The sequence below is a fragment of the Primulina tabacum genome, chromosome 7 (genome assembly GCF_025594145.1).
Source record: "Primulina tabacum isolate GXHZ01 chromosome 7, ASM2559414v2, whole genome shotgun sequence".
NCBI lineage: Eukaryota > Viridiplantae > Streptophyta > Magnoliopsida > Lamiales > Gesneriaceae > Primulina > Primulina tabacum.
In genome coordinates, this window is record NC_134556.1 from 14476265 (window position 1) to 14548353 (window position 72089).

A 72089-nucleotide genomic window follows, 5' to 3' on the forward strand; every position below is an offset into this window, starting at 1 on the left:
TTTCCCCGAAGCTTGGACCGCGGGTGCGCTTCTGTCTTTTAACGCGGGTGCGCTGACCCTACTGGTACAACACCGCGGGTGCGGTCTGTCTAGCACCGCGGGTGCGGTGTCACTTCCGTATTTAATCTCCAACTCTCTGTCCATAAACCGCGGGTGCGGTCTTGTTCGTAGCGCGGGTGCGGTCTAGACTTTATGCAACACTTCATAATCTCATTTAGTGCTTCTCATTACATGTCATGCATACTCATATCTTCCGAATATCACATCAATGAAGACTAATAAATCTCGAGCCTTACAATCTCTATCTCTGTACCTATATCCCATCGATATAAATCGACAACTCTGAGGGATATAAGCCTATGGTCGTTGATCAACTAATTGCTGTTAGCGGACTAGTTACGGTGGCCGGAATCGCAACGGAAGTCAAAAATTTTTAATTTTAAGCTCAAATTTTCGGCCACCAAGTTTGTGTGCAACATTTACATTCAAACACCATAAAACATTCATAGGGTGTTAGAAAGTTTTACCTATCAACCTCTTGAGGTTGATGAATGGCTCCAACTTTGTTGTAAACAACAAAGCTCTTCAAGGTAGGCAAGTCTACAAGCTCCTCCTCCCTTTCCTTCAAAATAAGGCCCACCACTAACTAGGTAAACCCCCTCATATTTTGCACTAGAAAAATATGAGGATTTTTCAAAGAGAAGTGCAAGAATTCCTCAAACAAGATGAAGAGAAAAATGGAGAGAAAATGAGTGTCAATTTTTCAGCCAAGTGAGGGGAGAGTGAAGGAGTGAATGAGTTGTCTTGGTGTGTGAAAAAGTAGTGACCAACTTTAGCATGCCATGCAATTTTTTAATCAAAAGTAATCCACAACCTTTCACCTCCCAAGCATGCATTCTCATTTGAGCTTGTAACAATTACAAGGCCCATGGACTTTTATTTAAATGTCCCAAACATATTTGAGCCCATTTAAAGTTTACTTGATTTTACCCAAGCCCACTAGTTTAATAATTATTTCTAATTGGGCTCTACAAGGCCCAATGTAATTTAATTAATTCAACACTTGAATTAATTTAATTATTTGGACTCTACTAGGCCCACTAGTGTTAAATTAATTCAACACTTGAATTAATTTAATTTAGTCCATAATAATGTTTATGAAAATCACAATTTACAAATACATTATTTACTTGGCCAACTTTTAATTTTAGGAACACATTCGTAAATTAAAAGTTACATTTCTCTCATAGAAGTCATACTTCTATTTTTTCTTTACGCTTATAAACACATTTATATGCCGTTCAACACATTGAACTATTTTACTTCTCATCTGGATTTACAAAGCTAGTACTTGTGTAGCCCTCAATGGTTCATTGATACGACTAGCCGTGGGTTCACATCTCCATGTGATTAGGACTAAACATGTCCTTATATGAGCATACCCCAATTGCTCCATTCTTATTTATCAACCCCTTGATAATAAGAACGTCAGAACTCAAGTCTGATATTACCCAACCAATCATGTTAAACGCCTAGCAGCATCGCTTACATGATTCCCTAGGTATCAAATGATAGTGCCTGCAAGAACCATTCAATTATGGTTAGCGTACAGTACGGTCCCTTCAACTCATATATCCCGACCGATTCGACAACTATTGGTTTATCGAGAGTTGTCAATGAATCGATACTATGTGTCATGTCGTAGTTGCATCGATGGTGTAATCTATGAAACCCCTTTCATAATTACAACCATACTCTGATCAGAGATTTCAAACTACACGCACATGAAAACATATAGGATATCCATACCCGTAGGTAAGCGGTGAATCCCCGACTACAATGTATCGACTCCTATATGTTTCGCCGTAACACCTAACCTTGCCACCTGATGACTTCATAAGAGTCGGTAAACAAGTTAAAGTGAAACGCTAGCACATAGAGTCTCAATGTTGTCCCGGGTCATAAGGACTAATGATGTACAACCATAAACTAGGACGTTTCCACTCGATAAGTGAGAACCACTTGGAAAGTCCTTTATGGAGGGTTGTTCAGTGCACTCTACCAGGAGCACCTATCTGCATGCTCGGACATCACAATGTCCCCTACCAATGAAACATGGTACTCACATCGCAGATACTAGTCTCTAACTCGAGCGGCCTATATCCTTCTTATTGGCGGCTGAATCGACTAGGAACCGTTTAGAATATACAGTATTCTAAATATGAGTTTCATGATACTCATCATATGAGCATCTCATATTCTTTCTACTATTTGTATATTCAAGGACTTTATCTATGCAACTAGCATGGGTATACAGATAAAGATGCGCAATATAATAAATTCAAATATTATTAAAATAAAGATCGTTTATACATAGAGTTTCATCGTGAACACTCGGCCAACACTTGGCTCGACGGGCACCTACTCTAACAATCTCCCACTTGCACTAGAGCCAACTACCCATATGCTTCAAACCCATCGATTCGCGATGCTTCTCGAATGATGGTCCTGGTAAAGGCTTAGTTAGTGGATCAGCAACATTATCTGCGGAGCCGACTTTGTCGATCGACACTTCTCCTCGTTCCACAATCTCTCGGAGGATGTGGTACTTTCTCAATACATGTTTGGACTTCTGATGAGACCTTGGCTCCTTCGCCTGAGCTATGGCTCCCGTGTTGTCACACATCACCGGGATAGGAGCAACTCCATTAGGAATAACGCCCAACTTTTGGACGAAATTCCTAATCCAAACAGCCTCCTTTGCTGCAGCCGATGCAGCAATGTATTCTGCCTCAGTGGTGGAATCCGCAGTACTGTCTTGCTTGGAACTCTTCCAAGAGACAGCACCACCATTGAGCATGAATATGAATCCGGAGGTTGACATCGAGTCATCGATATCGCTTTGGAAGCTAGAGTCGGTATAGCCTTCCAATTTCAGTTCTCCACCCCCCATAGACCAAGAACAACTTATTGGTCCTTCTCAAATACTTGAGGATGTCTTTCACAGCTTTCCAGTGTGGAAGACCAGGGTTGGATTGATATCTACTTACTACACTTAGTGCAAATGCCACGTCAGGACGTGTAGATATCATCCCATACATGATACTACCAATAGCCGAAGCATACGGAATTCTTGTCATCGCCGCTATCTCTGCATCAGTCTTGGGAGACATAGACTTGGATAGGGACACGCCATGACACATTGGTAGATGTCCTCTCTTGGACTCATCCATCGAGAACCGCTTCACGATGGTATTAAAGTATGTGGACTAGGTGAGACCAAGCAATCTTCTTGATCTATCTCTATAGATCTTTATTCCCAATACAAATGATGCTTCACCCAAGTCCTGCATCGAGAACTTACTTGCTAACCATATCTTAGTTGATTGCAACATTCCTACATCATTCTCAATGAGTAGAATGTCATCAACATAAAAAACAAGGAGTGTCACAGCACTCCCACTGACCTTCTTATACACACAGGGTTCCTCAGGATTCTTAGTAAAACCAAACTCTTTGATTGTACTATCGAATATGAGGTTCCAACTCCTAGATGCCTGCTTAAGACCATAAATAGATATTTGAAGTTTGCATACCATATGCTCACTTCCGATAGATGTAAACCCTTCAGGTTGAGACATGTAAATCTCTTCCTTAATATCCTCATTAAGGAAGGCAGTCTTGACATCCATCTGCCATATCTCAAAGTCATACCATGCAGCTACGGCTAGCAAAATCCTAATGGACTTGAACATTGCAACTGGAGAAAAGGTTTCCTCATAGTCAACACCTTGCCTTTGAGTATACCCTTTTGCTACCAATCGCGCCTTGAAGGTCAATACCTTCCCATCCGCCCCAAGTTTCCTCTTGTAAATCCATTTACACCCTATGGGAACAGTTCCCTCAGGTGGATCCAAAAGATTCCACACTTGGTTCGAATGCATGGAACTCATCTCAGATTCCATTGCTTCAAGCCATTTGGATGAATCGGCATCAGATAATGCTTCCTTGAAGGTCCTTGGATCACATCCAAGGTTAGGCTCATCATGGCCCTCTTCAAGAAGCAGACCATACCTCATAGGTGGTCTCGAGACTCTCTCGGATCTTCTAGGAGCTTGTATCACCTCACTTAGCTCATTGGGTGTGGGTTCTACAACTGTGGGTGTCTCTCGAACCTCTTCGAGTTCTATCATCTCGCCTTTTCTATCCAATAGAAATTCCTTTTCCAAAAAGGTTGCATTCATAGAAACAAACACCTTTGTTTCTTGGGGATGATAGAAATAATATCCAACGGAATTCCTTGGATATCCCACAAAGTAGCATAAAATGGATCGACTATCCAATTTATCTCCCACTGCCTGCTTCACATAAGCAGGACACCCCCATATTCTAAGATAAGAATACTTGGGAGGCTTACCCATCCATATCTCATATGGAGTCTTGTCAACAGCCTTTGTATGGACATTGTTCAACAACAGTGCCGCTGTTTCAAGCGCATATCCCCAAAAGGATGGCGGCAACTCTGTGAACCCCATCATAGACCGAACCATGTCCATCAAAGTCCGGTTACGACGCTCCGAAACACCATTCAACTGCGGTGTAGCGGGCGGAGTCCACTGCGATAGAATCCCATTCTCCCTAAGATATTCTTGGAACTCGGCACTCAAGTACTCACCACCTCGATCCTATCGAAGTGCCTTGATGCTTCGTCCCAATTGCTTTTCTACTTCACTTCTGAATTCTTTGAACCTTTCAAAGGCTTCAGACTTGTATTTCATCAAATACACATACCCATACCTCGAAAAGTCATCGGTAAAGGTGATGAAGTAGGCATGTCTATGCTTAGTGGTGATGCTAAGCGGACCGCACAAATCGGTATGGATCAAATCCAATAACCCTTTGGCTCGCTCCGCATGGCCCTTAAAGGGAATTTTGGTCATCTTTCCTTTTAGACAGGATTCACAAGTCGTGAGAGCATTAATATCGGACATATCAAACATGCCAACTCCCACTAGCTTGTTCATCCTTCTTAAGGAAATATGTCCTAATCGAGCATGCCATAATTGTGCCGAATTAAGAGTATCTTGTTTGCGCTTATTTGTTGTTGTTATTGCTTGGACATTGTTAAGTGGAATATCTTTCAATTTTAAGGTGTAGAGATTGTTTTCAAGTTCTCCGGTACCAACTAAACATTCATTCTTGTAAATATTGCAAACACCTTTGCTAAATAAACAAGAAAATCCATCAATATCATAGGAATGGAAATAATGTTTTTAATCAAGTCTGGTACGAACAAAACATCTCTCAAAACAAAATTAAAATCGTTGTTCAAATGTAAATAAACATCTCCCACAGCCTTCGGTTGCATTGCCCATCCTCAAGAAGGTCTCACATTCCCTGAGCTTCCTACTTCTTCCCATCACCTGCAAATCATTACAGAGATGTGAGCCACAGTCGGTATCCAATACCCAAGAAGTAGAGTTAATGGAGATATTTACTTCAATGTAGAACATACCTTTGCCAGAACCCTTCTGGGCAAGATATTCCCTGCAGTTACGCCTCCAATGTCCAGGCTTCTTGCAGTGATGACAGATGTCAACTGTCTTCTCAGCCTTGGCTGGCGCGGCTGCCACAACGGGACCCGGAGTTTGCCTCTTCAAGGGCACGCTCTTCTTGGGACGTTGGAAAGAATGCTTCTTTCCCTTCCCATGTGGATCGTTCTTTGTGCCAGATGAAGAACCCACATAAAGAGCCAGCTTCTCCTTTTTGATAGTGGACTAAAAAGTCACAAGCATGTTCACCAACTCTTCAAGGCTTGGCTCAAGCTTGTTCATATTAAAGTTCACGATAAAAGGATCAAACGAGCTAGGCAACGACAGCAGCAGCACATCCGTGGTCAACTCCGAAGGCAAGATCAGATCCATGCTAACGAGCTTGTCCACGAGCCCAATCAACTTTAGGCCATGCTCATGGACCGAAGCCCCATCTCGCATGCGTAAAGTGATGAGCTCCTTGACTGTGGCATGCCTTAGAGGCCGAGTCTGCTCACCAAAGAGCTCCTTGAGGTGCAAATGAATGTCAGCAGCATTCTTTGCATCCTCGAATCGCCTCTGCAGCTCATCGTTCATCGAAGCCTGCATATAACACCTTGCCTTCAAGTCATGGTCACACCATTCCTTGTAGGTCTGCAATTCCTCGGGAGTGCAGCTAGTCGGAGCCTCAACAGGGGGCGACTCAGTTAGTGTATATGCGATCTTTTCCGAGTTTAGGACTATTTTCAGATTTCTTAGCCAAGTGAGATAGTTAGGTCCGGTTAAGACATGTTTTTCGAGAATAGCGGAAAGCGGGTTGCGAATTGATGACATTGTCAAAGATTTGTACTGAAAAGTAAAACAGATAAATGTTAATGACTATTTTAAAATATAAGATATAAAGTTTGGACTTTTACTTTATAAATTATCGCTCCCACTGTTTTGACATTTTCAGTACTCTCTAGTGAAAAAGGGAAACACTTTCCTCAGAAGGTACGTAAGGTCCTAATTAGCGAATTGTGATCCCGAATAATATCAGCCAATCACAATTCCTAAAAGCTACTTTCCAATTGCATTGCCATGCAACCCTCTACGTATACTTTTGTCTCACGTTTGATTAGGACCCAATAATATGACGTCGTTCATCTTTACGTGTCAAGCCTAACCCATCGATATTGAACCTTAATGGACGGTCGCCATGAGTTCCCTCCATAATATGAGCCGAAATCATGGGAGTTCCACGTAGTTCACATCACCATGTGAATGGATGTCACAGCTTTCCGGCACCAAGGGCCCCCAATAATATGAGCCGAGCCCCGAGTATGGGTAGCGTTCATCATGCACCCATTGTCGATGGAAGACAAGGAAATTATAAACAAATTTATAATTCCCCTTTTCGGACTTGATATTAATTTTGAATCTTATTTAAAATGAAGGTTTTTAATTTTGAAAGGTCTCATCATTAATTTTATTTTAAAAGCTCGCCATGTTTGATCGTATGTTTGCCGGATTCATGCAACTTTGTTATTATCATAATAATAACGCACATACTCAATATTTATAACATATCATGCATATATTATAAATAGTAAACAAACAAGGATGATCAATCGCCCCAAAACTAATGGCCCGTGTGAGCTAAACACGGGCCTAGGTCCAATCATAGGGTAAATGCACGGGATGCAAATGCAACTATTACATTAGCTTCCAATATTTACATGTCTTCGATCTTCAGAATCATCATGGCCACCATCTTCCAATCTTGATCATCCACTATTCTAATATTTACAAATAAATATCCATGGCACATAGGGATACATCTCATGGGGTGGGAACGGGGCATAAACCAAGCCCACTTTATAAATTGATAATTATTACAATCATTCAACACAAAATAACCTAGCATACACCTAGCAAATTGGGCTTGGGCTTTTGATCATCCTTCATGCATAATATCACATATCATACACCAACAATTAATTATCACAATAATTAATTGATCCAATATTATATATCTTGATCCAATCACTAACCGCTACAATTATAAATTAAATTAACAAAGTATACAAACACCTTTGTCTACTTTCAAATTAATTTATTTATAATCGAATTTCTTGTAAATCACAATTTACTATAAATAATTAAAGTCCTACTTCAATTATTTATTTTATGAGAAAATATATGCAACAATTGTAAATTTAAACTTAAGGGCCCAAAACTCATTTTTCACCTAAAATACTTTGGCCCATTTAAATTTCACAAAATATGTTAGCCATCCAATGGCCCAACAACTCAAGGCCCATGACACTAAGAATGTCCAAAACATTTTTGGAAACCCTAGTCGTCATCCCCGTCGCCGGATTCCGGCAACACCCAAAAAAAAAAATTTTTTTTAATTAAAAACTGGAAGTTTCGGGCAGCCCGAAGGCTGCCCCATTTGCTGCCCGAAATTCTCGGGCAGCCCGAGATTCACGGGCAGCAACAAGCTGCCCGAAAATTTTTTTTTTTGTGTTTCAAAAATTTCGGCCTTCATGTATACCTTGCAAAAATATTTCTCAAGCGGTTAGAAATCGATCTCAACATAATATTACGTAAATATTACACAAAAACCGTAACCTTAGCTCGGATACCACTTGTTAGCGGACCGGTTACGGTGGCCGGAAGCGCAACGGAAGTCAAAAATTTTTAATTTTAAGCTCAAATTTTCGGCCACCAAGTTTGTGTGCAACATTTACATTCAAACACCATAAAACATTCATAGGGTGTTAGAAAGTTTTACCTATCAACCTCTTGAGGTTGATGAATGGCTCCAACTTTGTTGTAAACAAAGGTAGGCAAGTCTACAAGCTCCTCCTCCCTTTCCTTCAAAATAAGGCCCACCACTAACTAGGTAAACCCCCTCATATTTTGCACTAGAAAAATATGAGGATTTTTCAAAGAGAAGTGCAAGAATTCCTCAAACAAGATGAAGAGAAAAATGGAGAGAAAATGAGTGTCAATTTTTCGGCCAAGTGAGGGGAGAGTGAAGGAGTGAATGAGTTGTCTTGGTGTGTGTAAAAGTAGTGACCAACTTTAGCATGCCATGCAATTTTTTAATCAAAAGTAATCCACAACCTTTCACCTCCCAAGCATGCATTCTCATTTGGGCTTGTAACAATTACAAGGCCCATGGACTTTTATTTAAATGTCCCAAACATATTTGAGCCCATTTAAAGTTTACTTGATTTTACCCAAGCCCACTAGTTTAATAATTATTTCTAATTGGGCTCTACAAGGCCCAATGTAATTTAATTAATTCAACACTTGAATTAATTTAATTATTTGGACTCTACTAGGCCCACTAGTGTTAAATTAATTCAACACTTGAATTAATTTAATTTAGTCCATAATAATGTTTATGAAAATCACAATTTACAAATACATTATTTACTTGGCCAACTTTTAATTTTAGGAACACGTTCGTAAATTAAAAGTTACATTTCTCTCATAAAAGTCATACTTCTATTTTTTCTTTACGCTTATAAACACATTTATAAGCCGTTCAACACATTGAACTATTTTACTTCTCATCGGGATTAACAAAGCTAGTACTTGTGTGGCCCTCAATGGTTCATTGTTACGACTAGCCGTGAGTTCACATCTCCATGTGATTAGAACTAAACATGTCCTTATATGAGCATACCCCAATTGCTCCATTCTTATTTATCAACCCCTTGATAATAAGAACGTCAGAACTCAAGTCTGATATTACCCAACCAATCATGTTAAACGCCTAGCAGCATCGCTTACATGATTCCCTAGATATCAAATGATAGTGCCTGCAAGAACCATTCAATTATGGTTAGCGTACAGTACGGTCCCTTCAACTCATATATCCCGACCGATTCGACAACTATTGGTTTATTGAGAGTTGTCAATGAATCGATACTATGTGTCATGTCGTAGTTGCATCGATGGTGTAATCTATGAAACCCCTTTCATAATTACAACCATACTCTGATCAGAGATTTCAAACTACACGCACATGAAAACACATAGGATATCCATACCCGTAGGTAAGCGGTGAATCCCCGACTACAATGCATCGACTCCTATATGTTTCGCCGTAACACCCAACCTTGCCACATGATGACCCCATAAGAGTCGGTAAACAAGTCAAAGTGAAACGCTAGCGCATAGAGTCTCAATGTTGTCCCGGGTCATAAGGACTAATGATGTACAACCATAAACTAGGACGTTTCCACTCGATAAGTGAGAACCACTTGGAAAGTCCTTTATGGAGGGTTGTTCAGTGCACTCTACCAGGAGCACCTATCTGCATGCTCGGACATCACAATGTCCCCTACCAATGAAACATGGTACTCACATCGCAGATACTAGTCTCTAACTCGAGCGGCCTATATCCTTCTTATTGGCGGCTGAATCGACTAGGAACCGTTTAGAATATACAGTATTCCAAATATGAGTTTCATGATACTCATCATATGAGCATCTCATATTCTTTCTACTATTTGTATATTCAAGAACTTTATCTATGCAACTAGCATGGGTATACAGATAAAGATGCGCCAATATAATGAATTCAAATATTAATAAAATAAAGATCGTTTATACATAGAGTTTCATCGTGAACACTCGGCCAACACTTGGCTCGACGTGCACCTACTCTAACAATTGCATGCAATCTCTGACTATGTATCTATCAATCCAATAAATCATTTAAACTCTCTCTTTGGCATTAAATCAAACACTTTGAAGACTCTTTTCTCTTGTATTCTCTTTTTCGCAATTGAGACATAAAATGTCTCCATAATATACAACAAAGTGTATCAATACATAACATGAATCAAATGAAGGGAATAGCACATTAAAACCATTGAAACACCATACATATATTATCATGTGAGCACAAGGAATGAAATTCCACTTACAACCAACAAGAACACCTTCAACATAAACCCTTGGTACGCAACCCATATCATCTCCAACACGAAAACTAATAATAAACTAGACCAAAAGCTTACCTTAGCTTCCCTGAACCCAAAACTATCTTGATCTCACTTCAATAATCCAACAAAATGCTTGAATCAAAGGAAGGAAATGAAAGAAAAAGGAACCCTAGCTTCCTTGCTCTGAAGAAACCGAGAGAATGGGAAAGAAATGAGAGAAAGTGAAGTCTCCACCTATTTTATATCTTAAAACACCAAAAACACGACTTTACTGTTCACAGACCGCGGGTGCACTAGCCCATGCACCGCGGGTGCGCTATGCCTTCGGCAACTCATCCAAAAATCTAAAAATGTCGACCGTAGGTGCGCTCCATAAAAGACCGCGGGTGCGCTCTGGTCTCGGCCAATCCACCGCGGGTGCGCTGCACTATGGACCGCGGGTGCGGTGAAGCTACTGGAAAAACATCACAATTTTGAACATGAGACAGCGGGTGCGGTACCTATATGACTGCGGGAGCGGTCCCCTCTGCATCCAACAACCAACTCTATGCAACAAAGATCGAATCGAAACGCTGATACAATACAACTACACATCAACTAATATCAACAATGCCACAAAACAATAATAACAAACAATACTATGACCCATAAACACAACTTTTAACATCACACTATACTAAAACTCAACCAAATAGTCAATAATCATACGAAATCTTAAACCGTACCGTACACCAGGCGTGGCTATTACAATCTCCCCTCCTTAAGGGAATTTTGTCCTCGAAATTGATGTCAATACGCAAACAACTCATGATACTCATCTTTCATCTCATCCTCTTGTTCCCACGTGGCTTCTTCAATCAGATGATTCCTCCAAAGGACTTTAACAATGCTGATCTCTTTGTTTCTCAACACTCTAACTCTGCGATCCAGAATCTGGACCGGAATCTCTTGGTACGTCAAATTCGCCGTCAAATCCAATGGCTCGTGGCGAAGAACATGGGAAGGATTCGCAATATACTTCCTGAGCATTGAAACATGAAAAATATTATGAACTCTGTCAAGATCTGGCGGTAGTGCTAACCTGTAAGCTCGATCACCAACTCTATCCAAGATCTCAAATGGGCCAATAAATCTCGGACTCAACTTTCCCTTCTTGCCAAACCGCATCACACCCTTAAGAGGTGCTATCTTCAAGAACACATGGTCGCCCACCTCAAACTGCAACGGCCTACGACGCACATCAGCATAACTCTTCTTTCTCGATTGTGCTGTCTTCATCCTCTCTCGAATAACAGCAACAACATCAGCTGTCTGTTGGACCAACTCTGGACCCAACATCTTCCTCTCACCAATCTCATTCCAATACAATGACGATCTACACTTTCTGCCATAAAGTGCTTCATACGGTACCATGCCAATCATTGCTTGGTAGCTATTATTGTACGTGAACTACAAGAGGCAATTTGGAATCCCAACTACCAGGATAGTAGATAGTACAAGCTCTTAGCATATCTTCTAGAATCTGAATAACTCTCTCTGATTGACTGTCACTCTGGGGGTGATATGCTGTACTGAATGCTAACCGTGTACCCAAGGCTCTGTGCAAACTCTTCCAAAACTCTGAAGTAAATCTAGGGTCACGATCAGACACAATCGACACAGGAACACCATGAAGTCTAACAATCTCTGCTATATACTCTTCGGCATACTGATTCATGAAATACGTCGTCTTAACTGGGAGAAAACAACAAAATCCTCTGAACCACTGGGCAATGCAAGAACTTGACGTCAACTTATCTTTCAACTCTTGGAATGAACTTTGGCAATCATTGGACTACTCAAACTTCACAGTCTTCCTCGTCAGATTGGTTAACGGCAGGGCATATTGCCAAAGATTGTCCGAGAGGATCGGGTAAAGAGAAGGTGCAGGGTCGCATCTTCACTATGACGAAGGAAGGTATAAATCCTGATTCTTCCGTGATCTCTAGTACTATTTTAATTTCGGGCAGAGTAGCTATGACATTGATTGATACAGGTGCTACTCATTCTTTTATGTCTGAATTATTTTTGAGATCTTTGGGTATAGTTCCTTCTGTTATTTCCCTCCAGTTTAATGTTGTATTGACTTCGGGAGATGTGTTGTGCCCGACGTCTATTGTGAATTCATGTTCTGTTCAAATTGATGAGCGAGTGGTTTATGCCGATTTGATTGTTATTCCTATGGTTGCGTTTGATATTGTACTTGGCATGGATTGGCTATCAACTTACCGCGCAGTGATTGATTGCGTTGCCAAGACAGTGAAATTTGCAAATGATGCAAATAAGGAAGGTATGCTTGCCAGTACAGGTACATCGCTGGTTTTTCCTTTTATTTCGTGTCTTGAGGTTAAGAAGTTGTTGTTTAGAGGTTGTGATGGGTTTTTGGCTTCGATTGTGGATGTGGATAGAATTGTGAAATTGAATATTGATGATATTGATGTGGTGAGAGAGTTCCCTGATGTTTTTGAGGATGATGTGCCGGGTTTTCCGCCGGACAGAGATGTGGAGTTTGTGATTGATCTAGTTCCAGGTACGGTTCCTATTTCTAAGGCTCCGTATAGAATAGCCCCAACAGAGTTGAAAGAGTTGAAGACGCAGTTGCAGGATCATTTGGATAAAGGTTTCATTCGGTCGAGTTCTTCGCCATGGGGAGCTCCGGTTCTTTTCGTCAAAAAGAAAGATGGGTCTTTGCGGCTTTGTATTGATTACAGAGAGATCAACAAAGTGACTATCAAGAATAAATATCCGTTGCCACGGATAGATGATCTTTTTGACCAACTGCAAGGGGCTACAGTGTTTTCGAAGTTTGATTTGCGATCTGGCTATTATCAGTTGAAGGTGTCTGATATCCCTAAGACGGCGTTCCGGACCAGGTATGGTCATTATGAATTTCTTGTGATGTCTTTTGGTCTGACTAATGCTCCTTCAGTCTTCATGGATCTGATGAACTGAGTGTTCAAGCCGTATTTGGATAGCTTTGTCATTGTTTTCATCGATGACATATTGATTTATTCCAATACCAGAGAGCTTCATTCAGAGCACCTCAGAGTTGTTCTTCAGTTGTTGAGAGAGAAGAGGTTGTATGCTAAGCTGAAGAAATGTGAGTTCTTGTTGGAGCAGATTTCTTTCTTAGGCCATGTTGTTTCGAAGGATGGTATAGCTGTTGACCCAGTAAAGATTGAGGCGATTCAGAAGTGGTCTATTCCTACCAATGTATCAGAGGTACACAGTTTTCTTGGTTTGGCGGGTTATTATCGTCGTTTCATTTCAGATTTTTCCAAGATTGCCCTGCCGTTAACCAATCTAACGAGGAAGACTGTGAAGTTTGAGTAGTCCAATGATTGCCAAAGTTCATTCCAAGAGTTGAAAGATAAGTTGACGTCAAGTTCTTGCATTGCCCAGTGGTTCAGAGGATTTTGTTGTTTTCTCCCAGTTAAGACGACGTATTTCATGAATCAGTATGCCGAAGAGTATATAGTAGAGATTGTTAGACTTCATGGTGTTCCTGTGTCGATTGTGTCTTATCGTGACCCTAGATTTACTTCAGAGTTTTGGAAGAGTTTGCACAGAGCCTTGGGTACACGGTTAGCATTCAGTACAGCATATCACCCCCAGAGTGACGGTCAATCAGAGAGAGTTATTCAGATTCTAGAAGATATGCTAAGAGCTTGTACAGAACATGAATTCACAATAGACGTTGGGCACAACACATCTCCCGAAGTCAATACAACATTAAACTGGAGGGGAATAACAGAAGGAACTATACCCAAAGATCTCAAAAATAATTCAGACATAAAAGAATGAGTAGCACCTGTATCAATCAATGTCATAGCTACTCTGCCTGAAATTAAAATAGTACTAGAGATCACGGAAGAATCAGGATTTATACCTTCCTTCGTCATAGTGAAGATGCGACCCTGCACCTTCTCTTTACCCGATCCTCTCGGACAATCTTTGGCAATATGGCCTGCAGTGCCACATCGGTAACAAGTATAAGAACCAAACCTGCACTCACCTCTATGAGGCCTATTGCACTTGGGACACAATGGCTTCTCTGGATCAAATGAAATTGCTGGTACTTTAAAACTCGGTTCCATCTAGCATTTCCCTTTGAATCTATCTTTTCCTCTTTGGCTTGAACCTTGAGTTCTCTGAGCCATAGCCTGCTGCCGCCTCGCCTGTCTCTCTCTAGCAATGTCTTTCTCATCTTGCTCGGCCAACAAAGCCTTGGCCACAATCTCCTTGAATGTCACGGCTTTCGACATGTTGAGGTCTCTCCGGATCTCTGCTCGAAGGCCTCTAATGAAATGAGCACCTTTATCCTTGTCGTTGGAAGCAATATACGGGGCAAACAGACAGCCCTCCTCGAACTTCAGAATATACTCATCGACATTCAAACCTCCCCGTCGAAGCTCCAAGAACTCTGCCACCTTCCTAGCTCGAAGTGCGTCTGGGAAGTACTTGTCATAGAAAAGATCAGTGAACTCTTGCCACTTCAATGTCGAAATATCCACACTAACCTTGGTAGCATTCCACCAAATGCGTGCTGCCTTGACTAACATGAACACTGCACAAATGATTCTGTCTTTGTCCCCATAGTTGAGATGATCAAAAATAGCCTCAAGTGCTTTGATCCACTCTACAGCCACCAATGGATCAGTGCTTCCTGCAAACTCAGGCGGATCCATTCTCTTGAAAGCAGTAAATACCCCATCAGTTCCAACTGTTTGAACCACTTTGTCTCTTCCTTGGCCTCTACCTTGACCTGTACCTTGCATACGGAGTAACTATTGGATCTGCTCACTATGGACCTTGGCTTGCTCTTTCAATAACTTGCCGAACTCGTCGACAACTCTAGATGAAGAACTATCCTCACCCTCTGAAGCCTTTCTCTTAGGAGGCATAACTCCTACAATGTGCTCACATAATACATATCAATCGGTTCCAACTGTTTGAACCACTTGGTCTCTTCCTTGGCCTCTACCTTGACCTGTACCTTGCATACGGAGTAACTGTTGGATCTGCTCACTATGGACCTTGGCTTGCTCTTTCAATAACTTGCCGAACTCGTCGACAACTCTAGATGAAGAACTATCCTCACCCTCTGAAGCCTTTCTCTTAGGAGGCATAACTCCTACAATGTGCTCACATAATACATATCAATCGATAAAAATAAATAGATGCAAGAAAAGACATATTCGGACCGTTGAAAGTAGACGAAGTCATATGCATTGGTCCAAAGAACGGTGCTCTGATACCACTAAATGTGACACCCTTGACTGATTTTAATAAAATAACAGTGGAATTTAAATAAACATTTCTTTGAAGGGAGGAAGGATTTAAAAATTTTCTTGACAACCACATAAATTCACTTTTTACAAACAAAAGTATATACATGATCATACAAATGATATTTTGTATTTTTGTTTTATCATTTCATTGATCATGTATATACTTTTGTTTGTAAAAAGTGAATTTATGTGGTTGTCAAGAAAATTTTTAAATCCTTCCTCCCTTCAAAGAAATGTTTATTTAAATTCCGCTGTTATTTTATTAAAATCGGTCAAGGGTGTCACATTTAGCCATCTGAATCGACTTCTTAATATTCTGATCAGTTCTCTGCGCTTCTTTGATTCGCAAAATCAAATCTTGTTCAACTTGAATCGAAGCAAGTAGCAATGGTCTACTACTTGTATCAAATGCTAATCCAGACAAACAACAGTCTTCAATCATATTAGTCACACCTATGGTCGATAAGGATAGAGCACAAACCTTTCGACTCAAGGCATCTGCTGCTGCATTTGACTTCCCTGGATAGTACTTGATCTCGCAATCAAAATCTTTCAGTAGATCAAGCCATCTACGCTGCCTCATGTTCATCTCTGACTGAGAAAATAGATACTTCATACTTTTATGGTCAGAGTAAATCTCAAATTTCTCACCATAAAGATAATGACGCCATATTTTCAAGGCAAATACAATAGCCGCCAATTCAAGATCATGAATGGGGTATCGAATCTCGTGTGGCTTCAGCTGTCTAGAGGCATATGCGATCACATGACCACGCTGCATAAGAACACATCCCAGCCCTCTGTGAGATGCATCACAATATACAACGAAATAACCAGTACCCGAAGGAATCATCAAGACAGGTGCACTGGTGAGCCTCTTCTTCAACTCTAGGAAACTAGATTCACAATCCGCAGACCACACAAACGGCGCATTTTTCTGTGTCAACTGGGTAATTGGCTTCGCAATACTGGAGAAATCTTTGATGAATCGTCTATAGTACCCTGCTAGACCCATGAAACTGCGTATCTCTGGCACAAAAGTCGGTCTCGGCCAACTGATCACAGCTTCCACTTTACTCGGATCTACAGAAATACCGTCTCCAGATATGATATGACCCAAGAAGACAACCTGTCTCAGCCAAAATTCACACTTTGACAGTTTAGCATACAATCATTCATTTCTCAATGTTTGCAACACAACTCTCAAATGATTGGCATGCTCATCCAAGTTCTTTGAATACACCAAAATATCATCAATAAAAACAATCACGAACTCATCTAAATACCTCTGAAAAACACGGTTCATCAACCCCATGAACACCGCTGGAGCATTCGTTAAGCCAAAAGGCATGACAATAAATTCGTAATGTCCATACCTGGTTCGGAATGCTGTCTTCGGTATATCAACGTCTCTAACTCTCAGCTGGTGATATCCCGATCTCAGATCAATCTTGGAATAGATAGAAGATCCCTGCAACTGATCAAATAAGTCGTCGATACGAGGCAAAGGATATTTGTTCTTTATCGTTGCCTTGTTCAGTTGCCTGTAATCTATACACAATCTCATAGAACCGTCTTTCTTTCGTACAAATAGCACTGGTGCACCCCATGGAGATACACTGGGTCTGATATATATCCCTTGGCTAGAAGATCTTCTAGTTGTGCTTTCAATTCCTTCAACTCTATAGGCGCCATCCTATACGGAGCTCGAGATATAGGAGCGGTACCTGGAATAAGATCAATGCTAAAATCTACCTCTCGGGCAGGAGGTAACCCTCGAATCTCGTCAGGAAATACATCTACAAACTGCCGTACTACTGGAAAATCTGCCAATGCCGGGCTCGATTTCAGTAAATCTACTGAATAAATATGGAACCCTTCTGCTCCTTGCTGCAACAATCTACTCATAGTCAGAGCAGATACTAAGGGAATCCGAGATCTGGAACCCTTACCATAGAATTTCCACTCCTCTGTCATTTCAGGTCTGAATCTGGCAATCTTGTGAAAACAATCTACGGTGGCTCTGTATTTAGTCAACATGTCAATCCCGACAATACAATCAAAATAAGATAAACCAAGTACAACACATTCTAAATCGATCACATGCCCTTGAAACTGTAGTACACAATTTCTAACTGAAGTCATAGATATCAGACCACTTCCCAACGGAGAAGAAATAGACACTACAATAGACAATGACTCGACAGGCAATGCATGTGTCAATGCAAAACGTTCTGATATGAATGTATGTGATGCACCTGTATCTATCAATACATATGCAGGATAACCGCAAAGAAAACAGTTACCTGCGATCACATCATCTGGTGCATCTTGGACTTGCTCTTCCGTCAATGCAAACACCTGCGCTTGTTGTCTGGGAGGTTGGCTCACTATCTGGCCACCTCTGGCTCTAGGCTGGGACTGTGTAGGCGTGGGCTGGAAAGAATGGACAGACGAAGCTTGCCTCTCAGGCTGAGTCACTGATGCTGATGACCCTGCACCCTGAAATCTCTGTGCACCTCTCTGGGGACAGACTCTGGCAAAGTGTCCCTGTTGCCTACATAGGTTGCATCTGCCCATCACTCCCTGACAATGCTCAGTGGCATGCCTACCACCACAAGAACTGCAATAAACACCAGTATACTCTGCACTCTGGCCATGACCTCTCTGTCTTGACCCACTGGAGCTCGACGAACTGCTCCCTGACTTCTTAAACTGTCTGCCCTTTGCCTTCAGAAAATCCTTCTCGCCACTACTACTGCTTCCACAATCAAATCGAGGAGGAGGTGGTGGAAACTGTGCGGCAGGCTGTGGCGGTCTCTGACCCTGAACACTATAGGAAGCTCCTCGCTGTCTAATCAAGCCAGCCTCTGCTCCCTTTGCTCGATTCAGCGCCTCAGAAAAAGTGTTGGGTCGCCCCGTGTTCACTTGGGTAAAGATATCCGGATTCAAACCATTTATGAATTGATCTGCAACTGCCTCATCATTCCCTGCTACGTGAGGTGCAAATCGAAGTAAGGACGAGAATTTGGCAACATACTCCTCTATGTTCCACTGGCCCTGTCTCAAGTTGGCGAACTCGGCCCCTTTGTCTTTTCGATACGACACAGGAAAGAAACTTTGATAAAATTCATCTTTAAAGACTTTCCAAGTAATATCAATACCTCGATGTTCTAAGGCTCGTTTCGCTGTTAGCCACCAACTCTTGGCCACTTCTTGCAATTGATGCCCAACCAGCTTCACTCTACGTTCATCTGTATAGGCAAGTGATTCAAATAGCATATCTATATCATCCAACCAGCTTTCGCAATCCACTGCATTTTCTGTGCCCTTCAAGGTAGGTGGATGGAAATATTGAAATCTCTTCAACAAAGTCTCCATCGGTGTCGCAGTAACATCCATCTGAGTACCTGACGTACTACCCTGTTCCGGCACTTGACCTGCAGCTGGTTGTGGTATTCTTCTAGGCGGCATATCTGATTATCAAACAGATTAGGATACAATCTATACAATCTGTCTCAGCCCTCCTCGGATCATATACCTCTGATCCAGAATCGGTTCTGATTCAGTCTTTACAAGTATATGCTGTAAATCAACTCAGATACAATACAACATATAATAGGGAAAGCATTAAATCATGCTAGCACATCAAAAGCAAGGAAGAAGACTCGATCTACCCCGCTCATTCTATTCTATCTCAGTCTACAGAACCTACTGCTCTGATACCGCCTGTTGTGGGGACCCGGGCTCTAACTCAATTCCTTTCGGGATTAATAGGATCTTTATTAAAAAATGTGGGTCAAAATTTTGCTTTTTAACATTAATTCAAATGTAACCACTAAACATAATATCTTTCTTCATTTAATTACAACACATATAATATACATGTCATGTCTTACTACCAACACATCACTATGGTTTAATACAAACCACTAGTAATCTTCTGCGCCCTTAGTCACCACGCTATCTTGATCTCTCATCTCTGTCGCGACCCTGATCCTGCCCCACCTGTTGTTATGCACACATACAGACATAACAACAGCCAGAAACTCCGGTGAGAACAAATCCCAGTATAAAACATGTATGCATGCTGATATATAATCATAAATCATGCATGAAAGCAATAACAATGGCTCCATAGTCTATGAAACCGATCTATCTAAACATGCAACTCAAATCAAATCATATCTTGACTCGAATCGACTCTACTCTATGGATCCCGGTGTGAATAAGACGTCACTGTCTGTCACCTACCCTCCCAATCGGGGTAACTGTACGTCTTATTCCTAGACTTCGGTCATGTCTGTATTGAATGTCTACAATCGGAGGATGTCTGCTCCTATGCGTCGATACACCGAACGTCTAGAAGTTTGGCAAATCTGCCAATGACTCTCCTATCTCAAATGCATGAATATAAATCTATAAATGCATAATCATATCAAAAGATTTGAATAAAATCCATAAACAAATCATAATCATGTCAAAAGACAAGCAACTAATCTAGTATGTGGTTTTGTTGGGAAACTCAAATTGAATCTTATTTGAGTCGTGTCTTCCCCAAACCAAACATGCATTATACCTTTCGTCGTACAATGTCTGTCGATGTCGAAGTCTCGATGACGAATCTGTCACTATCAAATCTGAAATGACAATGTTGAGATGCACAATATCAAATCACAACTCAACTAATACTAGTACGGTTCAATATCAAATCTTGATACAATTTGACGGTATAATGGCATAGTTTCTTGATACCGATCAATTCAAATCTTAACATATATATCCTCAACTCATAGTCAATACCATTCCCATTTCAAACTCTGAAAATCTGCATAATCTCATGCACATGTAAGCTGGAATTCCATATAAATTGCATACGACATCCAATAACCGATCCGTTTACGATTCTACGACATCTATAATCTCAAGAACATATAATCACAAACATATCTGAATTTTCTCCACATATTAACTTCAAAACATGCTGAAAAGATATAGAAAGTATACCCTTTTGGAGCCCTTGTCAAGAGGAACAAGAATCTCAACTTGGATTAAAGTTTGGATATGTAATTCTTTCAAAATCACAACTTTAAAGCATAAGGAGTTGAAGCTTCTCCCCACTCTCTCACGTTTTCAGCTGATGGAAAATGGTGAAAGTGAAGACTCAGCACAATTATATATATATATATATATATGTGCCATGTGTCTTCATGGAATTCAAAGGTGGATTTCTCGCATGCAGCACCGCGGGTGCGGTCACTCTTCACCGCGGGTGCGCTGTGCCCACGACATGCCTTTCATTTTCTGAAATTCGACGACCGCGGGTGCGGTACATATAAGACCGCGGGTGCGGTAACATTACCGCGGGTGCGGTTACGTTTGCACCGCGGGTGCGGTGTCATTTCTGTAAATACTTTCCAACTCTCTGTCCATCAACCACGGGTGCACTCCTTCTTGGACCGCGGGTGCGGTGATCCTACTGTAACATGACCAATTTTCTGTCCATGCACCGCGGGTGCGGTGCTTCTCTAGGCGCGGGTGATGTCCCTTTCTTCAAGCAACACTTCATCTTTTCATTTTATCCACATACAATCTAGGGCATTACATAAGGTGCTTTAGAGACTCATGATCCGTATGGATCACAAACTCCTTAGGCCTCAAGTAGTGTTGCCACATCTCTAGAGTCCTCACAAGTGCATAGAGCTCCTTGTCATATGTCAGATAGTTAAGCGCTGCTCCATTAAGCTTTTTTTTCACTAAAATATGCCACCGGCCGTCCTTCTTGCATCAGCACTCCACCAATACGTACACCTGAAGCATCACATTCAATTTCAAAGGTATTAGCAAAGTCAGGTAAAACAAGTAAAGGAGCATTAATCAATTTTTTCTTAATAAGACTAAAAGACTTCTCTTGCTCCTCGCCCCAATGGAATGGAACATTTGATATGAATCTGGCTAGGCACCGTGTGCAAATGTTTGGGGGAAGATTTAAGATGCGTTGTTGCCTTGGACTTTCAAGCTTGATTGTGATAAAAGATGATGAATCAAGCATATTCAAGCAAGTGGTGGAGTTCAACAAAGAATATACCGAAGGACCTATAACAAGGAGTTGTAGCAAGAAGTTTAAAGAAGCACTTCAAGGACTCATGATGGGCTACAAAGAAAGTTCTACAAATGGGGTGTCTAATTTAAAGGAGTTTGGGGAACATGGACACAACAATGGAAGTGTTTGGAATGTTATTCAAGTATTAAATGACCATGAGGACAGCAGCATGCGCGCCCCAGCACAAGATCTCGCCCCCGCGCGCACATTCACGCATAGGGGCAGCAAGTGGCGCGCCATCGCGCCACTTCCGGCGCGGCCGCGCGCATTGCGCGCGCGCCATGGCGCCACAACCGGCGTTGCCGCGCGTTAGGTGCAGCATACCGCACGCCATCGCGCGAGTTCTCGTGCTACCGCGCGCACTTCCGTGTAGAAATTGTTCACAACTTTCATTACGACTTTTTACACTACTTTTTGTATTTTATTGTTTATATAATGCATTGTAAGGACCATGAACGAAATTATTGAATGATATATCAAAGTTCTTGAGATTTCTCTCAAATTTACAAGGCAAAAGCTTTGTCTTCAAAATCAAATCAAACTTATCAAAGATTGCATCTTTGTGGCGTTTGTCGATTGTTTTTCGCACGAATTGTCAAAACAAGTTCTTTGAAGGTTCGTTTGAAATTTGATTGTTATTATCGTTGATATTTGTTGCTAATTTATAATCGCTTAGAGGTGAATATCACAAATCGTTACTTGTTTCAAAAGACCGGGACAACATAATCGATTCTTGTTCGTTATTGAATTGAGAGCTCGATTTCAATAATCGTGTTTGCTTTTCATACGTACGAGGATTCGCATCATTTGGTATTAGAGCTTTGGCTCATTGAATTCAAGTAAGTATCTTGTTCTTCATTTTCAGATCTGTCTAAAAAAATAAAAATAAAAAAAAAATCTGTTCTGTTATCAGATCTGTGTTATCCTTTCGTTTCTATTTTCAGATCTTTATAAAATTTCGTTGTGTTTTCAGATCAGTGTTATCTTTTGTTCTATTTTCAGATCTGTGTTATCCTTTCGTTTCTGTTTTCAGATCTGCGTTATCCTATCGTTCTTAGTTTTTGTGGATCTGTGAATTTTCGAAAATTCTGTGTTTGTTCCTTGGAATTTTCGAGTGCACCATATATTTTCGAGTACAATAAAAAAAATATCAAATTTCTTGGCTTTGCACAGTCTAAGTGAGACTGTTGCGAGTGTCCACGAGTTGAGTCTAACTGGTTTGATATACAAGTACAATGCTTGAGCACATCTTAGAAAGAACTATCAAATTTGAGTGAAAACACTTGAGTGCGAGCGTTATTTCTTTGGAGTGACCGGTGAGTATTTTGAAGTGTGAAAAAAAAAGAGTCGAGTGAATTTTTCATTGGAGTGACCAGTGAGGATTCGTGGTGAGAAAACTTATTCTTTATTATTTTACTAACCTTTCTTGCAGGTATAATGGTTGACGAATGTCAATTTCAAACAATGTTGAGAGGGTTGGATAGAATATGGGAGAAGGAGTTTAAGCCTCTACGTGAGAGGTATAGGCGGAGTGAAGAAGAGGAAATACATGATAGGCAATATGATGAGGATAGGCGACATAGAAGATTTGGAGGGAATAGATCATTGTATTTGCATCGTGATGATGATAGGGGGATGTGAGGAGAGTAGTGGGTGTAGCAACCGGGGAGAGAAAATCATTGCTAGTGCAATGGAGCAGTCGAGATGTGAAGCTAGCAAATATGAATATCAAGGTACAAGTAAAAACTCAAATTCTAGTACTTTTGATATTATATGTTGTTGGTGTTTAAAATTTGGGCATGATACTAGCCAATGTCAACGTAAGGAGCTGACAGTAGTAGAGTCGTTGGTTGAACTTAAATCTCAAGTGGAGGTTGAGATTGTTGGAGAATTTGAACATGAAATTGAGGTTGTAGAAGAACCTGAATTTGAAGTTGTTGTTGAGAAAGTTGTTGATGATAGTATTCCACTAGTTGATGATTCGAATGATGTTAAATTGTGTACAGTGGAAGCTGAATATTGAGTGGTGAAGAAATGCCTAATTTGTCTACTATGGAGGAGGAAAGTACGCAACGAGAAGTTATTGTACATAAATTTGTTGAGGAACCAAATGTTTCATTGGTTCAATTGAATCCAAGTGTTCTTGAGGATCAATTGAAATTTATTCTTGAAGTGAGTGAAAAAGAAATTAAAATGGCCGAAAGAAAGAGAGAACAAAAGAGTGAGATGGCCATGAAAAGAAAAAAGATGAAAAATATGATATTAAAGAAAAGGAGAGAGAAAAAGAGGCCAAAGGAAAAGAAAACGAAAAGAAATATAATTTGAAGGCCCAAAAGAGTAAAAAGAGTGAGGTTGAGACTTATGTATTTTTGAATAAACCCTTTTAAGTACCTTTGTACAAAGTGGTTTATTGTCATTGTGATGATATAGCCGGTTCAATCCCGAGCGATGTTAATTATTCTTTGCAGGATTATTGTGATGACATGATGAAGAGAAAAGCAAGTGTTGATAATGTGAGAATACCATGGGATGATCCATATGAATTCAGGATCATTCGAGATGAGGTAAGGTTAGTTGCCAACGCAACAATTGTGAGGTATGATTTGCTTCCTTACTTTAATTTTGTGTTGTATTGTTTTCAAGATTTTGTAGAACAGGTTGAAAGTGTTACATTTAGTAAGCATGACTGTGGTTTGATAATTTTGCCAAAGTGTCATAGAATTGAAAATGGCTATATATTGTGTGAACTAAATTCGAATGTTATTGATTTGGAGTGTTCAGAGAATGTCAATTTGATGTGTTTTTGTCATGGCAATGAATTGTATGCATTAGACTTAAATCCGTGTGTTGTGTTAAAGGATTGTATAGATAGTAAATTTAGCATGTTCTATTGGCATGATTATTATTTGTTTGGTGATATTAGGGAAAAGAGTATGAATGAATGTAAAAATTTCTATGTTCATGATGAATGTATTTATAAGGAGAATAAAATGTTCATGTTATATTCATTGAATGAATTATATGATGGTGAAGCATATTGTAGTGGTTTGATAAATAACATATTGCATGAGTTGTTACTTGATAATAAGGCACATAACATTTGTTTGATTGGTAGCTATGAAATAACTAGAACAATAGATATAATGCATGATTATATGTGTTGGTTGCATACATATGGAAGGCGACCGTGAAGTTGGGGTTTCTAGTGCTGATGGAGCGAGTAAATGATAGCGTCTACAAACTTGAACCAGAAGGTAAGCATGTTGGTCATATAAATTTTGTTATTACTAACTTGCTTTGTTTTTTTTTGCGTAGGTAGACAAGATTTGAGGACAAATCTTTTGAAGAAGAGGAGTATGATATGAATCTGGCTAGGCACCGTGTGCAAATGTTTGGGGGAAGATTTAAGATGCGTTGTTGCCTTGGACTTTCAAGCTTGATTGTGATAAAAGATGATGAATCAAGCATATTCAAGCAAGTGGTGGAGTTCAACAAAGAATATACCGAAGGACCTATAACGAGGAGATGTAGCAAGAAGTTTAAAGAAGCACTTCAAGAACTCATGATGGGCTACAAAGAAAGTTCTACAAATGGGGTGTCTAATTTAAAGGAGTTTGGGGAACATGGACACAACAATGGAAGTGTTTGGAATGTTATTCAAGTATTAAATGACCATGAGGACAGCAGCATGCGCGCCCCAGCACAAGATCTCGCCCCCGCGCGCACATTCAAGCATAGGGGCAGCAAGTGGCGCGCCATCGTGCCACTTCCGGCGCGGCCGCGAGCATTGCGCGCGCGCCATGGCGCCACAACCGGCGTTGCCGCGCGTTAGGTGCAGCATACCGCGCGCCATCGCGCGAGTTCTCGTCCTACCGAGCGCACTTCCGTGTAGAAATTGTTCACAACTTTCTTTATGACTTTTTACACTACTTTTTGTATTTTATTGTTTATATAATGCATTGTAAGGACCATGAACGAAATTATTGAATGATATATCAAAGTTCATGAGATTTATCTCAAATTTACAAGGCAAAAGCTTTGTCTTCAAAATCAAATCAAACTTATCAAAGATTGCATCTTTGTGGCGTTTGTCGATTGTTTTTCGCACGGATTGTCAAAACAAGTTGACGTGAATCTTTGTACGACGAATAGCAAACACGATTAAAATCAAATCACGCCCTCAATTTAATAACGAACAAAGAATCGTTGTTGTCCCGATCTTTTGAATCAAGTGTGTGTGTTGTGATTTTCACCTCTAAACTATGAAAAGTCTAGCAACAAATAATCACGAGATAAACAACCGAGATTATAGCGAACCTTCGAAGAACAAGTCGACGACAATCCGCACAAGCACGATCGACAAACGCCACAAAGTTAAAAACTTTGATAAGTTTGATTTTTGTTTGACAAAGCAAAAGCTTGAATTGTTTGAGAGAAAACTCAAGAACAATGATAAAATATCAATAATAATCTGAATAGTGTTCAAAATTTCCTGCAAATATGTCTACATATTAGAAAAAGATTGCAAATATAGTTACCAAAATAATCAAAACTCTAACTAGGAAACTAGGATTTTTCCGGAACTGGTTCGCGCTCGGGCGATAGAATATTACCGCTCGAGCGCCAAGGGCTCTGCACTATTCGCGCTCGGGTGGTAGAATGTTGCCGCTCGTGCGCCTGGTGTTCTGGAAATCACGTCTTGGACAGTCCATCTGGCGCTCGGGCGGTAGTTTTTTACCGCTCGGGCGCGAAGCATTCTGCCACATTTCTTTTCATCACTTGAATGTTGTTCCTATGCCTTCCGAACTCAATCCCATGCACCACAAACCCTTCAGCACTCTGCTCCTTGCTTGTAAGTCCTTCTTCATTGCTCATAAGTCTGTGCAACGCTTCCTTGAACTTCTTCAATCGTCCCCTCGTGATTGGTCCCTCCGACAACTCCAAAGGGTCCCATGCTTTCCTTGGCGTTTTCTCTCAAACACTTTTCTTCAATTTGAACACTATTCAGATTATTATTGATATTTTATCATTGTTCTTGAGTTTTCTCTTAAACAATTAAAGCTTTTGCTTTGTCAAACAAAAATCAAATTATCAAAGTTTTTAACTTTGTGGCGTTTGTTGATCGTGCTTGTGCGGATTGTCGTCGACTTGTTCTTCGAAGGTTCGTTATAATCTCGGTTGTTTATCTCGTGATTATTTGTTGCTAGACTTTTCATAGTTTAGAGGTTAAAATCACAACACACACACTTGATTCAAAAGATCGGGACAACAACGATTCTTTGTTCGTTATTAAATTGAGGGCGCGATTTGATTTTAATCGTGTTTGCTATTCGTCGTACAAAGATTTGAATCAACTTGTTTTGACAATCCGTGCGAAAAACAATCGACAAACGCCACAAAGATGCAATCTTTGATAAGTTTGATTTGATTTTGAAGACAAAGCTTTTGCCTTGTAAATTTGAGAGAAATCTCAAGAACTTTGATATATCATTCAATAATTTCGTTTATGGTCCTTACAATGCATTATATAAACAATAAAATACAAAAAGTAGTGTAAAAATTCATAAAAAAAGTTGTGAACAATTTCTACACGGAAGTGCGCGCGGTAGCACGAGAACTCACGCGATGGCGCGCGGTATACTGCACCTAACGCGTGGCAACGCCGGTTGTGGCGCCATGGCGCGCGCGCAATGCGCGCGGCCGTGCCGGAAGTGGCGCGATGGCGCGCCACTTGCTGCCCCTATGCGTGAATGTGTGCGCGAGGGCGCGAGATCTTGTGCTGGGGCGCGCATGCTACCGTCCTCATGGTCATTTAATACTTGAATAACATTCCAAAGACTTCCATTGTTGTGTCCATGTTCCCCAAACTCATTTAAATTAGACACCCCATTTGTAGAACTTTCTTTGTAGCTCATCATGAGTCCTTGAAGTGCTTATTTAAACTTCTTGCTACATTTCCTCTTTATAGGTTCTTCGGTATATTCTTTGTTGAACTCCATTTCAAGCTTGAATATGCTTGATTCATTATCTTTAATCATAATCAAGCTTGAAAGTCCAAGGCAACAACGCATCTTAATCTTCCCCCAAACATTTGCACACGGTGCCTGATGCAAATGAAATCCATACACGTGTACGACACCAAATGAAATCCATAATTGATGCAACACATAAGAATCTAACTTAGATGCCCTTTCCCCATATCCAATGCACCCTTCACTACACCTCTTAACATACGCAACAAACACATATAATCATACATTTTATCAAAGATAAAGACAGCACTATATGCATCACCAGAGCGTAACTCATGCAATGAATTTAGAATAAACAATTTATCCTCCTTAAAATTGTATTCATTATGATCATAAAAACTCTTACGTGCAATGCATGTTTCACAATTCCACTCAATATACCTCCTCATATGCAACCTGTAGAACCCGTAAATCGGTAGACGTATAAGCCATGCATAATTCTAGATTTTTAAATTTAATTGACTTCATTGCATAATTATTTTAAATGCATTTGTTTGAAGTTAATTATTTATTATTTCAGTTCAGTAGTTTGATTTCTTAGCATTTCAGTTATTTCATTGAGGCCGGACCGGAGTTGGAGTTTTGAGATAGAATTTAAGATCCAGAAAATATTTCCAGAAGTTATTTTAGCTAGCAAGTAAGTCCATTTAAGTTAGTAAGGGAGGTTTGAGGATTTAATTTAATTATTTGAGGTGATTAAGAAATGAACTCATTTAAGTTATTTAATTAAGGGGTTAGCTCACTAAATTAATTAAAGGATTAGTAAGGCTTTTAAGGGTTATTAAATTACTAGATAATAAATTTCCCCCTACCATTTATCATGCATTTTCGGCCACAACCCTAGAAGAACAAACTTGGACTTGCCAACTCACCTTTGACCCATTCTTGGTTGATTAGCATGCTAATTCTTTTAGCTATTTTTCCACCTTAATTAATTAATACTAGACCACTATCCTAACCCTTGTTTGGCATGATAAAATCGGCCACTATACTCTAGAATCACCCAAGAGATCATTTGATAAAAATTCAAAATTCAAAATTCAAATGCATGAAGACTTGGTCTTGATATGATCCTTATATCTTGCACCATCCTCCTCACCCCTCATAACCACTCCATCACACTCCCTCCCCACCGAAATCAGACCCCTTTTCAGTAGAAAAAACGTGAATAATAGCTAGGGAGAAAGGGAGAAAAATCGAGAACTAGAAAGAACAAGAGAAGCGCTCCATCTCCTCCGTGCCGCGTCGTCGTCGTTTCGTTCGTTTTCTTTCGAAACGAAACCAGGCATGTCTAGATTTCTTTCAAACTTCAATCAAGTCATATTATCATTTATTTTTCAGTACATGATCATGTTTATTCAAGCAAAAACCGAGATACATGTCAAAACATTTTGGAACAACACATGCAGAATTTTCGTTTTTCCTTGGCAAGCTTCACATTTTTCTTGGTTTGTGAGTTTCAGGTGATTGGTTCGACTCCAGGCTCCCAAGGCGACTTATATACATGTAATAGCATGCATTAGGACCACATTTGTCCATCGGTTTCAGCCCATGTTCGCTGGAAAGCAAGAAATGACAGCAACACCATTTGTGTCCCTTTTTGAGTTCGAAATTTTCAGTTTGGTTGCCAAGGGGTTGGATCTGATCTTGGCTGCCATAAGGGCTCTTAGCCATGGTTGGATCACTCCCCTAGCATGTCTAAGACGTGACTAAGTCGCCCTTTTGGTGGCTTGGTCCATGGCTCATCGGTTTTTAAATAATCAACAAGAACAGCCCCTTTCCCCATTCGGCCCCTTCCATTTTTCAGCATATGGTTTCGTTTCTTTTGTTACTTGGTATGGATCTTGGTTGGCCTATGGCCCTTAACCACGGTTCATATCATGCTCCTAGATGTCTAGATCGTGCCATGGTCAATCAAATGGCCACTGGAACGACGCAAGACATCGATCTAAGCAAAACACTACACACGCATGCACGTTGGCTCTCGGTTGGACCCTTCGGTTGAGTTATGGTGTGATGCAGATTGTGGCTGGCCTAGGGCCTTTATCCATGGTTCAAATCATTCCTTGGGATGTTGGTAAGAGTCTCTGGTCGGTGGTTCACGCCCCAATGGCCGGTAGTCTCGAAAACAACACAAGTTACACGGGTGTGCAGCTGCTGGAAATTTACAGCAAGTTTCTGTGTCGTTTAGAAGGCTCGTTTGAGTTCTTGGTTGGGTTTTAGCCCATGGCCTTGGACTGGACAGTGCCTCATTGAGTTGAGAAGGTCATGTTTTCAACCGTTTGTGATTCGGATCATTTTTGAGGTCGTACGAGAATTTACGGTGCAATGTGCCAAATTGACTCTCGAAAGAGCGTTTCGTGTTTTGGCCTCCATTCCACCTAGATTTCGACCCTATCATTTTAGGAGCATTATTTTACGATTTTTTAGCGTATTTTAATCATGACTATACGTCGGTTCGGTGTCGGTTCAGGTTGGCTCGGAGTCATGATTAAATGCGAAGTCATTAGGCGTCATAGTCGCATCTTTTGAACGTAAATTGCATAGTTGGTCAAGTTTAAGCTATTGCATATTTTTCATGGCACAATTAGGTTGCAGCGAGCCTGGGGACGATCCAATCCAATCTATTTGGTAAAATTACAGGAATTTTCATTACGCCAGTTAATTATTTTACGTGCATTAAATAGAAAATGATTATTTTTGAGATTTATGCGATATGGCTTGTGGTTCATTCACTATGTGGGAGTGTTATTTTATACGGTCGCCAGTGACCGATCAGTTCAGTATGGTACCACCCGGTCGCCAGTGACCGGCCACCTCAGTTCAGTTTCAGCCTCCCCGGTAGCCAGTTACCGATCAGTTCAGCTTAGTGCAGTGGCCACAGGCGTAAAACATAATGTCAACAGAAAATTTTATCAGTTATTTAAGTACAGGCTCCAAGGAGCAAACATTTTTACTGTGATTATCAGTTCAGTTATGCACGTATTATAATTGCTCAGTACAGATTATTTTCAGTATGCCTCAGGACAGGATATGTTAAGTCATGCATATTTTAAATTCAGATTTTTACTCGTTACCTGCGATATATGCATGCTGAGTCTTTAGGCTCACTAGACTTGATTGTTGTAGGTACTGATGAGGCCAGGCCCGAGGGCGGGGACCAGTGAGCCAGCTTGGGTCGGCAGTAGTGGCACCCGAGGACCTCAGTGCAGCAGTTGTTATTTTATTCCGCAAACAATTTTTATCAGTCGTTGGATAATTTTTAAATTGTTATTGTTGGCAAAACTTTATTTTCTTCCGCTGCTATTATTTTAAACATTGAACTTGATTTATCAGTCGATTTTATGAATGAGGCCATTTAAGTTCTTTTAAAAAAAAGAAAAATTTTTAATTTTCCGCAAATTTTCAAGAAAGAAGTTTTAGGCCCTTTACAGTTGGTATCAGAGCGGTGGTTCTGTATAGGGTTTCACTACTACTGACCGCGAGAAGCTCACGAAGCCACGTCTTCGGTCTGTAAGTTTTTCAGTTCAGCATTTTGTTCAGCATTTTAGTTAAAGCATGAATTTGTTTGTCAGCATGCTTCCAGATTTTCAGTATTTCAGGGTTCATTTAAAATAAATTATGGAATTAAGCATGTTAGTTACGTATGGGTTATGTTGGAACAGTATGCCCCCTAGACGCATTTTAGAGCGCAACAGAGAGGAGGAGCCTCGCCGAGAAGACAGGGAGGAGCGTAGACCGGAGGGAGACCTACCACCTCCTCCACCGCCCCCACCGGACATGAGTGCCCAGATGTTAGGTGGGATGGCACAGTTCTTCGCACAGTTTGCGGGGGGCAATGCCGCAGCCGTAGCCGCAGCCAGGCCGACAGGGCCCGAGGCTGTTTATGAGCGATTCATGAAGATGCGCCCGAAGGAATTCTCTGGGACATCTGACCCCATGGTTGCCGAGGGATGGATCAAATCCCTCGAGGTTATCTTCGAGTTCATGGAGCTGGGAGACGCAGACCGAGTCCGGTGTGCCACCTACCTGTTCACTGGAGACGCCCGCTTATGGTGGGAAGGAGCTTCGGTAGCCCTGACCTTGGCTACACTTTCTTGGACCCGCTTTACGGAGGATTTCTACTCCAAGTATTTTGCTGAGGAGGTTCGCACCAGGCTGACCACCGAGTTCATGAGCCTGAGACAGGGGGATATGACGGTTACGGAGTTTATCCGTAAGTTCGAGAGGGGCTGTCACTTTGTGCCCCTGATCGCGAATGATGCCAAAGCCAAGCTGATGGACGCCCAGCCCCGAGGACTCAGGAGCACCCAGTCTGTCCCAGGTGCTCACGTCGCCATCCTGGAGCATGTATGGCTGGCTCAGGAAAGTGTTTTAAGTGTGGCCAGTCCAGACCACATGTTGCTGCAGTGCCCTCAGAGGAATCTGCCTACCCAAGGCAGAGTTTTTGCTCTCCATGCCGCGGAAACCAACCCGGAGACTATGTTGTTGACAGGTACCTTTAAACTTTAAGTTATTATTCGAATTTCAGCATTTTGGGAATCGGGATTTAGATTTTTGAACTTAGAACTGTTATAGGATTGCATGCTCTACGCAGATTAATTTCAGGGGAATTAAGCTAGAGGAACCTTGACCTTTGAATGTCTATAAGTTTAGATCTTGTAGTGGGATTCAACTTAGAGCTCCGCTCTTTCAGGGATAATTTTTATATCTGGTTCCGCTACCAAGGCCTTGATAGATTCAGGGGCCACTCACTCGTTTATTTCGGAGGTCTTTGCAAACTTTCTCAAGATCCAGACCATTGGGCTAGATACAGCCTTTTCACTAGTGTTGCCGTCAGGCGAGGAGATGGCAGCCACTAATGTTATCCGAGATATAGACCTTGAGCTGCACTGTAATCTTGTTTATGCGGATCTGATTGTGCTACCGATGCCGGAATTTGACATCATCATAGGGATGGACTTGCTATTGAGGAACAGAGTGTTGATAGACTTCCAGCGGAGATCCGTTCTTGTCCGACCGCCTGGAATGGAGCAGTTCTTATTTGAGCCGGACAGGTACTTTCCTTTACCGCGCATTATTCCTTATGTTCAGGCTAGGAAACTCATGCATAGAGGGTGTCGGGCATTTCTAGCGACCTTTTTATCTGTCCCCGAGGAACCCAGCCAGTCAGCCTCAGATGTTCCGATTGTCAGAGATTTCTTAGACGTTTTTCCCGAAGACGTCTCTGGTATGCCACCCGAGAGAGAGGTGGAGTTTTCCATTGAGCTTATGCCAGGTACGGCTCCGATATCCAAAGCGCCATACCGACTAGCACCGACAGAGATGGCAGAGCTTAAGAAGCAGATTCAGGAACTTCTCGACAAGGAGGTCATTCACCCGATCTTTTCTCCATGGGGCGCGCCGGTCTTATTTGTGAAAAAGAAGGATGGCTCGATGAGGCTTTGCATTGACTACCGGGAGTTAAACAGGGTTACAGTGAAGAATAAATACCCACTGCCGAGGATTGAGGATCTGTTTGACCAGTTGCAGGGAGCTTCGATTTTCTCCAAGATAGATCTGCGTTCCGGTTATCACCAGTTGAGGGTGAGAGATGCTGATGTCTCAAAGACAGCTTTCAGGACTCGTTATGGCCACTACGAGTTCCTTGTGATGCCGTTCGGTTTGACCAATGCGCCAGCGATCTTCATGGATCTAATGAATCGCGTATTTCAGCCGTACCTCGACCAGTTTGTGATAGTGTTCATAGATGACATTCTCGTCTACTCCAAGAGTCGGGAGGAGCACAGCAGGCATCTGACCACAGTGTTGCAGACATTGCAGAAGCACAAACTATTCGCAAAGTTCAGTAAGTGCGAATTCTGGTTAGAGAAGGTGGCGTTCTTGGGCCACATTGTTTCTAGCAGTGGCATTGAGGTAGACCCGGCGAAAGTTGCAGCAGTCAGAGATTGGGTTGTGCCTCATATGCCTCAGAGATCCGCAGTTTTCTTGGGCTAGCAGGATATTACAGGAAGTTCATTCAGGGATTCTCATCCATTGTCGTTCCACTCACAGCACTGACAAAGAAAAATGTGAAGTTTGTGTGGAGCGAGGAGTGTCAGAAGAGCTTCGATACTTTGAAGCAAGCTCTTATCTCAGCACCCGTTTTGGCTGTACCGTCAGGATCCGGCGAGTTTGTCCTTTATACCGATGCTTCAAAGCTTGGTTTAGGTGCAGCTTTGATGCAGCATGGGAGAGTGATAGCGTATGCTTCTCGACAGCTGAAAATCCACGAGAAGAATTACCCTACCCATGATCTGGAGTTAGCGGCCGTAGTTTTTGCTTTGAAGATTTGGAGGCACTATCTGTATGGAGAGAAGTGTCAGATCTTTACCGACCACAAGAGCCTCAAGTATTTCTTTACGCAGAAGGAGCTGAACATGCGTCAGAGGCGTTGGTTGGAGCTTGTGAAAGACTACGATTGTGACATTAGCTACCACCCGGGTAAAGCTAATGTAGTTGCGGATGCTTTTAGCAGGAAAGTCGCAGTGATGGCTCACTTGATGTAATAGCCAAGCCTGATGTACGGTACGATTTAAGTTTTCATATGTTTATTGACTACTTGGTCAAGTTTAGGTATAGTTTGGATGTTAAGAGTTTCGATTTATGATTTATAGTATGGTTGGTTATAGATGATGTGTAGTGCTTTTGTAGCGGCGTTACGATTAAATTCATGATAAATTGTATATTGATCCAAATGAGGTGAGGCCTTTTCCATTAGAAAGATAAGAAATAGAGGTGTAACTTTCTTATTTTGAGTTTTGTTCAAATCATTGTGGATGGTAAGCCAAAAGTGCCCCGAAGTGTTTCGTGTGTTTCGACGTTCCTCCAATGACACATGTTGGGAGAATGGGCATAACGTTTTATTCAGACTTCCAATTGATCTGAAATTTTGAGGGATTCAAGATACGACATAGAGCTACAACTTTAAAGTTTACCACTTTTCCAAATTATGAAGGGAAGAGGCATTTCAGAAGCGATCTTTAGAGTGGCAGTGCGCAGAGTGCGCGCCCGGGCGGGAATGTTTGTGCGCCCGGGCAGGCCTTGTTCGAAAATATTGTGTTTTGGCCGAGAGTTCTGCGCTCGGGCGGAAAAAGATGTCCGCCCGAGCGGCCAGCGATTTTTTAAAAACGTGTTTTCGGATTTTAAGTGTTTTAATGCAAGAGTTGGTCTCATTTTTCCTCATTTCTACTCCTCCTTTTCGTTTCTTCTTCTCTTGGGAGACTAGGGTTCCAATTTCTCTCCTTTCTTTTCTTTAATCCAAGCTTCTTGTTAGTTATTTGTGTTGAGAGCAAGATTATTTTGGGATCAAGGAAGCTAAGGTAAGCTTTTGGTTTAGTTTATTCTTGGTTTTGGAGTTGGGAGAAATCATGGGTTTGGTGATGTGTTGATTTTATGGATTAATTGATATGGGTTTATGATTATTGAGTTGTTGATGGTTCAATACATGGCTTATTGTTGTAGGTTTTGTACCAAGATTATAGATTCAAGGTGTTCTTGTGGTTTGTAAGTGGAATTTCATTCTTGTGCTCACATGATTATATATGTATTGTGTTTCAAAGGTTTTATTGTGTTATTCCCTTCATTTGATTCACTATTATGTATTGATACATTTGTTGTATATTGTGGAGGCAGTTGATGTCTCAACTTTGAGAAGGGAATACAAAAGAGAAAGATTATCAAAGTGTTTGATGAAATGTCCCAAAGAAAGAGTTTAAAAGTTTATGGATTGATAGATACATAGTCAGAGATTGCATGCAATTAGTTGATCAACGACCATAGGCTTATATATCTCTCAGAGTTGTCGATTTATATCGATGGGATAAGAGCACCACAGACAGAGTTACTATTGATATCAATCCACCATAGTAAAGAGAAATACCATCTCATTGTTATGCTATTGCTACGATATACATGTTTCAGAGTTGATGGTATTTTATTTTTCAAAGCCATGTTTTACAGATTATACTATGTATCATTGCTATGTAAGAGTTCCACTTGCTGAGTTTTATACTCATTTCAGTTATTTCATGTGATGCAGATAAGAGCAACGGACCAGGACGTTGATTGTGGCCCGGAGTCATATGCATACGAAGTTGGAAGGAAGATGTTATTTTGCAAGTATTTTTGGATCATGATCATAGGAATGATATTTTGTATTTTGTTATATCATTTGAATGATCATTTATTTACTTTTAAACATTTTATGGTGATGTATTTTGAAACCTTCCTTCATTTTATAAGAAAATTTTAAATTCCGCTGCTACTGTTATTGTAAACGGGTCGAGGTGTCACATTTAGTGGTATCAGAGCACCGTTCTTCGGACCAATGCATATGACTTCGTCTACTTTCAACTGTCCGGGTATGTTTTCTTTTCTAGGCCATGTTGTTTCGAAGGATGGTATAGCTGTTGATCCAGCAAAGATTGAGGCGATACAGAAGTGGCCTATTCCTACCACTGTCTCAGAGGTACGCAGTTTTCTTGGGTTGGCAGGTTATTATCGTCGTTTCATCTCAGATTTTTCTAAGATTGTCCTGCCGTTAACCAATCTGACGAGGAAGACTGTGAAGTTCGAGTGGTCCAATGATTGCCAGAGTGCATTTCAAGAGTTGAAGGACAAGTTGACGACATCTCCTGTTCTTTCATTGCCCAGTGGTTCAGAGGATTTTGTTGTGTACACCGATGCATCGAAGAAGGGTCTTGGTGCAGTGTTGATGCAGCGTGGTAAGGTCATTGCCTATGCTTCTCGCCAGTTGAAAGACTGAGAAGAATTATCCGACGCATGATTTGTTGCTAGCAGCTGTGGTTTTCGCCTTGAAGATTTGGAGACATTACTTATATGGCGAAAAGTGTGAAATTTTCACGGACCACAAGAGTTTGAAGTATTTGTTCTCTCAGAAAGAGCTCAATATGCGACAGAGGAGGTGGTTAGAGCTTGTCAAAGATTATGATGTGACGATTAGTTACCACCCAGGGAAAGCAAATGTTGTAGCAGATGCTTTGAGCCGTAAATCGAGTTCTTCTTTGAGTTTGATGATTCAGAAGCCGTTGTTGTTGGACTTGCAGCGAGAGGAGATTTCTTTGGTAGTCCCTGGAGCCATTGCTCGCCTTTCAGCGTTGGTCATTCGGGCTACATTGTCGGACAGGATCCGTAGAGAGCAGACAGTAGATGTTCAGTTGACAGAGATGAGAGCTAGAGCAGAGGAGAAAGGTAACTCAGAGTTTGGGGTGAATGGAGATGGTTTGGTGACTTTCAGAGGCCGCATTTGTGTTTCTATTGGCGATGATATTCGACGAGACGTCTTGACAGAGGCACATACCGCACCATATTCGATACATCCAGGCAGCACCAAGATGTATCAGGATCTTCATAGACTCTACTGGTGGCCAGGTATGAAGAAAGATATTGCCATATTTATTTCTCAGTGCCTAACTTGTCAGCAGGTGAAGATTGAGCACCAGAGACCTGCTGGGACATTGCTATCATTGCCGATTCCTCAGTGGAAATGGGAGCATATTACGATGGACTTCGTGACTGGTCTTCCAAGGACGCAGAAGGGTTTTAATTCTATTTGGGTTATTGTGGATCGATTGACCAAGTCAGCGTATTTTCTCCCAGTCAAGACGACGTATTCCATTAACCAGTATGCCGAGGATTATATAGCAGAGATTGTTAGACTTCACGGTGTCCCTGTGTCGATTGTGTCTGATCGTGACCCTAGATTTACCTCAGAGTTTTGGAAGAGTTTGCACAGAGCTATGGGTTCACGGTTAGCTTTCAGTACAACATATCACCCTCAGAGCGACGGTCAATCAAAGAGAGTTATTCAGATTCTAGAGGATATGCTCAGAGCTTGCACTATTGATTATTCTGGTAGCTAGGATTCTAAATTGCCTCTTGTGGACCCTTAAGAGGTGCTATCTTCAAAAACACATGGTCGCCAACCTCAAACTACAACGGCCTACGACGCACATCTGCATAGCTCTTCTGTCTCGACTGCGCTGTCTTCATCCTCTCTCTAATAACAGCAACTACATCAGCAGTCTGTTGGACCAACTCTGGACCCAACATCTTTCTCTCACCAATCTCATCCCATGTTCTTCGCCACGAGCCATTGGACTTGACGCCGAATTTGACGTACCAAGAGATTCCGGTTAAGATACTGGACCGCAAAGTTAAAGTTTTGAGAAACAAAGATATCGGCATCGTTAAAGTCCTTTGGAGGAATCATTTGATTGAAGAGGCTACGTGGGAACCGGAGGATGAGATGAGAGAGAAGTATCCTGAGTTGTTCGTGCAGTGACGTCAATTTCGAGGACGAAATTCCTCTAAGGAGGGGAGATTGTAATAGCCAAGCCTGGTGTACGGTACGGTTTAAGTTTTCATAAGTTTATTGACTACTTGGTCAAGTTTAGGTATAGTTTGGATGTTAAGAGTTTCGATTTATGATTTATAGTATGGTTGGTTATAGATGATGTGTAGTGCTTTTGTAGCGGCGTTACGATTAAATTCATGATAAATTGTATATTGATCCAAATGAGGTGAGGCCTTTTCCATTAGAAAGATAAGACATAGAGGTGTAACTTTCTTATTTTGAGTTTTGTTCAAATCATTGTGGATGGTAAGCCAAAAGTGCCCCGAAGTGTTTAGTGTGTTTCGACGTTCCTCCAGTGACACATGTTGGGAGAATGGGCATAACGTTTTACTCAGACGTCCAATGGATCTGCAATTTTGAGGGATTCAAGATAAGACATAGAGCTACAACTTTTAGTTTACAACTTTTCCAAATTATGAAGGGAAGTGGCGTTTCAGAAGCGATCTTTGGAGTGACAGTGCGCAGAGTGCGCGCCCGGGCGGGAATGTTTGTGCGCCCGGGCAGGCCTTGTTCGAAAATATTGTGTTTTTGCCGAGAGTTCTGCGCTCGGGCGGAAAAAGATGTCCGCCCGAGCGGCCAGCGATTTTTTAAAAACGTGTTTTCGTATTTTAAGTGTTTTAATGCAAGAGTTGGTCTCATTTTTCCTCATTTCTACTCCTCCTTTTCGTTTCTTCTTCTCTTGGGAGACTAGGGTTCCAATTTCTCTCCTTTCTTTTCTTTAATCCAAACTTCTTGTTAGTTATTTGTGTTGAGAGCAAGATTATTTTTGGATCAAGGAAGCTAAGGTAAGCTTTTGGTTTAGTTTATTCTTGGTTTTGGAGTTGGGAGAAATCATGGGTTTGGTGATGTGTTGATTTTATGGATTAATTGATATGGGTTTATGATTATTGAGTTGTTGATGGTTCAATACATGGCTTATTGTTGTAGGTTTTGTACCAAGATTATAGATTCAAGGTGTTCTTGTGGTTTGTAAGTGGAATTTCATTCTTGTGCTAACATGATTATATATGTATTGTGTTTCAAAGGTTTTATTGTGTTATTCCCTTCATTTGATTCACTATTATGTATTGATACCTTTGTTGTATATTGTGGAGGCAATTGATGTCTCAACTTTGAGAAGGGAATACAAAAGAGAAAGATTATCAAAGTGTTTGATGAAATGTGTTAAAGAAAGAGTTTAAATGTTTTATGTATTGATAGATACATAGTCAGAGATTGCATGCAATTAGTTGATCAACGACCATAGGCTTATATCCCTCAGAGTTGTCAATTTATATCGATGGGATAAGAGCACCACAGACAGAGTTACTATTGATATCAATCCACCATAGTAAAGAGAAATAACATCTCATTGTTATGCTATTGCTACGATATACATGTTTCAGAGTTGATGGTATTTTATGTTTTCAAAGCCATGTTTTACAGATTATACTATGTATCATTGCTATGTAAGAGTTCCACTTGATGAGTTTTATACTCATTTCAGTTATTTCATGTGATGCAGATAAGAGCGACGGACCAGGACGTTGATTGTGGCCCGGAGTCATATGCATACGAAGTTGGAAGGAAGATGTTATTTTGCAAGTATTTTTGGATCATGATCATAGGAATGATATTTTGTATTTTGTTATATCATTTGAATGATCATTTATTTACTTTTAAACATTTTATGGTGATGTATTTTGAAACCTTCCTTCATTTTATAAGAAAATTTTAAATTCCGCTGCTACTGTTATTGTAAACGGGTCGAGGTGTCACACTTGACGATTCAGAAACCTCTTTAGATTGAGAGGCAGAAGTTCGATCTTGAGACTTATCCGCGAGGTAGAGTTCCTCGTTTATCTACCTTGACTATCCAGTCCTCTCTTATTGACCGTATTCGCAGCGGTCAGGCAGCAGATGAGCAGTTGGCACAGTGGAAGAAGAGAGATGAAGCCAAGGGCAGTGTTTTGTATACAGTCAGCGACGGTGTTGTGAGATACCGAGATAGGATATGGGTTCCTAGCGGTGATTCTATCCGAGCAGACATCTTATCAGAGGCCCATACGTCCCCGTACTCCATTCACCCTCGGAATACGAAGATGTACAAAGATCTGCAGCTATTGTATTGGTGGCCAGGGATGAAGAAGGACATTAGGCATTTTGTATCCGAGTGCCTGACTTGCCAGTTAGTGAAGGCCGAGCATCAGAGACCAGCAGGTTTGCCCAAGCCTCTTCCTATTCCCGAGTGGAAGTGGGAGAACATTACCATGGACTTTGTGACCGGATTGCCGAGGTCAGCCAGAGAATCGAATGCTATCTGGGTGATTGTAGATCGTCTTACCAAATCAGCGCACTTCTTGCCTATTAAGACGACTTTCACCATGGTTCAGTATGCAGAGCTGTATATCCGAGAGATAGTCCGACTCCATGGTATTCCAGTTTCTATCGTATCCGACAGAGATCCCAGATTCACTTCCTCGTTTTGGAAGAGTTTGCATTCGACTATGGCTCCGTATGAAGCGCTGTATGGCCGCAAGTGTAGATCTCCTCTTCATTGGGATTTTGTAGGAGAGAGAGCAGAGTTGGGTCCAGAGATTGTTCAGCAGGCAGCAGATGTAGTAGTCAAGATCCGTGATAGGATGAGGACTGCTCAGAGCCGACAGAAGAGTTATACCGATCAGCGGAGGATAGAGTTAGAGTTTGCAGTGGGCGATCATGTCTTCGTGACAGTGGCACCTATGAAGGGTGTCATGAGATTTGGCAAGAAAGGGAAGCCCAGTCCGAGATTCATTGGACCGTTTGAGATCCTTGACAGAGTTGGGACGCTTGCTTATCGTGTGGCTCTTCCGTCGAATCTGGCCGGAGTACACAATGTCTTTCACGTCTCCATGCTGAGGAAGTATATGGCAAATCCTTCGCATGTGCTGAATTTCGAGCCGTTGCAGCTTACTCCGAACTTATCTTATGAGGAGAGACCCGTGCAGATCCTAGACAGACATGAGAAGAAACTTCGGAACAAGCTTGTTAAGCGAGTCAAAGTGAAATGGCTCAACCATTCAGAGGAGGAAGCTACGTGGGAGTCTGAGCCGGAGATGAGAAGTCGATACCCTGAGTTATTCGGTGAGTTCTAATTTCGAGGACGAAACTTATTTTAAGGGGGAAAGGATTGTAGAACTCGTAAATCAGTAGACGTATAAGCCATGCATAATTCTAGATTTTTAAATTTAATTAACTTCATTGCATAATTATTTTAAATGCATTTGTTTGAAGTTAATTATTTATTATTTCAGTTCAGTATTTTGATTTCTTAGCATTTCAGTTATTTCAGTGAGGCCGGACCGGAGTTGGAGTTTTGAGATAGAATTTAAGATCCAGAAAATATTTCCAGAAGTTATTTTAACTAGCAAGTAAGTTCATTTAAGTTAGTAAGGGAGGTTTGAGGATTTAATTTAATTATTTGAGGTGATTAAGAAAAGAACTCATTTAAGTTATTTAATTAAGGGGTTAGCTCACTAAATTAATTAAAGGATTAGTAAGGCTTTTAAGGGTTATTAAATTACTAGATAATCAATTTCTTCCTACCATTTATCATGCATTTTCGGCCACAACCCTAGAAGAACAAACTAGGACTTGCCAACTCACCTTTGACCCATTCTTGGTTTATTAGCATGCTAATTCTTTTAGCTATTTTTCCACCTTAATTAATTAATACTATACCACTATCCTAACCCTTGTTTGGCTTGATAAAATCGGCCACTATACTCTAGAATCACCCAAGAGATCATTTGATAGCAATTCAAAATTCAAAATTCAAATGCATGAAGACTTGGTCTTGATATGATCCTTATATCTTGCACCATCCTCCTCACCCCTCATAACCACTCCATCACACTCCCTCCCCACCGAAATCAGACCCCTTTTCAGTAGAAAAAAACATGAATAATAGCTAGGGAGAAAGGGAGAAAAATCGAGAACTAGAAAGAACAAGAGAAGTGTTCCATCTCCTCCGTGCCGCGTCGTCGTCGTTTCGTTCGTTTTCTTTCGAAACGAAACCAGGCTTGTCTAGATTTCTTTCAAACCTCAATCAAGTCATATTATCATTTATTTTTCAGTACATGATCATGTTTATTCAAGAAAAAACCGAGATACATGTCAAAACATTTTGGAACAACACATGCAGAATTTTCGTTTTTCCTTGGCAAGCTTCACGTTTTTCTTGGTTTGTGAGTTTCAAGTGATTGGTTCGACTCCAGGCTCCCAAGGCGACTTATATACATGTAATAGCATGCATTATGACCACATTTGTCCATCGATTTCAGCCTATGTTCGCTGGAAAGCAAGAAATGACAGCAACACCATTTGTGTCCCTTTTTGAGTTCGAAATTTTCAGTTTGGTTGCCAAGGGGTTGGATCTGATCTTGGCTGCCCTAAGGGCTCTTAGCCATGGTTGGATCACTCCCCTAGCATGTCTAAGACGTGACTAAGTCGCCCTTTTGGTGGCTTGGTCCATGGCTCATCGGTTTTTAAATAATCAACAAGAACAGCCCCTTTCCCCATTCGGCCCCTTCCATTTTTCAGCATATGGTTTCGTTTCTTTTGTTGCTTGGTATGGATCTTGGTTGGCCTATGGCCCTTAGCCACGGTTCATATCATGCTCCTAGATGTCTAGATCATGCCATGGTCAATCAAATGGCCACTGGAACGACGCAAGACATCGATCTAAGCAAAACACTACACACGCATGCACGTTGGCTCTCGGTTGGACCCTTCGGTTGAGTTATGGTGTGATGCGGATTGTGGCTGGCCTATGGCCCTTAGCCATGGTTCAAATCATTCCTTGGGATGTTGGTAAGAGTCTCTGGTTGGTGGTTCATGCCCCAATGGCCGGTAGTCTCGAAAACAACACAAGTTACACGGGTGTGCAGCTGCTGGAAATTTACAGCAAGTTGCTGTGTCGTTTAGAAGGCTCGTTTGAGTTCTTGGTTGACTTTTAGCCCATGGCCTTGGACTGGACAGTGCCTCATTGAGTTGAGAAGGTCATGTTTTTGACCGTTTGTGATTCGGATCATTTTTGAGGTCGTACGAGAATTTACGGTGCAATGTGCCAAATTGACTCTCGAAAGAGCGTTTCGTGTTTTGGCCTTCATTCCACCTAGATTTCGACCCTATCATTTTAGGAGCATTATTTTATGATTTTTCAGCGTATTTTAATCATGACTATACGTCGGTTTGGTGTCGGTTCAGGTTGGCTCGGAGTCATGATTAAATGCGAAGTCAATAGGCGTCATAGTCGCATCTTTTGAACGTAAATTGCATAGTTGGTCAAGTTTAAGCTATTGCATATTTTTCATGGCACAGTTAGGTTGCAGCGAGCCTGAGGACGATCCAATCCAATCCAGTTGGTAAAATTACAGGAATTTTCATTACGCCAGTTAATTATTTTACGTGCATTAAATAGAAAATGATTATTTTTTAGATTTATGCGATATGGCTTGTGGTTCATTCACTATGTGGGAGTGTTATTTTATACGGTCGCCAGTGACCGATCAGTTCAGTATGGTACCGCCCGGTCGCCAGTGACCGGTCAGCTCAGTTCAGTTTCAGCCTCCCCGGTAGCCAGTTACCGATCAGTTCAGCTTAGTGCAGTGGCCACAGGCGTAAAACATAATCTCAACAGAAAATTTTATCAGTTATTTAAGTACAGGCTCCAAGGAGCAAACATTTTTACTGTGATTATCAGTTCAGTTATGCACGTATTATAATTGCTCAGTACAGATTATTTTCAGTATGCCTCAGGACAGGATATGTTAAGTCATGAATATTTTAAATTCAGATTTTTACTCGTTACCTGCGATATATGAATGCTGAGTCTTTAGGCTCACTAGACTTGATTGTTGTAGGTACTGATGAGGCCAGGCCCGAGGGCGGGGACCAGTGAGCCAGCTTGGGTCGGCAGTAGTGGCACCCGAGGACCTCAGTGCAGCAGTTGTTATTATATTCCGCAAACAATTTTTATCAGTCGTTGGATAATTTTTAAATTGTTATTGTTGGCAAAACTTTATTTTCTTCCGCTGCTATTATTTTAAACATTGAACTTGATTCATCAGTCGATTTTATGAATGAGGCCATTTAAGTTCTTTTAAAAAAAAGAAAAATTTTTAATTTTCCGCAAATTTTCAAGAAAGGAGTTTTGGGCCCTTTACACAACCATAGTAAAAATTCATGCATCATATCTATGGCTCAATATCAATTAAACACATGTCTATCAATATCAAGCAACAACTCATGCAATGGATGTAGGATGAAAATTTTATTTTCTTTAAATATGTATTCATCATGAACAAAGAAATAATCATGTTCATCCTTGCACCTCTCAAAACCTTCATCAAACCAACATAAATCATGCAAATAGGACACACTAAATGTATTATCCATGTAGTCATTTAATTCATCACAAGAATTTAGGTCTAATGCAAGTGAACTCTTCTAGCAAACAAATCCTACTAACTTAGTAACTCGTGGAAAATCAAAGTTCATAAAAAGTACATGCATTTCATCAATAGTCTCACATCCATAACAACCAAGGAATAAAGACAAACTGACACCCGGTCCTCTAACCACCAAACTTGCAACCCGTTCTACAAATTCTTGAAAACAAAGCAATACAACTTTAAAGTAAGGAAGAAAATCATACCTCATAGTTGTTGTGTTGGCAACTAAACTTACCTCATCGCGATGGTACTTGTATTCTCGAGGCTCGGACCCTTGGGTTCTCCCTTTAGTAAAACTCACTTGTCTCCTTGGTATGACAACCCCAAGAACCTGCAAATAAGAAATAGCAATACTCGGAATTGAACCGGCTATATCATCACCATAACAATAAACCACTTTGTACAAGGGTACATGAAATGGTTTATGCAAGAATAAGCATCTCTCCATCTCACTCTTTTGACTCTTTTGGGCCTTTAATTTATTTTTCTTTTCTTTTTCTTCTCATTTGGCCTCTCTTTCTTTTTCTTTTCTCTCTTCTTTCTTTTCTATGGCCATCTCACTCTTTTTTTCTCTCTTTCTTTCGGCCAATTTATTTTCTTTTTCGCTCAATTCAAGGAATGTCAATTGATTCTCAAGAACAACAATTGGATTTAATTGAACAAATGAAGTATTTCGTTGCTCAACGAATTTATGTATAATAACTTTTCCTTTGCCTACTCTCCTCTCCCATGGTAGACAAAATAGAAACTTCTTCACCACTCAATGATTCACTGTCCACAAGGTTTTGTTTAACAGTACTCGTATCATCAACCAGTGAAGTACCATCATCTATCAATTCACCTTCCACCACATACTGCTCAATACTCGTGTCAAGAACCAGCGTAGTATTATAATCCTCAATCTCCCCAACCTCAACTTCATATTCAGGTTCAGCAACTACATCAGATTCAGGCTCAACAGATGAATCAACTATGGTCACCTTATCACGTGGACATTGATTGATATCATGACCAATTTCTAAACACCAACAACATATAATATCACAAGTACTAGAATTTGAGTTTTTACTTGTACCTTGATATTCATATTTGCTAGCTTCAACTCTCGAGTCAATCTTTGGCCTAGCAATGAGTTTCTCCTCCAAACTTGTCCTCCAAGTGGATATCAACGACTCCCCTTGTAAACCACGTTCACCTCTTATGCCAACTCCTCTATCTTCCTCACATCGCATATCATCATCCCTATCCAAATGCGACGCTCTATTCTTTCCAAATCTACTAACTCGTCTATCCCCATCAACATGCCCATTACATGTCTCCTCTTCTTCACACCTCCTATATATTTTTTGTAGAGGCTTAAACTCCTTCTCCCACATTTTATCCAACCCTCCTAACATTAATTGAAATTGACGATCGTCAATCATTATACCTGCAAGAAAAGGTTAGTATAAAACAATAAAAGATAAGTTTCCTAACCACGAATCCTCACTGATCACTCCAATGGAAATTCACTCGACTCTCCTTTTTTTTTCTCTTTTTTTTTCACTACAAAATTCTCACCGGTCACTCCAAAGAAATAACGCTCGCACTCAAGTGTTTTCACTCGAATTTGATAGTTCTCTCAGAAGATGTGCTCAAGCTTTGTACTTGTATATCAAACTAACAAGATTTAACTCGTGGACACTCGCAACTGTCTCACTTGGACTGCACAAAACAAAGAACACTAGAATAACGCAGATCTTACAACAATACAAAGAATAACAAGGATTTGAAAAGAGAATCGAAGTTTTAGAAAGATCTTGAATAAAAACGAAAAGATAACACAGATCTGAGAACAGAATGAAATTTTAAACAGATCTGAAAATAGAAACAAAAGGAAAACACAGATCTGATAACAGAACGGATTATTTTTTAAATTTTAGACAGATCTGAAAATAGCAACGAAAGGATAACAGATCTAAGAACAAAACGAAATTTTAAACAGATTTGAAAATAGTAACGATAACTTACTTGAATCAAAGAGAATTAAAAGCTGATACCAAATGATGCGAATCCTCGTACGAATGACAGGCAAGCACGAATATAGAAATCGCACCCTCAATTCAATAACAAACAAGGAACGATTATGTTGTCCCGATCTTTTGAAACAAGTAACGATTTTGTGATATTCACCTCTATGCGATTATAACTTAGTAACAAATATCAACGATAAAACAATTGAATTTCAAACGAACCTTCAAAGAACTTGTTTTGACAATCCGTGCGAAGAACAATCGACAAACGCCACAAAGATGCAATCTTTGATAAGTTTGATTTTGATAAACACAAAGCACAAGCCTTGCAAATTGAGAGAAATCTCCAATAATTTGATATCAATCCTTAATGATTTCATTCATCCTACTTACAATACATTATATAAACAATAAAAATAAGAAATGTTGTGTGAAAAGGCTTAAATAAGATAACTAGCAACTTTGATACGGAAGTGCGCCAAAAGACCGCAGGTGCGGTGCTTGTTTGACCGCGGGTGCGGTGTTGCTTCGGCAATAGACCACGGGTGCGCTAATGATTTGACCGCGGGTGCGGTGCAGCTTCGGGAAATTTTCTTAAATTTGATTATCATGGACCGCGGGTACGGCCCCTGCTTTAGCACGGGTGCGCTGGACCTTCGGCAATTGCACTTGAATAACATTCCAAAGACCTTCAATATTATTCCCATGATTCCCAACCTCTTCTAATTTAGTCATCCAATTTGTAGATCCTCCTTGGTAGTTCATCATGAGTCTTTGAAGTGCTTCTTTAAACTTCTTGTTACATCTCCTCGTTATAGGTCCTTCGGTATATTCTTTGTTGAACTCCACCACTTGCTTGAATATACTTGATTCATCATCTTTTATCACAATCAAGCTTGAAAGTCCAAGGCAACAACGCATCTTAAATCTTCCCCCAAACATTTGCACACGGTGCCTAGCCAGATTCATATCAACATTTTTCTTGATCACTGCCGTCATTGGTGCTGCCAGTGTGCTAAAATCCTTCACAAACCTTCTGTAGAAGCTTGCAAGACCATGAAAACTTCGAACTTGACCAACAGTAGTAGGCGTTGACCAATCTCGAATAGCACTTACCTTGTCTTCATCGACTTGTATACCCTGTGAACTTACCACAAAACCAAGAAAGACAAGTTTGCTTGTACAAAAATCATATTTCTTTAAATTAGCATATAAATTTGCAGCCCTTAGTGTGATTAGCACAAGTTTCAAGTGATTAACATGCTCATCCAAGTTTTTGCTATGCACTAGGATATCATCAAAGTAAACAACAAATTTTCCTATGTATGCTCGCAAAACATGGTTCATCAGCCTCATAAAGGTGCTAGGAGCGTTAGTTAAGGCAAATGGCATGACCATCTACTCATGTAACCCGTATTTGGTTTTAAAAGTTGTTTTCCACTCATCACCTTCCCTCATCCTAATTTAGTGATAGCCACTCTTCAAGTCAATTTTGCTAAAAATACAAGCACCATGCAACTCATTTAACATATCATCTAGTCTAGGTATGGGATGCCTATACTTAATGGTTATGTTATTGATCGCTCTACAATCTACACACATGCGCCATGAGCCATCTTTCTTAGGAACTAATAAAACAGGTACAGTACAAGGAGACATTGACTCACGCACAAAACCCCTATCTAACAACTCACTTACCTGCCGTTGAAGATCCTTAGTCTCCTTCGGATTGCTCCTATAGGCGGGACGATTTGGCAATGCAATCCCAGGCACAAAATCGATTTGGTGCTCGATTCCCCTCAATGGCGGCAATCCTTGAGGCAACTCCTCCGGAAATACATACTCAAATTCTTGCAAAAGTGAAACAACAATGCTCGGAAGGGACTCGGATAACTTGGGTTAAGGAGGATCTCCTTGTAAAGAATCAACACAAGTGGTTCATGTGTGTGCAAAATTTGCTTCAACTCACTTTTTTGGGCCATATATGATTTCTTTTTGGCCTCTTTCCTCTCAATTTCTTTCCTCTCATTTTTCTTTTGTATGGCTATCTCACTCTTTTGATCATTCTTTTTTTCAGCCATATCATCTTTTCGTTCAAAGGCCACCTCACTTTTTAGTTCACTCTTTTTTTCGGCCTCATCTCTCTTTTTTTTTTTTTTCAAATGGTCCTCCAACACTTGCTTTGGGGACAAAGAAAGTAAAACAATGGTTTCTTTCTTGAGTACAAAAGAATATCTATTCCTAAACCCATCATGTGTCACTTGTCTATCATATTGCCATGGTCTTCCCAACAAAATATGACAAGCATGCATTGGCACCACATCGCACAACACCTCATCAACATACTTCCCAATCGACAAAGAAACTAACACTTGTTTTGTCACCTTCACCTCCGCACAATCATTCAGCCATTGAAGCCTATACGGTTGAGGATGCTTCAATGTAGGTAAACCCAATTTTTCCACCATCTCAACACTAGCCACATTAGTACAACTCCCCCCATCTATGATTAGATTGCAAACTTTTTGATTTACAAAACACCTAGTATGGAACAAGTTCTCTCGTTGGTTAGTCTCCTCCTCCTTGACTTGGGCACTCATGATACGCCTATTCACTAGTGCTTTACCTACAACCGCCTCATAACCCTCGTCAGGATCCTCTAATGCAGGCATCTCATCATCATCATCACCCTCACTATGCGATTCATACTCACCATAGTCATTTAAAATTATTACCCTTTTATTAGGACATTCACTAGAAATATGCCCTAATCCTTGACACCTAAAACATCTAACATCTCTAGATCGTTTAAGAGGAGTTTCAGATTTACCTTGCACTCCTGGTTTAGGCGCCTCTTGTTTGGTCTCAACCTTGGGCTTGGTCACCACCTTATTCTCCTCACGTTTCACCGTATTTGACCGCCAAGAAGATGATGAACCCCCAGTTTGAGTGGTGCGGCCAACTCCACGCCTTTTGAGTTGTTGATCCACTTTTATGGCCATTTGCACCATCTCGTCTAGATCCAAGTAGTGTCTAACCTCCCCTTGTTCTTGTATCTCCCTGTTCAAACCACAAAGAAAACGTGCCATGGTTGCCTCACTATCCTCCTCAATATTGGCCCTAATCATCACTACTTCCATCTCCTTATAGTAGTCCTCCACACTTTTCAACCCTTGCCTCAAGGTTTGTAGCCTCTTAAACATCTCCCTATAATAGTGATTGGGCAGAAACCTCTTCCTCATTACCCTCTTCATCTCATCCCAAGATTCAATAGGTCTCTCGTTATACCTCCTTCTAGTGGTCACTAGTTGATCCCACCAAATAAGAGCATAGTCTAAGAATTCAACCACCGCCAACCTAACCTTCTTTTGTTCGGAGTACTGGTGACATTCAAACACGAACTCTACCCTCTTTTCCCACTCTAAGTACGCCTCCGGATCAGACTTCCCATGGAATGAAGGAATTTTCATCTTAATAATACCCATATTACCATCTTCCCTATTCCCATCATATCTACCCCGTACGGCTTCTCTTCTTCCTCTACCGAATCCTCTACCTCTTCCATTCCTACCCCAATTTTCATTTTGGCTCTCCTCATCTTGTGAGGGGCCTAAAACTCCTTTCTTGAAAATTTGCGGAAAATTAAAAATTTTTCTTTTTAAAAGAACTTAAATGGCCTCATTCATAAAATCACTGGGGAATCAAGTTCAATGTTTAAAATAAAAGCAGCGGAAGAAAATAAAGTTTTGCCAACAATAACAATTTAAAAATTATCCAACGACTGATAAAAATTGTTTGCGGAATAAAATAACAACTGCTGCACTGAGGTCCTCGGGTGCCACTACTGCCGACCCAAGCTGGCTCACTGGTCCCCGCCCTCGGCCCTGGCCTCATCAGTACCTACAACAATCAAGTCTAGTGAGCCTAAAGACTCAGCATGCATAAATCGCATCTAACGAGTAAAAATCTGAATTTAAAATATGCATGGGATAAAATATCATGTCATGAGGCATGCTGAAAATAATCTGTACTGAGCAATTATAATACGTGCATAACTGAACTGATAATCACAATAAAAATATTTTTTCCTTGGAGCCTGTACTGAAATAACTGATAAAATTTTCTGTTGAGATTATGTTTTACGCCTGTGGCCACTGCACTAAGCTGAACTGATCGGTAACTGGCTACCGGGGAGGCTGAAACTGAACTGAGCTGGCCGGTCACTGGCGACCGGGTGGTACCATACTGAACTGATCGGTCACTGGCGACCGTATAAAATAACACTCCCACATAGTGAATGAACCACAAGCCATATCGCATAAATCTCAAAAAATAATCATTTTCTATTTAATGCACGTAAAATAATTAACTGGCGTAATGAAAATTCCTGTAATTTTACCAACTGGATTGGATTGGATCGTTCCCAGGCTCGCTGCAACCTAACTGTGCCATGAAAAATATGCAATAGCTTAAACATGACCAACTATGCAATTTACGTTCAAAAGATGCGACTATGACGCCTAATGACTTCGCATTTAATCATGACTCCGAGCCAACCTGAACCGACACTGAACCGACGTATAGTCATGATTAAAATACGCTGAAAAATCATAAAATAATGCTCCTAAAATGATAGGGTCGAAATCTAGGTGAAATGGAGGCCAAAACACGAAACGCTCTTTCGAGAGTCAATTTGGCACATTGCACCGTAAATTCTTGTACGACCTTAAAAATGATCCAAATGACGAATGGTCAAAAACATGACCTTCCTAACTCAATGAGGCACTGTCCAGTCAAAGTCCATGGGCTAAAAGCCAACCAAGAACTCAAACGAGCCTTCTAAACCGACACAGCAACTTGCTGTAATTTCCAGCAGCTGCGCAACTACAAGACTTGCGTTGGTTTCGAGACTATCGGCCATTAGGGGCGTGAACCACCGACCAGAGACTCTTACCAACATTCCAAGGAATGATTTGAACCATGGCTAAGGGCCCTAGGCCAGCCACAATCCGCATCACACCAAAACTCAACCGAAGGGTCCAACCGAGAGCAACGTGCGTGCGTGTGTAGTGTTTATGCTATGATCGATGTCTCGTGTCGTTCCAATGGCCATTTGATTGACCATGGCACGATCTAGAAATCTAGGAGCATGGTATGAACCGTGGCTATGGGCCATAGGCCAACCAAGATCCATACCAAGCAACCAAAAACCGAAACCAAAAGCTGTCCAACCGAAGTAGCCGAAGGGGTATAGGGGCTGTTTTGACGTTTTTATTAAAAACCGATGAACCATGGACCAAGCCACCAAAAGGGCAACTTAAACACGTCTTAAAATTGCTAGGGAAGTGATCCAACCATGGCTATAGGCCCTTGGGGCAGCCAAGATCAGATCCCTCCTCCATGACAAGAAACTGAATTTTTGAACAACATTTTCTGCACCTATGGGGACTTGCTGTCATTCTGAATTTCCAGCAAGCATGGGGCTGGTTTGAATGGACCAACATGGTCCTAATGCATCCTACTACATGTATACAAGCCGCCTTGGGAGCCTGGAGTCGATCCAATACCTGAAACTCACAAAACAAAGGAAACCGTGAAGCTTGCCAAGGAAATTCGAAAATTCTGCATGTGTGGTTTCAAAATATTTTGACATGGATCTCGATTTTTACTTGAATAAACATGATCATGTACTGAAAAATAAATGATAATATGACTTGATTGAGGTTTGAAAGAAATCTAGACATGCCTGGTTTTGTTTTGAAAGAAAACGAACGAAACAACGACGACGCGGCCCGGAGGAGGTGGAGCGCTTCTCTTGTTCTTTCTAGTTCTCGATTTTTCTCCCTTTCTCCCTAGCTGTTATTCACGTTTTTTCTACTGAAAATGGGTCTTATTTCGGTGGGGAGGGAGTGTGATGGAGTGGTTATGAGGGGTGAGGAGGATGGTGCAAGATATAAGGATCATATCAAGACCAAGTCTTCATGCATTTGAATTTTAAATTTTGAATTGATATCAAATGAGTTGGTGGATGCTTCTAGGAGGTAGTGGCCGAAATTTTGCTTATTTTCTAGTCTAGGATATGTCCATTAATTAATTAAATTGTGCTCCCAAAAAATCCTAGAATTATCCTACTAATTACATGCAAAGAATTGGTCAAAGTTGATGAGTTGGAAAATGAATCTTCTAGCACTAAGGGTGGCCGAAAAATGCATGATAAAATAAAGGGAAATGTTGATTATCTAGTCAACTAATAATCCTTGAAAGCCTTACTAATCCTTTAAATAATTTTAGTGAGCTAACCCCTTAATTTAATAACTTAAATGAGTTCATTTTTAACCACCTCAAATAATTAAATTACATCCTCAAACCTCCCTTTCTAACTTAAATGAACTTGGTTGCTAGCTAAATTAACTTCTGGAAATATTTCTCGAATCTTAAATTCTACCTCAAAACTCCGACTCCGGTCCGGCCTCACTGAAAATACTGAAATGCTAAAAATCAATCTACTGAACTGAAATAATAAAATAATTAACTTCAAACAAATGCATTTAAAATAATCATGCAATGAAGTCAATTAAATTTAAAAATCTAGAATTATGCATGGCTTATACGTCTACTGATTTACGGGTTCTACAATCCTCCCCCCCTTAAATAAATTTCGTCCTCGAAATTAGAACTCACCGAATAACTCAGGGTATCGACTTCTCATCTCCGGCTCAGACTCCCACATAGCTTCCTCCTCTGAATGGTTGAGCCATTTGACTTTGACTCGCTTAACCAACTTGTTCCGAAGTTTCTTCTCCTGTCTGTCTAGGATCTGCACGGGTCTCTCCTCATAAGATAAGTTCGGAGTAAGCTGCAACGGTTCGAAATTCAGCACATGCGAAGGATTTGCCATATACTTCTTCAGCATGGAGACGTGAAAGACATTGTGTACTCCGGCCAGATTCGGCGGAAGAGCCACACGATAAGCAAGCGTCCCAACTCTGTCAAGGATCTCAAACGGTCCAATGAATCTCGGACTGAGCTTCCCTTTCTTGCCAAATCTCATGACACCCTTCATAGGTGCCACTTTCACGAAGACATGATCGCCCACTGCAAACTCTAACTCTCTCCTCCGCTGATCGGCATAACTCTTCTGTCGGCTCTGAGCAGTCCTCATCCTATCACGGATCTTGACTACTACATCTGCTGCCTGCCGAACAATCTCTGGACCCAACTCTGCTCTCTCTCCTACTTCATCCCAATGAACAGGAGATCTACACTTGCGGCCATACAGTGCTTCATACGGAGCCATACCTATAGACGACTGGAAACTGTTGTTATAGGTGAACTCTACCAATGGTAAGTTCGACTCCAAACTCCCAGAGAAATCAATGACGCAAGCGCGAAGAAGATCCTCCAAAATCTGAATAACTCGCTCTGACTGCCCATCCGTCTGCGGATGGAAAGCTGTGCTAAACAGCAACTTCGTACCCAAAGTCAAATGCAAACTCTTCCAAAACGAGAAAGTGAATCTGGGATCTCTGTCGGATACAATAGAAACTGGAATACCATGGAGTCGGACTATCTCTCGGATATACAGCTCTGCATACTGAACCATGGTGAAAGTCGTCTTAATAGGCAAGAAGTGCGCTGATTTGGTAAGACGATCTACAATCACCCAGATGGCATTCGATCCTCTGGCTGACCTCGGCAATCCGGTCACAAAGTCCATGGTAACATTCTCCCACTTCCACTCGGGAATAGGGAGAGGCTTGAGCAAACCTGCTGGTCTCTGATGTTCGGCCTTCACTAACTGGCAAGTCAGGCACTCGGATACAAAACGCCTGATGTCCTTCTTCATCCCTGGCCACCAATACAATAGCTGCAGATCTTTGTACATCTTCGTACTCCCAGGGTGAATGGAGTATGGGGACGTATGGGCCTCTGATAAGATGTCTGCTCGGATAGAATCACTGCTAGGAACCCATATCCTATCTCGGTATCTCACAATACCGTCGCTGACTGAATACAAAACACTGCCCTTGGCTTCATCTCTCTTCTTCCACTGTGCCAACTGCTCATCTGCTGCCTGACCGCTGCGAATACGGTCAATAAGAGAGGACTGGATAGTCAAGGTAGATAAACGAGGAACTCTACCTCGAGGATAAGTCTCAAGATCAAACTTCTGCATCTCAATCTGAAGAGGTTTCTGCATCGTCAAATGAGCCATCACTGCGACTTTCCTGCTCAAAGCATCCGCAACTACATTAGCTTTACCCGGGTGGTAGCTAATGTCACAATCGTAGTCTTTCGCAAGCTCCAACCAACGCCTCTGACGCATGTTCAGCTCCTTCTGCGTAAAGAAATACTTGAGGCTCTTATGGTCGGTAAAGATCTGGCACTTCTCTCCATACAGATAGTGCCTCCAAATCTTCAAAGCAAAAACTACGGCCGCTAACTCCAGATCATGGGTAAGGTAATTCTTCTCGTGGATTTTCAGCTGTCGAGAAGCATACGCTATCACTCTCCCATACTGCATCAAAACTGCACCTAAACCAAGCTTCGAAGCATCGGTATAAAGGACAAACTCACCAGATCCTGACGGTACAGCCGAAACGGGTGCTGAGATAAGAGCTTTCTTCAAAGTATCGAAGCTCTTCTGACACTCCTCGCTCCACACAAACTTTACATTTTTCTTGGTCAGCGCTGTGAGTGGAACGGCAATGGATGAGAATCCCTGAATGAACTTCCTGTAATATCCTGCTAGCCCAAGAAAACTGTGGATCTCTGATGCATTCTGAGGCACAACCCAATCTCTGACTGCTACAACTTTCGCCGGGTCTACCTCAATGCCACTGCTAGAAACAATGTGGCCCAAGAACGCCACCTTCTCTAACCAGAATTCGCACTTACTGAACTTTGCGAATAGTTTATGTTTCTGCAATGTCTGCAACACTGTGGTCAGATGCCTGCTGTGCTCCTCCCGACTCTTGGAGTAGACGAGAATGTCATCTATGAACACTATCACAAAATGGTCGAGGTACGGCTGAAATACGCGATTCATTAGATCCATGAAGATCGCTGGCGCATTTGTCAGACCGAACGGCATAACTAGGAACTCGTAGTGGCCATAACGAGTCCTGAAAGCTGTCTTCGAGACATCAGCATCTCTCACCCTCAACTGGTGATAACCGGAACGCAGATCTATCTTGGAGAAAATCGAAGCTCCCTGCAACTGGTCAAACAGATCCTCAATCCTCGGCAGTGGGTATTTATTCTTCACTGTAACCCTGTTCAACTCCCGGTAGTCAATGCAAAGCCTCATCGTGCCATCCTTCTTTTTCACGAATAAGACTGGCGCGCCCCATGGAGAAAAGCTCGGGCGAATGAACTCCTTGTCGAGAAGTTCCTGGATCTGCTTCTTAAGCTCTGCCATCTCTGTCGGTGCTAGTCGGTATGGCGCTTTGGATATCGGAGCCGTACCTGGCATAAGCTCAATGGAAAACTCCACCTCTCTCTCGGGTGGCATACCAGAGACGTCTTCGGGAAAAACGTCTAAGAAATCTCTGACAACCGGAACATCTGAAGCTGACTGGCTGGGTTCCTCGGGGACAGATAAAAAGGTTGCTAGAAATGCCCGACACCCTCTATGCATGAGCTTCCTAGCCTGAACATAAGGAATAATGCGTGGTAAAGGAAAGTGCCTGTCCGGCAAAAAATAAGAACTGCTCCATTTCAGGCGGTCGGACAAGAACAGATCTCCGCTGGAAGTCTATCAACACTCTGTTCCTCAATAGCCAGTCCATCCCTAGGATGATGTCAAATTCCGGCATCGGTAGCACAATCAGATCCGCGTAAACAAGATTACCGTGCAGCTCAAGGTCTATATCTCGGATAACATTGGTAGCTGCCATCTCCTCGCCTGACGGCAACACTACTGAAAAGGCTGTATCTAGCCCAATGGTCTGGATCTTGAGAAAGTTTGCAAAGACCTCCGAAATAAATGAGTGAGTGGCCCCTGAATCTATCAAGGCCTTGGTAGCGGAACCAGATATAAAAATTCTCCCTGTCAACAACATAGTCTCCGGGTTGGTTTCCGCGGCATGGAGAGCAAAAACTCTGCCTTGGGTAGGCAGATTCCTCTGAGGACACTGCAGCAACATGTGGTCTGGACTGCCACACTTAAAACACTTTCCTGAGCCAGCCCTACATGCTCCAGGATGGCGACGTGAGCACCTGGGACAAACTAGGTGCTCCTGAGTCCTCGGGGCTAGGCGTCCCCGCTGCTGCTGCTGGCCTCGGTTCCTGTGCGGTCCATGAAAAGGCCTCTTATTCTGCTGCTGATGCTGATGAGGAGGAGGGAGGTGCGGTGCCTGGACTGGGCGCTTGCCCTGACGATCCCTCTCGATATCCCGCAGATCCTGCTCCGCGGCTAAGGCCTTGGAGACGGCAACCTCATAAGTAGCAGGGTCAGATACCCTAACATCCCGGCGCAAGATCGGCCGTAAGCCCACCAGGAAGTGCATCAGCTTGGCTCTGGCATCATTCGCTATCAGGGGCACAAAGTGACAGCCCCTCTCGAACTTACGGATAAACTCCGTAACCGACATATCCCCCTGTCTCAGACTCATGAACTCGGTGGTCAGCCTGGTGCGAACCTCCTCAGCAAAATACTTGGAGTAGAAAACCTCCGTAAAGCGGGTCCAAGAAAGTGTAGCCAATGTCAGGGCTACCGAAGCTCCTTCCCACCATAAGCGGGCGTCTCCAGTGAACAAGTAGGTGGCACATCGGACTCGGTCTGCGTCCTCCAGCTCCATAAAATCGAAGATAACCTCGAGGGATTTGATCCATCCCTCGGCAACCATGGGGTCAGATGCCCCAGAGAATTCCTTCGGGCGCATCTTCATGAATCGCTCATACACTGCCTCGGGCCCTGTCGGCCTGGCTGCGGCTGCGGCTACGGCTGCGGCATTGCCCCCCGCAAACTGTGCGAAGAACTGTGTCATCCCAGCTAACATCTGGGCACTCATGTCCGGTGGGGGCGGTGGAGGAGGTGGTAGGTCTCCCTCTGGTCTACGCTCCTCCCTGTCTTCTCGGCGAGGCTCCTCCTCTCTGTTGCGCTCTAAAATGCGTCTAGGGGGCATACTGTTCCAACATAACCCATACGTAACTAACATGCATAATTCCATACTTTATTTTAAATGAACACTGAAATACTGAAAATCTGGAAGCATGCTGACAAAATAATTCATGCTTTAACTGAAATGCTGAACAAAATGCTGAACTGAAAAACTTACAGACCAAAGGCGTGGCTTCGTGAGCTTCTCGCGGTCAGTAGTAGTGAAACCCTATACAGAACCACCGCTCTGATACCACTTGTGACGCCCCAGATTCGACGACTGTCCTCACTGTATCAAGACGAGTCTTTCCAGCGTGCTTATGTCCTCACTCACACGCACCCTGGGAAACTTCCCAGGAGGTCACCCATCCCAAAATTGCCCCAAGTCAAGCACGCTTAACTTTGAAGTTCTTATGTGATGAGCTACCGAAAAGAAGATGCACCTTCGTGATATGAGTAGTACAAATCAAATCTTTTAAGCCCTCTTCAACTGTACAGTCCATTACATTGAACAGTCTCGGAATCCCTCTCATTCCCGTGTGGGTTCGGTTCATTCATGTTCCCTTCACCTAGAAGCCTGCCAGGAGCCGCTCATTGTCCGTGCAACTGATGGCACCGGCGATCACCCCCCGCCCTCTTCGGCGCCGGGCCTCACATGCCCACCAGCTTCCGCTTGGTTCGTCCCCGAACCACACCGTACTAAGAGAGGTCGGCTCTGATACCAACTGTGAGGGGCCTAAAACTCCTTTCTTGAAAATTTGCGGAAAATTAAAAATTTTTCTTTTTAAAAGAATTTAAATGGCCTCATTCATAAAATCACTGGGGAATCAAGTTCAATGTTTAAAATAATAGCAGCGGAAGAAAATAAAGTTTTGCCAACAATAACAATTTAAAAATTATCCAACGACTGATAAAAATTGTTTGCGGAATAAAATAACAACTGCTGCACTGAGGTCCTCGGGTGCCACTACTGCCGACCCAAGCTGGCTCACTGGTCCCCGCCCTCGGCCCTGGCCTCATCAGTACCTACAACAATCAAGTCTAGTGAGCCTAAAGACTCAGCATGCATAAATCGCATCTAACGAGTAAAAATCTGAATTTAAAATATGCATGGGATAAAATATCATGTCATGAGGCATGCTGAAAATAATCTGTACTGAGCAATTATAATACGTGCATAACTGAACAGATAATCACAATAAAAATATTTGCTCCTTGGAGCCTGTACTGAAATAACTGATAAAATTTTCTGTTGAGATTATGTTTTACGCCTGTGGCCACTGCACTAAGCTGAACTGATCGGTAACTGGCTACCGGGGAGGCTGAACTGATCGGTAACTGGCTACCGGGGAGGCTGAAACTGAACTGAGCTGGCCGGTCACTGGCGACCGGGTGGTACCATACTGAACTGATCGGTCACTGGCGACCGTATAAAATAACACTCCCACATAGTGAATGAACCACAAGCCATATCGCATAAATCTCAAAAATAATCATTTTCTATTTAATGCACGTAAAATTATTAACTGGCGTAATGAAAATTCCTGTAATTTTACCAACTGGATTGGATTGGATCGTTCCCAGGCTCGCTGCAACCTAACTGTGCCATGAAAAATATGCAATAGCTTAAACATGACCAACTATGCAATTTACGTTCAAAAGATGCGACTATGACGCCTAATGACTTCGCATTTAATCATGACTCCGAGCCAACCTGAACCGACACTGAACCGACGTATAGTCATGATTAAAATACGCTGAAAAATCATAAAATAATGCTCCTAAAATGATAGGGTCGAAATCTAGGTGAAATGGAGGCCAAAACACGAAACGCTCTTTCGAGAGTCAATTTGGCACATTGCACCGTAAATTCTCGTACGACCTCAAAAATGATCCAAATGACAAACGGTCGAAAACATGACCTTCCTAACTCAATGAGGCACTGTCCAGTCCAAGGCCATGGGCTAAAAGCCAACCAAGAACTCAAACAAGCCTTCTAAACCGACACAGCAACTTGCTGTAATTTCCAGCAGCTGCGCAACTACAAGACTTGCGTTGGTTTCGAGACTATCGGCCATTAGGGGCGTGAACCACCGACCAGAGACTCTTACCAACATTCCAAGGAATGATTTGAACCATGGCTAAGGGCCCTAGGCCAGCCACAATCCGCATCACACCAAAACTCAACCGAAGGGTCCAACCGAGAGCAACGTGCTTGCGTGTGTAGTGTTTATGCTATGATCGATGTCTCGTGTCGTTCCAATGGCCATTTGATTGACCATGGCACGATCTAGACATCTAGGAGCATGGTATGAACCGTGGCTATGGGCCATAGGCCAACCAAGATCCATACCAAGCAACCAAAAACCGAAACCAAAAGCTGTCCAACCGAAGTAGCCGAAGGGGTATAGGGGCTGTTTTGACGTTTTTATTAAAAACCGATGAACCATGAACCAAGCCACCAAAAGGGCAACTTAGTCACGTCTTAGACTTGCTAGGGAAGTGATCCAACCATGGCTATAGGCCCTTGGGGCAGCCAAGATCAGATCCCTCCTCCATGACAAGAAACTGAATTTTCGAACAACATTTTCTGCACCTATGGGGACTTGCTGTCATTCTGAATTTCCAGCAAGCATGGGGCTGGTTTGAATGGACCAACATGGTCCTAATGCATCCTACTACATGTATACAAGCCGCCTTGGGAGCCTGGAGTCGATCCAATACCTGAAACTCACAAAACAAAGGAAACCGTGAAGCTTGCCAAGGAAATTCGAAAATTCTGCATGTGTGGTTTCAAAATATTTTGACATGGATCTCGATTTTTACTTGAATAAACATGATCATGTACTGAAAAATAAATGATAATATGACTTGATTGAGGTTTGAAAGAAATCTAGACATGCCTGGTTTTGTTTTGAAAGAAAACGAACGAAACAACGACGACGCGGCCCGGAGGAGGTGGAGCGCTTCTCTTGTTCTTTCTAGTTCTCGATTTTTCTCCCTTTCTCCCTAGCTGTTATTCACGTTTTTTCTACTGAAAATGGGTCTGATTTCGGTGGGGAGGGAGTGTGATGGAGTGGTTATGAGGGGTGAGGAGGATGGTGCAAGATATAAGGATCATATCAAGACCAAGTCTTCATGCATTTGAATTTTAAATTTTGAATTGATATCAAATGAGTTGGTGGATGCTTCTAGGAGGTAGTGGCCGAAATTTTGCTTATTTTCTAGTCTAGGATATGTCCATTAATTAATTAAATTGTGCTCCCAAAAAATCCTAGAATTATCCTACTAATTACATGCAAAGAATTGGTCAAAGTTGATGAGTTGGAAAATGAATCTTCTAGCACTAAGGGTGGCCGAAAAATGCATGATAAAATAAAGGGAAATGTTGATTATCTAGTCAACTAATAATCCTTGAAAGCCTTACTAATCCTTTAAATAATTTTAGTGAGCTAACCCCTTAATTTAATAACTTAAATGAGTTCATTTCTTAATCACCTCAAATAATTAAATTACATCCTCAAACCTCCCTTTCTAACTTAAATGAACTTGGTTGCTAGCTAAATTAACTTCTGGAAATATTTCTCGAATCTTAAATTCTACCTCAAAACTCCGACTCCGGTCCGGCCTCACTGAAAATAATGAAATGCTAAAAATCAATCTACTGAACTGAAATAATAAAATAATTAACTTCAAACAAATGCATTTAAAATTATCATGCAATGAAGTCAATTAAATTTAAAAATCTAGAATTATGCATGGCTTATACGTCTACTGATTTACGGGTTCTACACATCTGCTCCCAAATCATACTCCTCCTCTTCTTCTCCTCTACCCAAATCTTTAGACTTAGCCTTTCCCCCACTAGTACTAACTTCAAGCCTAATCATCCTCTCATGTAATGGCTCCAACTCAACCCTCATCATTCGGCTAAAATGCCCAAACAACGCCTGCATTTGAACCTTAGACAACCCCGGGTTCGAACTATCTCCTACCTCCCTCTCCATTTAATTTCAAATTTGTACCTGCAAGAAAACGTTAGTAGAAAACAAAATGATCCTCACCCAAATTGATGCAAACGTGGTTGATCAAGCACCAAAGAAAGTATGGGAGTCGTTGGAGTTGCCCGAAGGACCTATAACGAGGGGACGTAGCAAGAAGTTTAAAGAAGCACTTCAAGGATTCATGATGAGCTACCAAAAAGGACCTACAAGTTGGATGTCTAAAATAAAAGAGCTTGGGGAACATGGACACAACAATGGAAGTGTTTGGAATGTTATTCAAGTGTTAAATGACCATGAGGGCAGCAGCATGCGCGGACCAGCACAGGATCTCGTGCAACCGCGCGCAAATGGGCAGCAGGTGACGCGCACCCGCGCCATATTTTGCACGGCCGCGCGCATGGCGTGCGCGCCACCGCGCAAGTTCCGGCGCGGCCGCGCGCCGGGTGTTGCATGAAGGCAGTATAGCGCGCGCCCCCGCGCATGATCCGGTGCTACCGCGCGCACAGGGAAGAAAATAAGGCAGTATGCTGCGCGCCCCAGCGCGAGATCTCGCACCACCGCGCGCACTTCAGTGTCAAATTTGCTAGTTATCTTATTTAAGCCTTTTCACACAACTTTCTTGTTATTTTATTGTATTTATCTGCATTTTATCAAGGTTGAACGAGATTATTGAATGATATATCAAAGTTCTTGAGAATTCTCTCAACTTTACAAGGCAAAAACTTTGTCTTAAAAATCAAATCAAACTTATCAAAGATTGCATCTTTGTGGCGTTTGTCGATTGTTTTTCGCTCGGATTGTCAAAACAAGATCTTTGAAGGTTCGTTTGAAATTCAATTGTTTTATCGTTGATATTTGTTGCTAAGTTTTAATAACTTAGAGGTGAATATCACAAACCGTTACTTGTTTCAAATCGATCCTTGTTTGTTATTGAGTCGAGGGTGCGATTTCGATAATCGTGTTTGCTTCTCATTCTACGAGGTTTCGCATCATTTGGTATCAGAGCTTTTGGTTCTTTTTGATTCAAGTAAGCATATCCGTTCATTTCCTCGTAGGATTTTCAATACCGATTTTCGTGTAGCGATTTTCTACGAATTTGTTGGATAAAAAAAAAGGCATCATTTGGTATCAGAGCTTTGGCTCATTGAATTCAAGTAAGTTATCGTTGTTGTTATTTTTCAGATCTGTCTTAAATTTCATTCTGTTCTCAAATCTGTGGTATCCTTTTGTTTCTATTGTCATATCTACCAAAAACAAAAACAAAAATTCGTTCTATTTCAGTTTTGTGTTATCCTTTGTTCGATCTGCGTTATTTCTATCATCCTTTGTTATTTGATAATCCAGAATTCTCGAAAAATTTGTTCTGTGTTATTCTATCGTTCTTGTTTTTGTGCAATCTAAGTGAGACAGTTGCAAATGTTCACAAGTTGAATCTTGTTAGTTTGATAGAAAAAAAATATAAATATTGATCACATCTTTGAAAGAACTATCAAATTCGAGTGAAAAATATTTGAGTGCGAGTGTTATTTCTTTGGAGTGATCGTGAGAATTTGGGTAAGGAAAATCTTTTATTTCTACTAACATTTTTTGCAGGTACAAAATCTAAAAGTAAAATGGAAAGGGAAGTAGGAGAAAGTTCGAATCAGGGGTTGTCTAAGATTCAAATGGAGGCGTTATATGGGTATTTTAGTAGAATGATGAGGGCTGAGTTGGATCCTTTATATGAGAGGTTGGATAGGCTTGAAGTTAGCACTAGTGAAAATAAATCTAAGCCTAAAAGTTTGGGTACAGTTGAAGAAGAAGAGGATGATTATGATTTGGGTGTAGAAGAGGAAAGTCAAAATGAGAACTGGGGTAGGAGCGGACGAAGTAGAGGAGGATTTGGTAGGGGAAGAAGAGAAGCCGTACGGGGTAGGTACAATGATGAGAATAAGGAAGATAGTAACATAGGAAGCATTAAAATGAAAATTCCGTCGTTCCATGGTAAGTCAGACCCTGAAGCTTATTTAGAATGGGAAAAGCGAGTTGAATTTGTTTTTGATTGTCACCATTATTCTGAACTCAAAAAGGTTAGGTTGGCCGTGGTTGAATTTGTTGATTATGCACTTATTTGGTGGGATCAATTAGTGACCACTAAAAGAAGATGCAATGAGTGACCTATAGAAACTTGGGCTGAAATGAAGAGCGTAATGAGGAAGAGGTTTGTACAAAATCACTATTATAGAGAAATGTTTAAGAAGTTACAAACCTTGAGACAGGGTGTGAAGAGTGTTGCGGACTATTATAAAAAGTTGGAAGTAGTCATGATTAGAGCAAACATAGATGAGGATAGTGAGGCTACTATGGCTCGTTTTATGTGTGGTTTGAACAGGGAAATTCAAGACCAAGTGGAGCTTAGACATTACTTGGATCTAGATGAAATGGTGCAGATGGCGATAAAAGTGGAGCAACAACTCAAGAGGAGAGGAGTTGGCCGTACCACACAAGCTGGGAATACATCAACACCTTGGCATTCCAACGTTGTTAAACGTGAAGAAAGCAAGGTAGTGGTCAAGCCCAAAGTTGACATTAAACAGGAGGCGCCTAAGCAGGGAATGCAAGGTAAACCTGAAACTCCTATTAATCGTTCTAGAGATATTAAATGTTTTAGGTGTCAAGGAGTTGGACATATTGCTAGCCAATGTCCCAATAAAAGGGTGATGGTGTTGAATAATTATGGGGAGTATGAATCTCATAGTGAGGGAGATGATGGAGAGGGTGAAGATGAGATGCCTGCATTAGAGGATCCTGATGAGGGATATGAGGCAGTTGTGGGTGAAGCGTTAGTTACTAGGCGTATAATGAGTACACAAGTCAAAGAAGAAGAAACAAACCAAAGGGAAAACTTATTCCATACTAGGTGTTTTGTCAATGGCAAGGTTTGCAATCTTATTATAGATGGAGGAAGTGGTACCAATGTTGCTAGTCTTGAGATGGTTGAAAAATTGAGCTTGCCTACTTTGAAACATCCTCAACCATATAAGCTACAGTGGTTGAATGACTGTGCTGAAGTGAAAGTGCACAAACAAGTCTTGGTTGCGTTTTCGATTGGGAAGTATATTGATTAGGTGTTATGTGATGTGGTACCAATGTATGCTTGTCATATTTTGTTAGGGAGACCATGGCAATATGATAGACAAGTGACACATGATGGGTTTAAAAATAGATATTCTTTTGTACTCAAGAAAGAACCCATTGTTTTACTTCTTTTGTCCCCAAAACAAATAATGGAGGACCAACGAGAAAAGAAAAAAAGGGATGAGGCCGAAAGAAAGAGTGAATTAAAAAGTGAGATGGCCTTTGAAAAGAAAAATGAAATGGCTAAAAATAAAAGTGATAAAAAAATTGAGATAGCCATACAAAAGAAAAATGAGGAAAAAGAAAATGAGAGGAAAGAGGCTAAAAAGAAAATATATATGGCCCAAAAGAATGATATGAAACAATTGTTGCACACACATGATACACTTGTGTTGATTCTGTACAAAGAGATTCTCTTTAACACAAGTGATATAGCCGGAAATCTTTCGAGCATTGTTGTTTCCCTTTTGCAGGAGTTTGATGATATATTTCCGGAGGAACTACCTCAAGGAATACCACCATTGAGGGGGATTGAGCACCAAATTGATTTTGTGCCCGGAAGTGCATTGCCAAATCGTCCAGCTTATAGAAACAATCCGGAGGAGACTAAGGAACTTCAGCGGCAGGTAAGTGAGTTGTTAGATAGGGGTTTTGTGCGTGAGTCCATGTCACCCTGTGCTGTACCTGTTTTACTTGTTCCTAAGAAAGATGGCTCATGGCGTATGTGTGTAGATTGTAGAGCCATCAATAACATAACCATTAAGTATAGGCATCCCATACCTAGACTAGATGATATGTTAGATGAATTGCATGGTGCTTGTATCTTTAGCAAAATTGATTTGAAGAGCGGTTATCATCAAATTAGAATGAGGGAAGGTGATGAGTGGAAAACGGCATTTAAAACCAAATATGGGTTATATGAGTGGATGGTCATGCCTTTTGGCTTAAATAATGCTACTAGTACCTTTATGAGGTTGATAAATCATGTTTTGCGTGCTTACATAGGAAAATTTGTTGTGGTTTATTTTGATGATATTCTTGTGTATAGCAAAGATTTGAATGAGCATGTTAAACATTTAAGACTTGTACTGATAACACTTAGGGATGAACAATTATATGCTAATCTTAAGAAATGTGATTTTTGTACAAGCAAGCTTGTTTATCTTGGTTTAGTGGTAAGTTCACAGGGGATACAAGTGGATGAGGATAAGGTAAGTGCTATTCGAGATTGGCCAACACCTGCTAATGTTAGTCAAGTTCGAAGCTTTCATGGTCTTGCAAGCTTCTATAGGAGGTTTGTAAAAGATTTTAGCACACTGGCTGCACCGATGACGGCGATGATTAAGAAGAACGTTCCATTTCATTGGGACGAGCAGCAAGAGAAGTCTTTTAATATTATTAAACAAAAATTAATTAATGCGCCTTTACTTGTTTTGCCTGATTTTTCTAATACTTTTGAAATTGAATGTGATGCTTCAGGTGTAGGTATTGGTGGTGTTTTGATGCAAGGAGGACGACCAGTGGCATACTTTAGTGAGAAACTCAATGGAGCAGCGCTTAACTATCCAACGTATGACAAGGAGTTGTACGCGCTTGTGAGAACTTTGGAGATGTGGCAACACTACTTGAAGCATAAGGAGTTTGTGATCCATACCGATCATGAGTCTCTAAAGTACCTTAGGGGACAACAGAAACTGAACAAGCGGCATGCCAAGTGGGTGGCATTCATAGGGACATTTCCCTATATAATCAAATATAAACAAGGTAAGGATAATGTAGTGGCCGACGCACTATCACGGAGGTACGTACTAATCTCTACCTTGGATTTGAAAATCTTGGGATTTGAGCATGTGAAAGAGTTATATTTGTTGGATGAGGATTTTAAGGAGATATTTGAAACATGTATGCATGGTCCACATGATAAATTTTATTTGCATAATGGTTTTTTGTTTAGAGAAGATAGATTGTGCATTCCTAAGTCATCGATTCGTGAATTATTTTTGAGGGAGGCACATGGTGGTGGTTTGATGGGGCACTTTGGTGTGGCTAAAACTTTGAGTTGTTTGCATGAGCTTTTTTATTGGCCACATATGAAACGTGATCTTGAACGTGTTTGTGAAAAATGCATTACTTGTAGACAAGCAAAGTCTAGAACACAACCACATGGCTTGTATACACCACTTCCTGTTGTTCCTAGTGAACCTTGGATTGATATTTCTATGGATTTTGTTTTAGGTTTGCCGAGGACTAAGAAGGGGAGAGATTCAATATTTGTTGTTGTTAATAGATTTTCTAAGATTACACATTTTATTGCTTGTAACAAAACTGATGATGCATCAAATATTGCGGATTTGTTCTTTAAAGAAGTCGTTAGGTTGCATGGTATGCCTAGGACAATTGTATCTAACCGTGATGTTAAATTTTTGAGTTACTTTTGGAAAACTTTGTGGGCTAAACTTGGCACTAAACTGATGTTTTCTACTACATGTCATCCACAAACGGATGGACAAACGGAAGTTGTTAATAGAACTCTAGGAACACTTTTGCGTGCTATACTCAAAAAGAACTTGAAAAATTGGGAAGAATGTTTGTCATTTGTTGATTTTGCTTATAACCGTAGCGTGCATTCTACTACGAATTATTCACCATTTGAGATTGTTTATGGTTTTAATCCTTTAACTCCTTTGGATTTGATGTCTTTGCCTGTGAGTTAAAGGTTAAACATGGATGGAAAGAAGAAGGCTGAATTTGTTAGGAGTTTGCATGAGAAGGTTAAGGATAATATCGAGAAGAAGAATTTACAATACACGAATCAAGCCAACAAGGGAAGGAAAAAGATGGTTTTTGAAAAAGGAGATTGGGTGTGGTTGCACTTAAGGAAGGAAAGATTTCCAGAAAAGCGACGTTCGAAGCTCTTACCTAGGGGTGATGGACCATTTCAAGTGCTTGAAAGGATCAACGACAATGCCTACAAACTAGGCCTACCAGGTGAGTATAATGTTAGTTCTATTTTTAATGTTAGTGATCTTTCGTTGTTTGATGTAGGAGATGATCAAGATTTGAGGACAAATCCTTTTCAAGAAGGGGAGAATGATGCAAACGTGGTTGATCAAGCACCAAAGAAAGCATGGGAGTCGTTGGAGTTGCCCGAATGACCTATAACGAGGGGACGTAGCAAGAAGTTTAAAGAAGCACTTCAAGGATTCATGATGAGCTACCAAAAAGGACCTACAAGTTGGATGTCTAAAATAAAAGAGCTTGGGGAACATGGACACAACAATGGAAGTGTTTGGAATGTTATTCAAGTGTTAAATGACCATGAGCACAGCAGCATGCGCGCACCAGCACAGGATTTCTTGCAACCGCGCGCCAATGGCCAGCAGGTGACGCGCACCAGCGCCATATTTTGCGCGGCCGCGCGCATGGCGCGCGCGCCACCGCGCGAGTTTCGGGGCGGCCGCGCACCGGGTGTTGCATGAAGGCAGTATAGCGCGCGCCCCCCGCGCATGATCCGGCGCTACCGCGCGCCCAGGGAAGAAAATAAGGCAGTATTCTGCGCGCCCCAGCGCGAGATCTCGCGCCACTGCGCGCACTTCCGTGTCAAATTTGCTAGTTATTTTATTTAAGCCTTTTCACACAACTTTCTTGTTATTTTATTGTATTTATATGCATTGTATCAAGGTTGAACGAGATTATTGAATGATATATCAAAGTTCTTGAGAATTCTCTCAACTTTACAAGGCAAAAACTTTGTCTTAAAAATCAAATCAAACTTGTCAAAGATTGCATCTTTGTGGCGTTTGTGGATTGTTTTTCGCTCGGATTGTCAAAACAAGATCTTTGAAGGTTCGTTTGAAATTCAATTGTTTTATCGTTGATATTTGTTGCTAAGTTTTAATAACTTACAGGTGAATATCACAAACCGTTACTTGTTTCAAAAGATCGGGACAACAAATCGATCCTTGTTTGTTATTGAGTCGAGGGTGCAATTTCGATAATCGTGTTTGCTTCTCATTTGTACGAGGTTTCGCATCACAAATGCTCACGGTCACTCCAAAAAAAAATTCACTCGTCTCTCCTCTCTTATTTTTTTGCTCACAACAAATACTCACCGTTCACTCCAAGGAAAATTCACTCGCACTCAAGTATTTTTCACTCAAATTCGATAGTATCCTCGAAGGTTTGCTCAAGCTTTGTATTTATATATCAAACAATCAAGTTCAACTTATGAACAATTGTGATCGACTCACTTGCACTGCGTAGACAAGCAATTTGAAGATAATTAATTTTTTTTTTGACTGTGAGAGGAAATTGAATATGACTCTATAAAGGAAATAGAACAAAATACCACAAAGAAATAATAGGGAATTTTCGGAAATTCAAAGGAAAAAAAGGCACAAAATTTCGTGTATCATAGATTCATGAACGACGAAGAATAATAGAACAAATCAGATCTGAAAGCGGAACGAAAGAAAATTTAGATCTGATAATAGAATGAAGGGTAAACTTACTTGAATTCAATGAACCTAAGCTCTGATACCAATTGATGTGAATCCTCGTACGAATAAATAGCAAACACGATTAAAATCGAATCGTGCCCTCTATTCAATAACGAACAAGGATCGATGTGTTGTCCCGATCTTTTGAATCAATTGTGTGTGTTGTGATTTTCACCTCTAAACTATAAAAAGTTTAGCAACAAATCATCACGGAATAAACAATCGATATTATGATGAACCTTCAAAGAACAAGTCGAAGACAATCCGCACAAGCACGATCGACAAACGCCACAAAGTTAAAAACTTTGATAAGTTCGATTTTGTTTAACAAAGCAAAAGCTTTAATTGTTTGAGAGAAACTCAAGAACAATGATAAAATATCAATAATAATCTAAATTGTGTATCAATTTTCGTCCAAATATGTTTTAGTAGTCAAAAGATATCAAAATCTAGTCTCCGAAAATATTAAAACTCTAGAAAAGGAAATTTTCTCGCCAAGCCGTCAAGGACACGAACCCCGTGTAGCCTTCCGTGTACGGGTCCGTGTACACTCGGGAAATCAACTTCAGTTGGAAACAAGGGACACGGACCCCATGTCCACCTCCGTGTACGGGTCCGTGTACACACGGTCTTCGCAAATGTCATAGGACACGGACCCCGTGTACTGGTCCGTGCTCGGGTCCGTGTAGACACGGGAATTCTTCATCCTCGGCTGTAAAGGGCACGGCCCCCGTGTGCAGGTCCGTGTGGACATCCTAGTAGGCTCGGCCTGATTCAACAATGCTTGAATAATATTTCTTTGGCCTCCAAACGTACTCCCATGCATCACGACCCCTTCATGCTTGCTCACGACCCCCTGTAATGCCTCCTTGAATTTCTTTAGTCGTCCTCTCGTGACTGGTCCCTCCGGCAACTGCAAAGGATCCCACGCCTTCCTTGGAGCTTGACCACCCGTGTTCGCATCAAATGCGCAACGCAAGTTTCAAAATAATTTTCTAGCATGAAAATTTCGAACACCCTAAGCCTATAATGTGTAGCAAATACGAAAAACACGAAATATGTCATACATAAGGTGTTTTAAGAAAATATACATATCAATCTTAAAAGATTGATGTTGGCTCCAACTTAGTTGATATACAACTAAGCTCTTGATGGCAAGACAATCTTCAAGCTTCCAAGAGCACACCTTGCTCAATATCAAGCCCACCACCAACTAGCTAGAACCACCTTACACTTGCACTAGAAAATGTAAGGTATTTTTCTTTGAGAAGTATATTGTTTCCTCAACAATTGAAGAACAAAAATGGAGGTGAATCCCTTGCAAATTTCGGCCAACATGTGTTGTAGGAGAGAGGGAGGAGAATTTTCTTGGTTGTAGAAAAAATTAAAGCAAAAAGGTGCATGTGCATGCCATGCAATTAACTAAAAAGATGTCTCCAACCCTTCACCTTCCAAGCATGAATTTTACTTGGGCTTGTAACAAGTACAAGGCCCATGGACTTTTATTTAAATTGTCTCGAACACATTTGAGACCATTTAACCTTTACTTGATATTACTCAAGTCTACTAGTTTAATAATTGTTTCTAATTGGGCTCTACAAGGTCCAATGTTATTTAATTAATCCAACACTTGAATTAATTTAATTATTTGGACACGAATAGGTCCACTAGTGTTTAATTAATTCAACACTTGAATTAATTTAATTTAGTCCATAATAATGTTTATGAAAATCACAATTTTCAAATACATTATTTGTTTGGCCAACTTTTAATTTAGGAACACTTCCTCAAATTAAAAGTTACATTCTCCTTATAGAAGTCACACTTCTATTTTTCCTTACGCTTATAAACTCCTTTATAAGCCGTTCAACACATTGAACTATTTTACTTCTCAACAGGATCTAGAAAGCTAGTACTTGTGTGGCCCTCAATGGTTCATTGATACAACTAGCCGTGGGTTCACATCTCCATGTGATTCGGACTAAACATGTCCTTATATGAGCATACCCCAATTGCTCAATTCTTACTTATCAACTCCTTGATAATAAAAACGTCAGAACTCAAGTCTGATAGTACACAACCAATCATGTTAAACGCCTAGCAGCATCGCTTACATGATTCCCTAGGTATCAAATGATAGTGCCTGCAAGAACCATTCAATATGGAGGGTTGTTCAGTGCACTCTACCAGGAGTACCTATCTGCATGCTCGGACATCACAATGTCCCCTACCAATGAAACTTGGTACTTACATCGCAGATACTAGTCTTAAACTCGAGCGGCCTATATCCTTCATAGCGGCGGCTGGATCGACTAGTAACTGTTTAGAATATATAGTATTACAAATATGAATTTCATGATACTCATCATATGAGCATATCATATTCTTTCTACTATTTGTATATTCAAGGGCTTTATCTGTGCAACTAGCATGGGTATACAGATAAAGAAGTGCCAAAACAATAATTTCAAATATTATTAAAATAAAGATTGTTTATACATAGAGTTTAAACATGAAC